This window comes from Pinus tabuliformis, chromosome J (genome assembly GCF_031772625.1).
Source record: "Pinus tabuliformis cultivar Carrire ecotype Pingquan chromosome J, CPIR1, whole genome shotgun sequence".
NCBI lineage: Eukaryota > Viridiplantae > Streptophyta > Pinopsida > Pinales > Pinaceae > Pinus > Pinus tabuliformis.
In genome coordinates, this window is record NC_142295.1 from 349,786,387 (window position 1) to 349,858,475 (window position 72,089).

The window sequence follows — 72,089 nt, forward strand, 5'->3', positions numbered from 1 at the left end:
GTTCTGCGAATGTTTGGATTTATGCTAACATTCATTTATGAGCCTTAAGGCTTACTAAAGCATCCGCTGGTGCTATCCCTCCTGGGCTTATGCTATATCCACTCTTCCCGAGTCTATGGGATTTATGAAGGCCACATGAAGATTGACATTCCTCTAAGGGATGGAGAAATCCTTTGGAGGGTTTGAATATAGGGATGTGCCTCATGGTTCGCTGCATAATGGGTAAGTTCTTGACCATCAAGAATTCCCTGTTTAAGGACAGGGAATTATAGGCATGACAACACTATTGGAAAAACTCTTCTTTCTCCTTGCTCATCCAAGCATTCAATTTCTTTTAAAAACAATGAACTTTGGTCCTATGCAGGTACAACCAATCCATGCCCAATAATATGCTTTATGTACCTAACGGAAATAAATTCAAATGCGTTGTTGTGGGCATGCCACTAAGTTCAAATGCACATGATCTCATCCAATGATTAATTTTTCTTTTTGTCTTGTTTCCAATTGAACTAACCATGGTTCTTCGTGCAATTGCTTGACCATATTGCATTTTTCAAAAATCTCTGGGCTGACATAGTTGCAATTAGAACCATGATCAATCTGAATAGAAACAATTTTATTACACAGCTTACCTTCCACCTTAATGATGGATTCTTGGTGATCTACCTGGTGATTGTTTACAACTACATAAATTATGGTTAAATATCGAGCTACATCACCCACCATGCGAGCTTCTTAGGCACTATAAATATTTGGTCCAACATTTCTTTGGTGGGGACAATCCCTTTTCCCATGGTTTTCACGACATGTCCTACACTTCAATTTCTCTCTTCCTTCAAGCCTGTGCTACTCTGATATTGGCTACTGCGTATTTCCCTTAGCAACTAATTTGGTTTTTTGTTGGAACCTATTCATAGCAGCTAGGTGCTTACCATCCATTTTTATTATGGATTTATGGTGCAATTTATTTTTATTCTCGGCATTATCCTTGGCCTTCTTGTCACTGTTTGCTTATCGTCTTCATTTTTCCTGCTCATAGTAGTGTTTCAACTTCTTAATGGCATCCTTTAGAGTCTGGGGTTTCAACAATTCAATTTTGTCCCTGAATGTCATAAGTAGCCCACTAATGAAGCTCTAAATTTTGGCCTTCTTGTCCCTGAGATATGGCACATACCTCAATAATTCTAGGAAATTTGTGATGTACTCATCGTCTGTCATTTGCCCCATCTTGAGTTCATAGAAATCTTTTTCTTTTCCATCATAGTAGAACTCAGACAATTATTGATCTCTGAAGAGATTTTCAGTTTCATACCAAATCATTTCTCCCTCAACAATGGATCTAACATATTTTAAAGCTTCCCACCATATGTCAGCTTTTCCCTTCAAGTTGTAAGTGGAAATATTAGCTTTCATATTTTTCAGAATAATCATGAATTTAAAAAAATTTCTTCGTGGAAAGAAGCCAAGATTCTCCCTCTTTTGATTTATTCATATCCCCATCAAATGTGGGTAGCTTGTCTTTCTTTAATTCCTCAGGCATGTAATCATTTTCCTTTATTTCCTGATGATGATGATGGGAGTGATGGTGGTGTCTCCTAGTAGCAACACTATATGGTTTACTAGAGTTACGCACCTAAGTGTTGGTTCCTCCACTTAAGGTGCTCAAATGTGCATTCCATTGCATATTATCCTCATTTTCCTGTGTATGCCTCTTCATGTACTTGCCACCATATGCTCCATTTTTTTTTTCTTTTGACTCCCGAAGGCTTCTACTGTATTTATCATTAGCCCTAATCTCAGGTTGCCTCTCTTGAGCTCTCATGAGCTTCTCATTGTCTGCCTTAAATCTTCTAACTTTAGCCTTGAGGCTCCTTAGAGTATCCATCCAATATGGAGAGTTAGCCCCTCCCCCTTGGTCAACTAATTTTTATTCTTCATTGGCCCTGACCTCTTCACCTCTATCTTGTGACTTATTAGAACTATATTGCACCACTGCGGTCTTCATTTTGGTGTTTGTATTTGTCTTATGCTACTTGTGATGTGTTGTCAATCACACACACTATTAGATACTTCATGTGATAAATAAATAAACATAATCATTATCATGAACCTTGCATTCAAGAGCTTCCATGGATATCTTTGCTATGACAAAGAAACCATGCTAGTATGCCCATGATACTCAATATTTCATAGGAATCAATCATATATCAAGCAATATCAATTGCTAGTGTATAATTAATAGATAAAAAAAATGTATGCCCATGTTCCTGCTCTTACAAAGCTGCTATAATGGATTGTTATCAACAAAGCAACAATGATTAACTATAATATACATGCCTGCAAAATTTCACCAACTATTTTAACTATAAAAACAACTTATTAATTTACTCATGATTGTTGGAAATAATACTGAGAGGGGGGATGAATCAATATTATCAGATCAATAATTATTTCATTTCCCAACTAGATTTATATATGCTACTTCTGTTAAGTGAACTAGCGTGTACACACTACTGTGATTAGTGAAACCAACACATACCCAAAGAACTTGTGATTTAGTTAATTTATCATGTGTTGGTCTATAACCAGTGCATCAATAACCTATTAAATAGTGCAGTAAAAATAGAATAAACCATCACACATAAGCAACACACATGAACGCCAAGATTTAAGGTGGAAACCTAATGTGGGTGAAAACCACCTATTGTTGTCATCTCTGTCTTCTTTTAATAATAAGAAAATTTATTTACAATCTTGTACTGGTGTAGACTCATACCAGTATGCAGGCACCCACCTACAGAAGGCTACAACCTTCTCTCGTTTTCCAACTTCTGGTGGAAGGGAGCTACAACCCCCTAGCTCTTGTACTAGCCAATGTGTTTACTAGTACGTAGGCACTTGCCTACAAAAGGCTATGACCTTCTCTCTTCCTCCAGGGACCATGTTTCATAAATTTTCAAACTGGATGCTCCTAGTACACAAAAATACACATGAAGGCCTCGTTTCATCAAATTTTCATACTAGACACATCCTAAACTTTGAAATTCAAACTGCATCAACCAACAATCAGTTAATTTGAACAATTAGATCACTGCCACCAACACACTATTCTGAACCCAGAAATCTGCATCATCATTCAAAACTAGCTGCAACCTCAAAATTCATGAAGCAAAATGTATATGCTACTTATTGAACCCAACCTGCGTGTATACGTTAATTCCTTTAATCAAACCTGCGTATACCTTCGAAACTGCTGAAACATAAAACTTGTGAATCAAGTTTGTACCAACCAACAATATACTGAACATCTACTGTCAATTTATAGAGCTTTACACAGGCAGTAGCAGAGATCACCCTTCTCACTTCTACAATCAATCAATTAGATATCAAACTCCTTATGCATTCAGTTTTACATTCAGATATAAGAAGACTTCTTTGACAAACAAAAGTAAAACAACAAAACTGATTAGATAGATTAGTCAGATATGAAGAATAATATTTTCTTCTGTATACGCGACTTGGAAGAGTAGAACCTGCATGTGCACGCAATTTTATCGAGACAAAGCAACGTATAGATCTGCAAATATTAACTCATGACTTCGTTGCTATTCCGGACTTCATACAAACCCAAATCATGTCATTTAAAGAATAAAACAGGTGTACACAATCAGATCTAGCCCAACCAATATTAGATCATTCAATGATAAGTCATTTTAGGTCTCATGATCCTGATCCAACATTGAATTCAATATGCACAAAATATTTCAGATCAAATCACCAACATAGTGCTTACAACATAAAATATACTTCAGATAGAAGTATTCCTTAGAAAGCCTTTTCACTTGCACACATTGGCCTAATGATCTTCTCCTCATTATATAGTTTTTTGCCTTTCTCAATACCTCAGACCAAAACCACTTAGGACCCATGGTAGTCTTGGGCGAGATAAAATAGTTGTTACTCCGCTCAATATTGTGGGCTAATACCATGGTATTGATCCCTGGTATTCTCTACTCTTGAAATTCCTTGATTTTCCAACTTGTACGCGCTTTTCCTCTTGCAGGAGTGCGTGTATACGTATACATGTTTTTTGTTTTTTGGACCTGCGTGTATACGCTTTTTTGACTAAGTGGACCTGTGTATACATCTTAAACTAATTTTTCATCATCCTTTACCTTCAACTTCTTCATTCTGATTAGTAGACTTTAGTTCCATCTTCCAGTTCTTCTGTACCAATGCCCAGTTACATCTGAATGGATTTGTTACACTATGGGTTGCCTTTCATCAAAACTGAACTGACCTCTGAGTGATTTGCCATCAAGGACAACACTTGTATCATAATGCTAACAATGATAGTGAAATATGTCAGCTGTTTATCTTCCTACTATTTGGGTAAATCAAAAAGTTAATACACCAATCAATCCCTTAGTTAAGTTGTTTAAACCAACATTGAACACCTAAACAATTATTTAGAAATTTCTAAAAATTAATGTGAAATTCCCTTGAGGGTATTCTGTCCTCACTTTCTCATGATAGAGACCATCCAATCTAAGTGTTTAACCTAGATGCTCTGATACCACCTGTAACAACAACCCACCAGCTTACCAGGTGGGATGGATAATGCTAATCCAACTCCTTTGGTACTGTTAGAAGAATGAGATATTTAATATTTTTTTCCTTATATATATATAACACTACAGTTGCCATACCAACCGATATTTCCACTTCACCTCGCTGCTATGCCCTAGCGGTCCCCACCATCTACCACCCGAGGTCTAACAGTCACAAATGAGAGGAGAAGATTAACAATCAATAGATGGGTTGCAACAAATCAATGTGCTCGACCATTAATTAGTAGGCACCCTGTCGCAATCATGGTTCCAACTTAGTGTTCTAAAGCCTCCATTTAATAGTCAACAATGCATTAACCCATCCAACAGTCCATAGAAAATTGTGGCACCCTCTCCCTCCTCCATATTGATGTTATAGGGGGTGTTTGGTAATACCACCTTCGTCGTTTGATCCAGAAGGATATTTCCATTGTATGATTAAGGTGGGGACCTGGTCCTTTAACTACCGCGCAACCATTTACCCACCCAGGACATGTTACTTTGTTTCAATGGTCCACCAATGACTCAACTGCCACCTTAGCTCATTTTCTTGTCACCCCTCCCTTATTTCTTGCATACTTGAAGCACTTTGGGGTCATTACGTTCAGATGAACTGTCAAGTGGTTCAACCTCTCATCTAATAGCGAGACTGTTGGGCTCACATGTCTTCTAACACAGTCCAGATCCATGCCATCCTGCTCATTCAAATCAATATCACCCATGACATCTCTGGAAAATTTACCATCAAGATGAACTGCAATGTGGGATCCCTTCCGACCAATAAGAATTAATCTACTACTAGGTTGGCTCACAGCCTATTCATCCTTGCAATTCCTCCATTTCTCTTCTTTGCACCTCCGCGAGGGAATCTTTGGGACACATCATCCCAATCCCTACCACCCTGACGAATCCTCTCAATAACTCCCTTTTAACCATCTGGGAAGGGAACTATGGGACACGTCATCCCTGTCCCTGCCATCCTGTTGACTCTCTCAACTGCTCCCTTTTGAACTTATAGGATTATGGCCTCAGGGATTAACTGTTGCATGGGATCCACTCAGGCCCAATGGAAATGATTCCAACTTTCGAGTTGTGAGCCCAACTAGCCCGGTGCCTTGTCAGCCCTGCCATTCCTTTGTGTTGCAAAAATAACCCTTCGGGATGTGGCCTTCGGGCCACACAACCTCTCCAATCTACCTAATTTAAGTAAGGAAAATATAGACTTCCAATCTAGAGCTTCCACGACGAGGGTTTCCTCAAATTGATGGATAAGGTTTATCTGCTTAAATATTTGAGTTTGAGTCCCAGCTTGACTTCGCCGCATTGCTGCTCACAATATACATTCACCATGCCGCTATCAAGGTGGACTTTCTAGATCATGAGCAACATGCTCGCTCTTGGTCTCGGTGGTTTTCAAAAGAGTTTTCTCTTGTTCTACGCCCATAACCTTTTGTTAGCCACTTCGACCATGGCTTGGCTACAATGGTTCCGCAAAAATCCAAATCCGCACTATCATTTAATTATGGGCCTTAAGGCTTACTAAAGAACCCACTGGTGATATCGCTTCGGAGCTTACGCTAGAGCCACTCGTCCTGAGTCCATGGGATTCATGAGGCGCCATGAAGGACACATGAAGATTGGAATTCATCAAAGGGATGGGGAAATCCTTTAGAGGGTTTGAATACATACATGTGCCTCATGGTCTAGTGCATAATGGGTAAGTTCTTGGCTTTCAAGCATTCCCCATTTAAGGACAGGTAATTTGAGGCATGACAACACTGGTGGCGTTTTGGTCTCCCCCATTTAAACACTTGTAGTGAACTCGTTAAGGGCCTCCAATTCTCCTGCCACAAGCTAGGGAGCACCATGTAGTTCACAACAACCCTACGAGCAAGACTACACTTATTAAGAGTCTCAGGGGAATTTGGATACTAGTGGTGATGTGCAACCATACCTCCTGGATGAGATACTAACACCTTGAAATGCCATGGCTACTATCGGTTATTCAGCACGAGATGATCCAACATATTAGTACCAAGTCATTACACATAAGATGGCTTCCAACCTAGATAGGTTCTGCATTGCTGCAATAAGAATAATGCACCTTATAATAAATATAAAATGTAACCTGGTGTTGATGCGGGAATTGACATTCCTATGTTAACAAAGGAGAAAGGACCAAGACCAAGGATCTTCACACAACTCCATTGATTTGGGATGGTCATTCTTGACGGGTTTAAAGGCACCGTTGGCCTTTGGCCTGCTCCTCCTTATGAAGAAGAAAACCGATAACCTATCCAAAAATAAACCACACCTATGGTTATCCTATACTAAGTTAAATACTATCTAAATATACCAAGTTGTATTAGAATAAATAAATTTAAATAAAATAAATTAAAAAATTGTCCAAAATCCAAATCTGGGTTAATATAAGAAACTGTAAAAGTTAGCCTAATGTTATGAAATCAAAGTTATATTACAACATTTACAATATAATACAAAGGTAAAATTAGGCTAGAATGATGATGTAAATAGAACAAGAATAAGAGATGAGACTAATATAATATAATGACTATATTCTTTTTCTAAAAGAAAGAAATTAAAGTTAATCCTACTATTAACATAAGCAATATTTAATTATTTCCTTAATGAAATAAAGAACAGGATGAACAACTTCAATAAAACATGAAATTCATATAGTTAAGTAAACACAATATTAAACTCTGTTTACGAATCAGTTATACACTAAGAAAAGATAGAGAACTGTTCACACCTAATCTTCAACGGTTGGGTAAACTGGAACGTGAACAGTCATCAGGAAGATGAACTGATCCATCCCATTTTATGTATATAAACACTAGTTATCTAATGAAATAATCAGTCAGTTTTCTTCTGCCCATTTTGGAGTTACCCTGGCCTGACATGGTATCAAAGCGCAGGTCCCAGATTTCTTGTAACTCCCTTATCTCTGTCCTGAGCGCTCCTCTGTCCTGAGCGCCTCTGTCCTGCGTCTCAATGATGTTGATTCTCTGCGCATGAAGTGTCGGTTATACCTTGACTGGTTGCATCAGTTATACCCCTTTTTCGCTGCCTCTCCACACAATTTTTGATCATTTTCGCTGCCTCTCCACACCGTATACGTTGCTACCATTACGTTGAATCCCACTGCCTCTCTGGTTAATACTTCCTTGCTCCACAAATCGCCCGACTCAGAGCTTCTTTTGAAAGCTTCCTGAACAGCTTCAATCTCTGCAACCGCCTCTCGATTACCGTTCAATTCTCGACTCCCTTGGAGCACTGCACCTGAAGCATTCCATTCTACTGGGCGAAGTTATGCTCATTACATCCTGACCTACCACAAATCCAATCACCAGATTTCCACTCCAGAAGTGGCGCATTGATTATTTAGCGGCATATCCTCAAAATCATCTGCCTCGCCCTCGGCGTTGGCGTCCATCATATCTACATCTGAAGAAAGCCTATCCCAATTGGACACAGCATCTTCGGACGGATCCTCATCAAGGTCTTGTGTGTCAAGTGCTGCTCTCCATACACTGCCGTCATACCATACAACAACATCTATTACTGGGCCCTTGTCTTCATAGCAATCCGCTTGTTTCTGAAGATAATCAACTTTGTTTTGAAGATCTTCACGCTCCTCTTTTTAATGTGCTACTGCCAGGTTTAGAGGTGTTTCTGATCAAATGCCGCGAGCTTACTTAAAGCCTCCAGTGTGGCTTCCGCATGTTTCTCTTCCCATTTTTTCTTTTGTTCTTTATTTAAGCGAGCAGTCAATGTCTCTGTAAAAACTGCATGCTTTGGCATCAAGCTGGCAATGAAGGTGGACTCGCTCATCTTAAATGTGGGTAGAGCTCCATTATCAGAGGCTATTGTGCTAGCACAAGGCATAGTCCTCCTGATGGATTGAAGTCGCTCTGTAATCTGTGAGTCCCTTAAGTTTGAGAATGCCGATATATGACAAGAGAGTTGATTTTAACTTCAATATATATTTATGATGGCGGTTTTGGTATAGCGTTGAGCAGTTTGTTGACTTCATGATATTACACAATTTAAATAATTCAAAGCGTTTGTATATCATTCAAAATATTGTGGTGTTTCTAGAATGTCTTATATACCAAAGCATTTGTAGTATTGATATATTGAAGTGATATATTAATAGAATGAAGTGATATATTGAAGTGATCCATTGCGCTTTTTTCAAAACATAGTAGTATTGCAGTGATATGTACAATGAAATATTGATGCTCTTAGCAAAATATTAGAGGGATTTGAAGGCTGTAACGTAAGGATTTTTTTAGCAGAAGTAATTTTTTTACAGAATGCATTCAACCATCTCTATGGTCGGAATAGTTCTCACTGGTAAGGAGAACTATTCTGAATGGTCTCTGATGGTAAAACACACCCTCATCTACAATGAGTTGTGGAAAGGAGTGTGTGTCGGAGAAGAAGACAAAGACCCTGTGCAACCTACATCAGATAAAGAACTTGTCATTTGGGAAAACAAGAACAGCAAAGTCTATGCATTGATCGCAACATCTGTAAATGAAGAAGTAAGTCGTCATATTTCATCTTATTCCACTGCCTTTGAAGCTTTACAAAAGCTGAAAGAACTCTATGATTCACATTCTGCACTTGAAGTTGTTCAGCTCATGATTAAACTCTTCACTCTTGAACTGAAAAATAATGATCCTCTTGCTCTTGCATCTGAAGTAAAGTCTATAATGTATGATATTAAATCCACTAAGGTTGAGCTGGATATACCTCTTATTGCCTTTATCAAAGCACTCTATCCTACCTACTCCAATTATCTTGAGTCATTACAAGCAAATGGAAATCTTAAAGATATAACCTTTGACTCTCTTGTGAAAAAGTTTGCTGAAAGAGAGAAAGCCTTTGGAAAGAAGACAGTCCCTGAATCTTCTGAAGAGACTGTTTGCCTTGCTCATAAAGAAAAGCATCCTGCTCAAGATTCTACAAGAGGAAGAGGTGGACGAAGAGGAAGAAGAAGATACTTCAGAGGCAGGGGGGGCAGACATTCTCAAGGAGAAAAGGCAGATCTGCATTGCATTCGCTGCAAATGAAATGGATCACATGATGCTTCTACATGCAAGCTACCATGGGACAAAATTGAGCAGAGAAGAAATCAGCAGAAAGGTAAAACTGATGATACAGACAAAGGTAAAACACCTGAATCCGCTCACTATATTGAGGTACAATGTAACATTGGAGTAAATGAAGATTTGTTTAATGCTTCACTTGCTTCTTCGAAAAATGATTGGTTGCTTGATTCAGGAGCAACCTGTCATATGACTCATAGGAAAGATTTTTTTGAAGATTTCACTGACAATGTTGATGGAGCAGTATACTTTGCAGATCAGTCAAAAATCAAGCCATCAGGGCTTGGCACAATCAGGCTTAAACTGCCTGGTCTTCCAGACTTTCTTCTGGATCATGTTCTATATCTCCCACAGCTCAAGAGAAACTTGCTGTCCTTGGTCCACATCCGCCAGCAAGGTCACTCCATTCATATGTTTGATGGAAAGCTTGAGGTAAGAAAGGCATCTGATCACTCACTTGTCATGAGGGGAATAGAAGAAGAAAGACTTCTTAAACTGCAAGGAACCTCTGCTCATGCACAACATTTCTCATATATTTCTCATCATGAAGAAGGTACACTTCCATCAAGTTTATTATGGCATGCTAGATTTGGACCTTTAAACTATGACAGTCTTCGCTTATTAAAGAAAAATGGTGTTGCTGGTTTGCCTACAATTACTAGAAAACATAAGCAATGTGATGCTTGCATTCTAGGAAAGCATAGCAAACAATGTTTTCATGATTCACATTCAAGAGCACATAGGAAGCTTGAGCTCATTCATTCAGATTTATGTGGTCCAATGCCTGTTCCTTCTGCAAATGGAAATAAATATATCATGACATTTATTGATGATTACACCAGAATGTGTTGGGTTTATTTATTGAAGAACAAATCTGATGCTTTTCAAACATTCAAGAATTTTCATAAGTGGATTGAAAATGATGCACAATCTCATATTGGGTCTATTCGCACTAATAATGGAAAATAATATACATCAAATGAATTTGAAAACTACCTTCGCCAACATGGGATCAAACATCAAACAACTGTACCTTATAACCCCCAACAGAATGGTGTAGCAGAAAGAATGAATAAAAAAATCTTGAATATGGTACGATCCATGCTTTTCTTCAAAAATGTAAAAATAATGTTTTGGGCTGATGCTGTTCTATGTGCTGCATATATAAAGAATAGATGTCCATCTAGTGCTATAAGAAACAAGACTCCTTATGAATTGTGGTATGGACATATTCCTTCGGTAAAACATCTCAGGTTTTTTGGTTCCACCTGTTATGCTTTAATACCAAAGGTACATAGAAACAAACTTGGTGCTAGAAGTCGTAAGTGTATCTTCCTGGGGTATTCAAACACCTCTAAAGCATACCATCTCTATGATGAAGTAAATAAAAAGTTTGTTGTATCTAGAGATGTCATTTTTCTTGAATCATCCAAATCTGACAATGTCGTTAAGCGGCAACTTGATTGCTTGGATAGATTCACAAAAACGAAATCATTTCAAGAGTTTGATAATTAGATTCCACATCTTGAAGGGGGGATTCCTATACTAGATCAACATGTGGAATCTTCTTCTGATGAACAATCTCCCTTGCATGAAACTCCAACACCGGATGATCCTTTAAGTGATGTAATTGATAGAATTGGGAGACTCAATCTTGATTCAGTGCCAACTCAATCAACAGAGCAGCCTGGACCATCTCAGAAAGGTCCCCCAAAGTGGCTGACAAAGACACTTGAAAGTGTTCATCCTGATGAAATCGGAAAAACAGGAACCAGAAATACATACCGACAAGATGGAGGTGATGTAGATAACTCTAATTCACCTGTTGATATGGATATTACTTATGATTGTGAATTGAACTTGTCTACAGATTTTGAACCAACTTCCTTCAAAGAAGCTGCTTCTCATGATGAATGGAAAGAAGCAATGCAGAAGGAGTATGATGCCCTCATAAAGAATGGCACTTGGAAGCTGGTTGATCCTCCATTTGGAACCAAACTAATTGGCTGCAAGTGGGTCTACAAGAACAAGTACAAAGCTGATGGCTCACTTGACAAGCACAAAGCTAGGCTTGTGGCAAAAGGTTTTGCACAGAAGGAAGGGGTCGATTATGAGGAAACTTTTGCCCCCACAGCAAAATGGGCCACCATTCGGACACTCTTTGCACTAGCTGCTCAGAACGGTTGGAAAGTCCATCAAATGGATGTAAAAACTGAATTCTTGAATGCAGTTCTAAAAGAGAATGTTTTTATGTCCCAGCCTGAAGGATTTGCTGTGAAAGGACATGAACACAAAGTTGCAAACTTGTGAAGTCCTTGTATGGCCTCAAACAACCACCACGAGCCTGGTATGAAAAACTAACTGAGCATCTTTTGAAACTCAACTTCAAACATTTTGATCTTGATGATGCAACTTTATTTGTCAAGAAAGTTGGCAAAACAGTTGTATATCTTGTGGTATATGTAGATGATCTTTTAATGACAGGGAACAATGAAAGCTATATTGCATCCATAAAGAAAGAATTAGGAAAAAGTTTTGAAATGACTGATTTGGGCTATGTCCATTACTATCTTGGCATTGAAGTAACCCAACATCCAAAATCCATATTTCTTTCTCAAAAGAAATACATTGGAGATTTTTTAAACAGATTTGGCATGACAGAGTGCAATCCTCTTTCTACTCCAATGGAACAAAACTTGAAGCTCACATCTATTGAAGGAAAGGAATTTGAGGATGCAACAAAGTATAGATAGCTTGTAGGAAGTCTCATCTACCTCACTACTACCAGACCAGACATTTCATTTGCTGTTGGAATCCTCTCCATGTTTATGCAAAAGCCTTGTGAGGGACATTGGTCTGCTGCAAAAAGAGTTCTAAGGTACTTGAAGGGAACTCAAGACCTTGGAATCAAGTATACACAGGTGGACGACTTCAGCTTGATTGGATACTCTGATTCAGATTTCGATGGAGACAAAGAAACTGGGGTATCTACTTCAGGATATGCTATGAGTCCCTGATCAGGAGCTGTTTCGTGGAGATCATGCAAACAATCAGTTCCAGCAGATTCCACAACAGAAGCAGAATACGTGGCAGCAGCTGAAGCAACGAAAGAAATTGTGTGGCTCAGGAAAATTCTTGAAGATTTGTAGGTAAAACAAGTACAATCAACTCCACTCATGATTGATAACACCTCTGCAATAAAGTTGGCCAAGAACCCAAAGTTCCATGATCGTACTAAGCACATCAATACTAAATATCATCTGATCCGACATCATGTTGAGGCCAAAACAATCCATCTCCGTCATTGTTCCACAAATGAGCAAATTGCAGACATCTTCACCAAAGCACTTGGAAGAGAAAAGCTTGAAAGATTCAGAACGATGCTTGGACTCACCAACATCCCTTCAGATTAAGGGGGGGAATGTTCACACCTAATCCTCAACGGTTGGGTAAACTGGAACGTGAACAGTCATCAAGAAGATGAACTGATCCGTCCCATTTTATGTATATAAACACTAGTTATCTAATGAAATAATCAGTCAGTTTTCTTCTGCCCATTTTGGAGTTACCCTGGCCTGACAAGAACTACTCTTATTAACTTATAGTTAAATGCTTGGCCAAGACTTATGAGAGAGAGTATAACAAATGAATGGTATCTTTTAAATTATAATTCAAGCATTCATTGTTAATCAATGAATCAAGTCAATTAATCACCAAATCAAAACTGAAACGAATAAATAACATTCAAAATGAATAATCCACTACATGCTCATATAAAAGAAGTGAATACTATAATTAGCTTGATAATGTTTCAAACCAACTAAGTATAAAAATCAAATTGTCCTTCTGCAGACACCAATCACTGAAGATGAGAAATTGATTTGTAAAAATTAAATAAACAAATATGAGTATATACAATTTAAATGACAAATAAAAGTAATTACAAGATTCACTTTCCAATGCACAAATTCAACTGCATGAATATATTTCACAAATCAAAATGTATTACAAAATTTTAACAATAACTATGGAAATAAATGGAGACCATGATTGAAAAAATAAAACCACTTCAAGATGTCTGAAATGATCATTCGTTCCAAATTCAAACAAAGTACTTCTCTGTTTCAAAATAATTCCTCTTTTACCCTAAAGGTCCCATCCCTCCTCTATTAAAAATGGGGAGTTTATATACAAATGAATTTTAAACAATCATATCCTATCATAAAAATTTAAAACTGTATCATTACAAAAATAATGGAAATTATTTTTTTGTTTTAGCCTCATGCCTATCAGAAACCGACAAGTAACCAAAAAAATAACTGATAAGAGAACCATCGCTAGTAGGTTCTAATATCAAGCATATCCATCCCGTGAGAAAAGAAACAATGTATTTGGTCAACGAAATCACACGTGATAAATATAAACAAGTAGTTAAGAAAAATATACAACACAACATAAAAATGTTATATAATTTAATATTCGGTAATTTTTTTTTTTTTTTTTTCTAGAAAATTGAAATGAAAACCAAAATCATGCCTCGTCAATAGTTTGCAAACAATAACAAACTAAAATTTTATTTAGTATCCTTTGATTCTGAAGAAATTACTAGCTTTACCTTAACATATTTTACTAGAATATATGTATCTGACCCTTATGAAATTTCAATAGATTTAGTTGAATCTTATTGCATTAAATTTTCATGATGGTTACATGCAACACTGAGCTTGTCATTCTCCCTAGTTAACTGCTTAATTCAACGAGCTAGCTATGGGATAGTTACAAGATATTGTTGGTGCGAATAAAGGTCCAACAAGGCTTCAAAGGTGACTTTATTTGTCTTACCTTCTAACTTAGATGTAATATTAACATCGCATGGAATGCCATGTTCATTGGTAGACTCAATTTTTGATTTCTTAAATTGGGTTTCCTCAAGATCAACATTACTTTGATTCAAAGGGGGCTTTATCTTATTGTGTCGCATTTGAGAAAATTTTCTATTCGATAATTTGTCTTTTATATGTGCATTACTATCCTGCCCTGATTGACTATATGTGTGATCATCTTTAGCATGTTTAGGAACGAAGGGATTCATTTAGAGTTTGTCCCTCATAGGGTTAGGCTTATCCCGCCGAAAGGATCTCCTTCTAACCTCGTTCTGCTATGCAGGGACATTTTTATCTCTACTTTTGCTATGACATAATTCAATGGTTTTAAGCTCTAAATCCTTGACGCCTTTTCCAACAGAAGGAACTATTTCTAGACTAGACTCTGGGTTACTAAAACCAAAATCATCACCCGAATTCTCAAAGGGAGTGTTATCAGGCATCAAATCGGGATTTGGAGAGACCTGAGAGTGAATTTGCTTGGACGGAGGGTTTTGATGAAAACCATTTGTCAACAGAAAAGACTCCCATTCTAACCCCAATTTACCCAACTTGTATTTAAGTAAAATAACAATAAGACTATGATGGACTAGTGAATGGTGTACATCAAAGTGACGTTTTTGATACGTCGAGGACATTTTAACCAAAATCGTGTAAAGGGAATGTGGAAAATTCAATGGATACTCCAAAAACACCATTAATAATGTGATATGATACATAAATACAAGGACATATCAACCTTCATAGGTGTTATAAATTCAAAGAAACAACATCACATTTTGCCACAAAATGTTTCCTGTAACAAATTACAGTGAATATGAATATTTATAGATCCAAGAAAGCTGAAAGAAACATTGCAACCACTAAATACATGTAACAATATGAAAACTGGTAAATTCATAAAACTTTTCTAGACAAATTTAATATGGAATGGGAAAAATAAATAAAACAATACACTTAAGAAAAAGGAAATAGACTAAAACAAAGGAAAATATGTACAAGTGTGTCATGACAGAGATCATGAAAAATATTTCTTCAAAATGAGACTATTTGACAGGAAGTGACTTGGACTGTCCCTCCAAGTTTCACAATGAGAATGTGTTGCGTCCTAACTTTTCTATAATAGTGAAAGGTCCCAACCATAGCTAGAATAGCCAACAAGTTAAACGTTTTTATGCGAGATCGTATATGAACATGACCACATAGTAGGCATGAAATTGGTATTCTCTCCCTTGTCTTCATGAGGTCTATCCCACCTTAAAACTAGGTCACAAACCTTAAGGTTTCTACTAGAAGAGGATTTTTTAATCAAACCACTGTTATAAATAATTCGAAATTTGCAACTGCTAATGAATTCTGTTGGGTCCCTATAATACTAGTGATTACCCCATTACTATTGTAGTTGTATCCCTTATTAATATTGTTGTGCTCCTATTGTCCCCATTATTATTACTGTGCCCCATAGAATCCCTCTATTGTTATTTTTGTGGCTTTATATTATTATTGTTAGGTCGGCTGGGTTATATTGTGACTCCTTAGACTCCTATATATAGAAAGGAGGTTTTGTCATTTGAATCATTAAAGAATTGTTCATTTATGTAATGTAAAGGAGGTTTCCCCCTCGAAGAGGCTGAATTTTAAGGCGTTGATCTATCTTTTCTATCTTTTTTTGAGCTGGTTTCATAACATTTGGTATCAGAGCTTTGGATTCTAAGGTTTCGCTACTCCAAATAGGTCATTGTGGAATTTTCACTATAACATTTTTTTTACGACGTTTCAGAAGTTTAAAAAAAACCCATTTGATAAGAAATCGTGCTGAACCTCAAGTCTGAATTTCAGAACTTTTCGCGCTATATTTGCGGAGATATGATCTGAGGAAGTTGGTCTTTTTGCAGACTCCTGAATTACATTCCAAACAGGTGACTTGGGGAAAATCATCATAACTTTCTCTCTGAGCATCGAATTGAAATTGCGTAAGAAGGTATAAAAAGATGACAGACTGTAGTTTCTTGTATATATTTTCAAGAGCCAAAGGTTGAAACAATGACTCGTGGCATGCCGTACAAGTTCGCTCTACTGAACTAGTCTATAATCAGGTCACTGTGGGAGATTTCGCATAACTCTTCCTTGGAGAATCCAATTTGGATCAGACTGGTGGCATTGGAAAGAGGACACAGAGGGCTACTACAAGTCGCAATTTCAGAACTGGATGATCCAAAAGTACAAAGATACATCAGAGGCAATATTGAGCTCCTACAAAGTGAAAAAATGTGTGTAGATTTTTTTAAATTTTTGCTTAAGCTTGGTTTGAAAATTTATTTTGAAGGAATTCAAAGGGCATAGTAGAGAATTATTATCGGTAAATGATGCCCCAAGGAAAGAAAATTCAAACCCCTAGTAAGAAACCTGAAAGCTCTAGCATGACTCATGAAGAAGAGGAAGAAATGCAACATGATATATCAAAATTACGAGACCAAGTGCAACAAGTGTCACTTGCACAGAATGAGGAATGAGTTTTCCAAATTCAAACTTAAAACAATAGACACAAATTTGTTCTACTCAATTTGTGGAAAGAAAAACATACAATCGAAACACACGTAATCACATGAAATTACTAAATCACAATTAACAGAATAATTTTCATGGGGAACCCAACTGGGAAAAACCCCTCCTTCATTTTGTATTAAATCAGATGAGAATATGGATCTATTACAATGACTGCTTCAATCCTTGAAGCTACACCTACATTGCAATACTGATCCCCACCTGCTCTTCCTACTCTCACCAACACTTAGCCAAAATAGGCCTCAACCTTCCTCCTATTTCCTTGCGCAATCCTTGAGGAAATTAGCTCCTAAAAGATAAGAGAATTCCCTATTTCCTTGTGCAAATCTTGAAGGAATTGATCACTTTCTCCAATGCAAAACTTGTACACTCAACTAGTATACAATTGATAATTACAATGTGCCTTTTCCTCCACCTCAACTAGGCAATTCGAATTCCATGCATGACTAGGGCTATTTTTAGTAAATTGATCAGTTAACTGAGATATTAGTGAGTTAACAACAATTACTACTACTCAACTAAACTCCTACTGACTCTATTCATGATTATAGCTCAGATAACTGATTTTAACTAGCAATAACTCCACTATTTTGCTATATTTTAGCAATCAACTCATGCACAACTCTATTTTTAGACTACAAACTTGAATTTACTAATTTAATCAAGTGATTTGGCCATGTCACTCTTGCTAACTGCAACTCAAGTCATCCTGCTGATGTGGAATTTCAAATTTCTCCATTTGACTAAGGCACAAGTCAAATGAAGCTTTTTCTTGCTACAATTTAACACTCTGTCTTAGCAAGAAAAGTGTTCTTAACCACCCCAATCCTTCTCCTCTGGAACTCGAACTTGCCTCTTGACAAATCCTTTATTGGAATGTCTGCATCCTGCTCCTCTATAGGAATGTACTGTAACATGATGATCCTTCTTTTCACACAATCTCTCAGGTGATGGTTCCTGATATCTATATGCTTGTACCTATCATGAACACTGAATTTTCAGAGAGTTTGATACAAATATGATTATCACAGTCAATAAATGTAGGCTCCATCCCATGACTGAAGAGACAAATCAAGATATTTTTCATCGAAATAGCCTCGTATGCTTCTTGACTAGCAACCATATACTCGGCCTTTGCTAAGTTGAGTACTACAAATCTTTGTTTCCTACTGTACCAATAAATTGTTGTTGACCCAACACTAAGGATAGGTCCTAATGCGCTCTTCCCATCTGATGGAATCCCCACCCAATCTCCATCTGTGAAGCCTTGGAGTATCACATCAACAGTCCTCCTGTACCCTAAACCAAAATCTACTGTGCCTCTGAGGTATCTAAGGACATGTTTTTCTTCTTTCTAGTGAAGCTTTATAGGCTCCACCATAAACTGACTAAGCTGATTAACTGCAAAATAAATATCAAGTCTCATGTTCACCAATTACATCAAGGACCCCACCAACTGTCTGTAGATAGTGCCATCTACAATCTCTCCTATAGAAGCATCCTCTTTCCTCTAGATAATAGCTATAGGATTGTCCATGGGTTTGTGATGCTGCATATGGAATCTATGAAGGATTTCAGAGGTGTACTTCCCATGACCAAAAAATATCTCCGTATCCTTTCCACACCTCCAAACCAAGGAATTAGTGCATCAAACCCATATCCTTCATCTCGAACTCTCTTGCAAGGTCCTCCTTGCAAGACTGGATAAACCTATTGTTTAAGAATGTAACTAGTGTCGGTCTCCATAATTGTACTTAAGTCATGATGTAATATATTTGTCAAAATAAATTATTATTATTATTAAATTGAACTATTAAAGCATGGATTTCATGCGTGGGTCAATTCTCATAGGTCAAGCCTCCATTGCAGGCTTCTAGGTTTTTTTTGTTTAAGTCAAAGTCAAATGTACTATGTAAGAATCTCTTCTTGGGTTCATGGTGTCAAAGATAAAAATATATTTTGTCGTGTCAAACCTCCTCTATCAAGTCACCTTGCAAGTTGGCCTCTAGACTGATCCTTTATAAGTCAGCTTCCATAAATTATTCATGTCGGCTCATTTATAATCAGAAAAAACTATAAATACCCAAATGAACTCGAACCCATTTGAAGCAGAAAAGTTCGGATATATTTCAAAGCAGTGAAGTAAAGAATTTTAGATTGCATGACAATGAATTGAGGATGATCACAAGATCGAAGTAATGGGTGATTGCAGGACCGATGCACTAAGTTATTGTAGACTGACATATGACCAAAGAATCAAAATAAGGTATGAATATAAATTGTTATAACTGAGGACAAATAAGGTATGACTACAAGACTTAAGTATGATATGACTGCAAAACTAAAGCATGACGTGTCACTTATACACAAGGTTGAATTGATGGATGGAAGGTTTTCTTGGTCTAGGTAATAAGGGTCTTGATCATCTCAAATTGAATTGAATCTATTGTAGGAAGAGGTCTTGACTGGGTTTTCCCCTACCTAGGGGTTTTTCCCTGGATGAGTGCCTACATCCTATGTCCCTTGTGATTTTTATTGTTTGACATTTATCTTGATGAAAGAAAAATATAAATAAGAACTAACAACCATATAAGAATATTCACAAGCAAATGTCAAGATCTAAGAGAAATTTAATGCCCTAGATATCTCAACATGGTATTAGAGCTAGGTTTGTTTGTATTAAGGTAGGAAAGAGGTCATTGTAGGATTCAAGACATTAAAATGAAGTGATATATCTAGGACCGGGCTCCTAGAGGAGGAAGAAATTTTTTTTGGGCACTTTATTAAGCCCTAGTCTCTGTAACAAGGAAAAAAAATATGATCACAGGTCTAATCAAGACAAGTAAGGAAATTTAGAAGCATTTCTCTTGAGGACTGAAAAAATAGCTTATTATTCTAGTTAAGAATGAACTATTTGTGAGAAAGATTAAACTCTTCTGCATGACTATTAAGGTTTGAATTCACCACAAGGATCTGAATTCTGTTCCTCCTCATAAATAATAATTCAAGAGTCATGGTCATCTTTAATGAGTAACTGAATCTCGAAGTGTCTCTTCTGTATTCCTAATCACTAGCATAAGATTTACTGGTAAAAGACCAGAAATGAGAAACATTGGAAGGCTTGATCTGAAGCTCCAGTCACCTAGAAAAAGGAACTAAGACTCTTGTTAATAGTTGCATATGTAAAAAAGCCAAGCCACAACAAAAATTCAACATGACCTATATCTATGTTTGAAGGAAGTCCTATCCATAAGGATAGTTCATCTCTCTTGGTAAAGTATATCCACATTTCTTGGAAGGTAGTAAGATCTATTTCATAAGTCTAGACTATAGTGATAGGTGAAGTGTCAAGCTTAGTCCAAAGAAGAAAGCATTCAACAATAGTAAAAGAATAAATTGTTCAAATGTCTTGCTCCAACAAGTAGAAAAATCTGTGAAGATTTCACCAAAGGTCAAGTAGATATTGTTTTTGTTCTTTATGTTTTAGTCCTATAACTTTATGTTTTTCAGATTGAAAGAAAAAGCCACAAAACTCATTTATAATGTCAATCCTTCTATTATAAAATACAAGGTATGAAATCTTAAGGTATGTATAATGTTCACTTGGATTTAGTTACTTAAAGATATGACAACATCATTCACTTTCTTCCTCTCATATAGAGTTTATAAGATATATATAATTCATTGGAAAAAATGAGATTGAATAATGTTGAAATTCTTCTTTAGAAGTAGCTAGGGTTTGTATTCTAAATCCCTAGGAATTTATTTTCTAAGACGTAACGATTGTACTACGTTATTGTACTTGTATATTTTAGTATTGCTTGTCAACAATGTTACAGGTATGATAATCAAATTGGATCTTTGAACAAAAGATGACTCATATGAAACATAAAAAATGTTGTCACAATTCAGAGGGAGCTTGCGACAAGGATTATGAATTGATACAAAAACAAGGTTTGTTGTAGAAATAGCTCTTCAATGGAAAAATACTACAAGGTTTGTAAAGAAATAAAGGTATGTAAAAAGTATTCTTCATTGAAATTATGATCATTTTAATTTTTTTTTTGTATTACTAACTCTCTCATGTCTAGGTTTTCGAATCATAAGTATTTTTTTTAGGTTGATCAATATCTTGATTGAATCTACCATCATCATATTATCTACTTTGTTTATGAAACCCTAACCTTTAGGGTTCACTATAAAACCATAACCTAAGGGTATGTCCATGAAACCTAGTCTACTTAGGGTTTGTACAATGAAATTCTATCCTTGCTTAGGATATGTTGACAATAATATTGAAACTCTAATCCTCTTAGGGTTGTTAATAAAGAACCAATTATGAAAAGTGTATTCTTGTTGTAGGAATTTACAGGGTAAGTTCCACAGAAAGAATACCAAAAGGACACCGCTCACAACCAGATCTCAAATCAATACACCAGTATTTTTGACGTGGTTAAAACCCTCAGAGTGCAAGGAGGGAAACAGTCCACGGCCTGTCCCAACGTGGGTACTACAGGCAATTTATTAATCAAAGAATGAAAATTTACATAAGCTTCTCTCATGCACGGATTACCCGAACAATGACCCTCCATGCGCTTTAAATAGAACTCATGGACCAATCGGGTGTCAAGCCACGGATCAAGTGTCGGTAATACCGAGGTGAGAGTGAACCGTCGGATCACTACATATCGTGACCGTCGGATTGTAAGTTACAAAATGTACAACGGTAAAGAAACACACTTTACCTAACTCTAACCTAACTCTATACTAGACCAAGTTGAACTTAACTATATCCTATGTGTCGGAATATCCTAACATCCCCCCTTAAGAACAACTTGGGATAGGATTGAAGGATTTACAAATATGACACAATAGGAGAAGGAAGGAGGCACTAGAGCCTATCCCCCCTTAGTGACAACTTCCTGAACTCCAAGCATATATCGAAGTTTAGTGAACTTCGCCTCTGTGAGAGCCTTTGTGAAGATGTCTGCAACCTGATCATCTGTTGGACAATATTGCACTTCAAGAACATGGTCATGAATGAGCTTTCTGATGAAGTGCATGTGTAGTTCAATGTGTTTGCTGCGCTGATGCTGGACTGGATCTTTGCATAGCTGAATGGCACTTTGATTATCACACCAAAGTGTGGTTGGATGCTGCTGCTCAAAGCCAAACTCTGATAGGATCTGACGAAGCCACAAGGCTTCCTTACTAGCTTCCACGGCACCACGATACTCTGCTTCTGCTGATGAAAGAGAAATGGCAGCCTGTTTCTTACAAGCCCATGTAATAGGTCCTGAACCAAGAGTGAAGACATAACCGGCAGTAGACTTCCGATCATCAAGGTCACCAGCCCAATCAGAATCAGTGAAACCAACTAACAGAGGAGCTGCTTTGGCACTGTAATGAATCCCAAACTGTACTGTACCTCGAACATAACGAAGTATTCTTTTAGCTGCTTTCCAATGACTTTCACAGGGGTTTTGCATAAAACGAGCAACAAGGCCAACAACAAAGGAAAGATCAGGACGAGTATGGGTTAAATACAAGAGTTTTCCGACAAGTTGACGGTATAAGGTAGCATCAACTTCAGGAGAAGTACAAGAGACTGAAAGTTTGACTCCAGACTGAAAGGGAGAAGGGGCTGGCTTACAGTCTTCCATGTGAAAATGACGAAGAATATCACAAGCATACTTGGACTGGGAAAGGAAAATACCCTCTTGGGATTGCAAGACTTGAAGACCGAGAAAATAGTGTAAGTGTCCTAAGTCTGTCATTTCAAATTTCTTTTTAAGGCTGGACTTCACATGGTTTATAAGGTTGGGATCACTACCAGTAAGAATAAGATCATCAACATAAAGAACAAGGATGATAAGAGAGTTTCCCACTTTCTTGGTGTAGACAGTATTGTCAGAATGACACCTAGAAAAGCCAGATTCTAAAAGAAAGCTATCCATTTTGGCATACCAAGCTCGAGGAGCTTGCTTGAGGCCATAAAGGGATTTCTTAAGTCGACAAACGAGGCTGGAGTCTGTTTGTATGAAGCCAATGGGTTGTTCCATATAGATTTCTTCCTGCAAGTCCCCATGCAAGAAGGCAGATTTAACATCCATTTGATGGACTTCCCATTTTAAAGAGGCAGCAAGGGAAAGAACAAGGCGGATAGAGTTCATTTTGGCAACTGGAGAGAAGGTTTCAGTGTAGTCAATGCCTTCAACCTGTGAAAAGCCCTTAGCAACTAGACGAGCTTTATGTTTATCAACTTTCCCATCTGGTCCATACTTGGTTCTGTAAACCCATTTGCATCTAACAAGTTTGCGTCCCTTTGGTAGAGGAACAAGATCCCATGTATCATTTGTCATCAATGAATGATATTCTTCATTCATAGCTGCTTCCCAATGTGGATGGCCTGAAGCTTCTGCAAAAGTGTCAGGATCATGATTTACTGGAGCTTGAGCCAGTAAAGAAGAGGCTCTTTCAAACTGAGAACGTGTACGTCGCTGATCTGTAGGATCACCGGCAAGATCACCTGCTGCATCCCGAGTAGCACGGACCCATCTTGGAAGTTGAGGATCCTGAGAAGGTGGGGGAGGATTATCATCCTCGCTTTCATCATCAGAAGAAGAAATGTTTTCAAAGATAGAAGAGATAGGAAGAGGTGGCACATCCGCCGGACTAGGCTCGCAGGCCGATTTATTTTCATCAAATTTTACATCTCTTCTAATGATAACATTTTTGGACTTAAATGGAATAAGTCTATAACCTTTTACATCTTCAGAATATCCAACAAAAGTACATTTCTCACTCTTAGGTTCTAAAGCTTTATGCTTTTCATCTGGAATATGGGCCCATGCTTCACTTCCAAACACACGAAAGTGACTTACATCTGGTTTAATGGAACTCCAAGCTTCTTCTGGAGTGATATTCTCTAGAACCTTAGTAGGAGTGCGATTGATTATATAATTTGCACAATTAATTGCTTCGGCCCAAAAACTAAAACTGAGTCCTTTAGATTGCAGCATACAATTAGCCATTTCCTTTAAGGTGCGATTTTTCCTTTCAGCTACACCATTTTGTTGTGGAGTGTATGGAACAGTATGTTGCATTTGAATTCCATTTTCGGTGCAAAAGTTGATGAATGTGTTTTTAACATATTCTCCACCATTATCAGTTCTTAGCTTAAGAATTTGATGTCCAGATTGTTTTTCAACAAATGCTTTGAAGGCCAAAAAAGTGGTAAATACTTCGCTCTTGAGTTTTAAGAAGTATACCCAAGTGCGTCTGGAGAAATCATCAATGAAAGTTAAGAAGTACTTGCAGCCAGAGAATGAAGCAACAGGAAGAGGACCACATAAATCACTGTGCACAAGCTGTAAAGGGGCTGAGGCGTGCCAAGAGGCACGTTTGTCAAAACTGTCCCGATGATGTTTTCCGAGTACACATCCGGAACAAACACCATCTTTGCAAGATACCATAGGAAGACCTGTCACCATATTTTCTTTACATAGATGCTGAAGGGAGCGATAGTTTAAGTGACCAAACCGCTCATGCCAAAGTTTGCTCACTTCATCATTATGAGCAACAAATACTGAGGGAAGATGGGATGACCCAAAGTTGTGAAACTTATACAACCTTTTGGAATCATCAGCAAGACCAGTAGCTAGAATCTGTTTAGGATCTTTTAGATCCTTGATTACAACATCATGAGGTGAAAATTCAACAATTTTACCTTCACCTGAATGAGTTATCTGATAGACAGATAGAAGGTTGCAGGATAAGTTTGGAACACATAATACATCATTGAACTGACCATTGTCTAGATGAACAGTTCCAGTCCCTACAACATTAAGAGATCTATCATCACCAATATATATATTTTTGGTGTTACAATCATTTAAAGAAGAAAACATGGCTTGGTTTTTGGCCATGTGACAAGAGGCTCCAGAATCAATGAGCCACTCATGAGAATGAGAAGAAGAAGAAGATACATTTAATGCATAACCAGACTGAGATGATTGACGATGACATGCAGAAAGTGCCGTTCCGGAAGTTGAAGTTGAAGTAGGCTCCAGATGGATGTTATGTTTCTTCATTGCGGCTTCCAAGGCTTCCATCTTCTTAAAGCATTTAGATTCTAAGTGGCCATCTCGATTACAAAAGTTACAATGTCTATCAGTCTTCTTCCATTTGTTTTTATTGGTCTTATCATTTTGCTGAAATGATCTTTCATTTTGAGGCTGAGATGGTTTAGGACCATTCTTTTGAGGATATGACTTCTTAGGATTCTTTGAATTTGGTTGCTGCTGGGCGGCTAACGCTTTCGTGGAAGAGTTTCCAAGATTAAGAAGACCAAGGTGTAAGAGTTTTTCTTGTTCTCTTATTAAGGAATCACAAAAGGAGTCAAAGGAAGGGGCCTTGTATTCTTGTCCTTGACAAATGAAAGCTTCCCTTGTAGAATGGAAAGTGGAAACAAATACAGAGTAGGCTGGTCCTAACTTAGTAAGGATGGAATAAATAAGGTTACCATCATCTTTCTTAACTTTAACACCTTCCAAGAGATATCTAAGGGTCTTGAATTTGGACAAGAAATCTTCAATGCAAGAAAAATTATTAGGATCCAAAGTAAGCAGCTCATTTTCAAGTTGATGGGATCTAATTTCATTTTTAATCCCAAAACTTTAGCAAGTTTTTCTAATGCTTCATGAGGAGTCTCAAGTCCTGCAATGTGGAATCTAAGATCAGGAGAAATAGACATCCCTATCAAACCACGTGCTTGATCTTGTCTATTTTCCCATTTTGCCGCCTTGTCTTCATCTGTTGGTTTCTTCTCTTGGTTTGTGGCTATTCTGAAGAGACCTTTACTTCTAAGTAAATCTTCCATGTATTCTACCCATTGGAAGTAGTTAGTGCTGTCAAGAATGACTTGGCATGGACTTTCCATTTTTTTTTTTAAAACTGAAGCTGAAGATGCTGAAAGTAAGTGTACCAACGGATAGATCTCGAAAAAATAGGCGGTTTTAAAAAAAACGGCTCTGAAAAAGGCTTCCGGATGAAGAAGTTATGGCTTTTTGAAAAAAAACTTGTTGACGTTGCCGGCAAAGTGCGCGAATGTGCGGGAATGAAAAAATCCGCCCCCAAAAAATGGAGACTTGAACCCAAGACCTCTACTCTCTAAAAATAGCTTTGAACCAATTGATCTATACAAAAAATTTGAGAGAGAGAGAGAGAGAGAGAGAGAGAGAGAGAGGGGGGGCCTCAGTTTGCGTGCTTGCCTTGAGAAAGCTCTTTTTCCCTACAAAACACAAAACACAAAACCCAACACGAATATGCAAAGAAAAACGAACCTTGCGGCTCGAAGTTAGCTTTAGCCAAAAAACTAGAAATTTTAAAAAAAAATCTCAAGGTTAGCTTTAGCCGAAAAACTAAATATTTTTCTCAATGTTTCTGATTTTCCGAGATCACACTAAGGTGCAGGGAAAAGAGCATACGCATGAGAAAAATCTTTCCTTTCTGTTTCTGATTTGCCCAGATCGCACAGAGTCGCAGGGCAAAGAGCATACATAGAAATGAAAGGTATAGATCCGGTTAAAAAAAAGGCTAAATAAACTGAGACCGAAATAAGCAGAGAGAAATTAACAGTAAACTGCAAAAAAAACACTGTATACCTCCCGATCTGAAAAATGACGCAGCTAGGGCAACCGGAAACCTTTTCGCGTGAAACGAAAGGGGTTCCTCACTGGAACAGATGCTCCGAACGCAACAGAGCAGTCCTCTCGGCCCGAAAGCAGTCAGAAACAACAGATCTAGGAAACGACAGCCGCATGCAGTTCTACCGGCTTCAGATTTGGATCACCAACGGACGCGGCCCTCAAATAGCTCTGATACCATGTAGGAATTTACAGGGTAAGTTCCACAGAAAGAATACCAAAAGGACACCGCTCACAACCAGATCTCAAATCAATACACCAGTGTTTTTGACGTGGTTAAAACCCTCAGAGTGTAAGGAGGGAAACAGTCCACGGCCTGTCCCAACGTGGGTACTACAGGCAATTTATTAATCAAAGAATGAAAATTTACATAAGCTTCTCTCATGCACGGATTACCCGAACAATGACCCTCCATGCGCTTTAAATAGAACTCATGGACCAATCGGGTGTCAAGCCACGGATCAAGTGTCGGTAATACCGAGGTGAGAGTGAACCGTCGGATCACTACATATCGTGACCGTCAGATTGTAAGTTACAAAATGTACAACGGTAAAGAAACACACTTTACCTAACTCTAACCTAACTCTATACTAGACCAAGTTGAACTTAACTATATCCTATGTGTCGGAATATCCTAACACTTGTAATATTTAGGGTTTTGACAAAATCCTATTCATTTAGGGTTTCTTGTTATGGTACTAGTAATAAGCCCAAACCTTAGATAAGTTAGGAATCAAAACCCTAGGGTTTGGTAAATTAAGGTTTATAAGCAAAACCCCTATGAGGTGCTAGGAATGAAACCTTAGGTGTGCATTCTTTCGTATAATTGAAACCCTAGCTTGATTAAAAGTATTGTATATCTAACTTTGATATATTAATGTTTGTGTGTAGGTTTTACCGAAGTAAATTTTGATATATTGATACCCTAGATATGCATATATTAGTATGCTAGATCGATTATTGATGTTTTGAGTTTTGTCTAGGGTATAGAACAAAACCCTAGGAGAAATTAATACTCTAGGGTTTACAACAAACCTTAGTAAAGTCTGACATGAAAAAGTATATTGTTGAAACCATAGGTGCATAGTACTATGATTAGATTGTTATTATCTAAGGCTTAGTGTCTCTAAAATGAAGTCTAGGGTTTATGAAAAGATCATAGCAATACGTTGAAAAGGATATGTACCTTATTGATTATGAACCTAACTAGGTTTAGTTATTTAATGTATACAAGACTAAATGAGTTGATAATGACATAGCTAACTTCATGCTTCTGTATGTTTGTATTTGGTTGTACTTGCTATTATAGTTTTGCAAGTACATAATCTTCAAGATGATGAAGATGTTCGTATAATAATAATAAGCATGATAAAGAAATTTATATGAATAATAATTATCAATATGACCTTGATACCGTAAGAAGGAACATAGTTGTGAAAGGTTCTCCGATGTTATAGAAGAAGGAAGTGGTTGATCTCCCTAAGTTGAGAGAGAGATTAGCTAAAATAAAGAGTACAACTCTCCAGTTGAGAGGGAGGGCATATTATAACAATCATAATGAATAACTTGAAGAAAGAATGAAATTTGAGAATGAATGAAAGCACTACAAATGGATTTGCAATGTAGTGAGGATGTATTAGTGCTCATAAAAAATGAAAGAAGAAAAAATTCTGACAATTTGGATATGAATAACTTGATATAAGTGGAATCAGGATGATTGAGGACCCCGAAGGTTTGTTTTTCCTTGTATATATATTTAAAGGTTTATTAGTGATTGGGGTTGTGTTTTTACATTAAAAATATCTCCATAAGAAGGTTGAACAATGTGGGCGCATGCTTGGACAAATGGGTATATCTAGTTTAGTTTATTAGGAGAGAAGAAGCATATAATGGCAGATGCTTGGGAGGACATCTGGTCAGTCTATGTGTTGATACCTAGATCCTAAAGAGGGAGGGTGGCATTGGTCATGGTGATCTGACCTTGGATATGCACCTAGATTCCCGGGTTGATGGTTAGCAAGTAATCCTGATGGGACCTAGAGTGGCTGAAAGCTTGAGTCCATCTTAGTCCCACCTGGATAGATTACCCTGGTTAGGTATCTAGTCTGCATCACTAAGTGTGCTAGAACTCTTCGTACTTCATATCATTTATAAACATTCATGTACTAATGCATATGTGTAATTATGAATACATCCCTAGTTAAGATGGAGCGTTGAAGAATATAAGTTGTACTTAAGTCACGATGTAATGTATTTGTCAAAATAAATTTTAATTATTATTGAATTGACTTATTAAAGCATGGATTTAATTCTTAGGTCAATGCTCACAGGTCAAGCCTCCATTGCAGGCTTCTAGGATTTTTTGTTTAAGTCAAATTCAAATTTACTATGTAAGAATCCCTTCTTGGGTTCATGGTGTTAAAGATAAAAATATATTTTGTCATGTCAAACCTCCTCCATCAAGTCACCTTGCAAGTTGGTCTCCAGATTGATCATCTACAAGTCAGATTCCATAAATTATTCATGCCAACTCATTTATAGTCATAAAAACTATAAATACCTAGATGAACTCGACCCCATTTGAAGTAGAAATGTTCAGATATATTTCAGAGCAGTGAAGTAAAGAAGTTTGGATTATAGGGAAATGAAGTAAGGATTATTCACAAGATCAAAGTAATGGGTGATTTTAGGACCAAGGAACTAATTTATTGCAAACCAAGAAATGATCACAGAACCATAATAAGGTATGACTACAAACTGTTATGACTGAGGACAGAAATAAGGTATGACTACGGTACTGAAGTATTATATGACTACATAACTAAAGCATGATGTGTCAATTATAAACAAGGTTGACTTGATGGATGGAAGGTTTCCTTGGTTTAGGTAATAAGGGTCTTGATCATCTCAAATTGATTTGAATCTACTGAAGGAAGAGTTCTTGACTAGGTTTTCCCCTACCTAGGGATTTTTCCTTAGCTGAGTGCCTACATCCCGTGTCCCTTGTGATTTTTATTGTTTGGAATTTATCTTGATGAAAGAAAAATATATATAATAACTAACAACCATATAATAATATTCACAAGTAAATGTCAAGATCTAAGAGAAACTATCTACCCTATATTTCTCAACACGTATCATCTCCTGCCAGTATCAAACCATCTACATACAAGACTAAGATGAGAAAACTTTCATCTACCAAAATGTAGTAGAGATTGGCATTTTCTTCACTCTTATTGAAGTCCAATCCACTAAGATAGGAATCTATTCGAGTGTACCAAGCACAAGGTTCTTTATTGATACCATAAAGGGATCTCCCAAGTCTACACACATGTGTCTCCTTGTAAAATGTCTCAAATCCCTTAGAATGCTTAATGTAGATCTCCTCCTCAAACACTCTATTGAGGAAGGTAGTCTTAACATCCATTTTGTGGATGTTCCACCCAAACTATGCTGTCAATTCTAGTATGGTCATGATAGAAGAATATCTTTCCACAAGGGAAAATGTCTCCTCATAATGAACTCCCTCTACACGTGAGAAGCCTTTGTCCACAAATTTTGGCTTGTACTTCTCAAACCTACCATTAGTTGCACATTTCACCTTATACACCCAATTGGAGCCAATAGCATATTTTCCCTTAGCTCTAGGCACAACCTCCCAAGCATCATTCTTCATGATGGATTCATACTCCTCCACCATAGGATCTACACACACCTGTTCGGAAACTACCTTATCAAATGAAGAAGGCTCATAATCAATTAGTTCTATCATGAGTTCCATATATCCGTTATATATGTCTGGTGATCTCCTTTATCTATGCAAGGAGCTAGGAGCTCCAACATACTCCTAAGCATCTTGCACCAATTTTTCTGCCTCCTTGGTTCTCTTCCTCCCTTCTTTGGAAGACTTTGTGTGAGTGGGTGCCTCAACTCTTCCTACTCTCCACTCCTCCACATGTGGCTTCTCCACAACATCTTGTGGATCTCACTGGGGCTCCTTCTTTGGATCTATAAGCTCATCCTCTTGTTGAATGATCAACTCTCACTCTAGAGAGATTCTCATGGCCTTCTTTTCATCAAATCTAACATCTCTCCTCATCACAATCATCCTGAGTGCAGGGATGTACACCCAATAAATTTGAGGTGTATCTGTGTATCCTACAAAGATCCCCCTCTTTTTTGTAGGCTCCAACTTTTTCCTATTATCTTATGAGTCATAAAAATAAACCATGGATCCAAAAATGAAAAAGTGGGATACATCTAGCTTCCTTCCAAAGAAAGCCTCTTCAGGTGTGATCATTCCAAGAATGTTGTGATGACTCATGTTCTGCAACTAAATAGCTGTATTGCATGCTTCTTCCTAGAGGTATAGTGACAATCCTTGATCACACAATATTGATCTTGCGACCCCTACAATGCTTCTATTGTTCCTCTCTATAGCCCCATTTTGTTGTGGGTTGTGAGGTGAAATCAACTCCCTTCGAATACCCTCCTTAGCAAATAATTTTTGAGGGAATTAGAAACAAAATCTCCTCCATTATCACTTATTAGGGATTTAATTTTCTGTCCAATCTCATTTTCAACTAAGGCTTTGAATTCATAAAGTTTGAATAAACCTTATCTTTCTTCTTCATGAAATAGATCCAAAATTTGTAGGAAAAATCATCAACGAAAATCACATAATACCCATGCTTTGCAACTGAGATTGTAGAAAATGATCCACACACATCTGAGTGAACTTGTTCCAAGGTAGATATAGCTTTTCTATCTCGGCCCTTGAAGGAGGATTTGACATAGTTTCCAAGAGTGCATACCTAGCAAACATCATGTTGATCAAGGGTGCATTTTGGTAGTCTAGTGGTGATATGCTGCATTATTTTCAAGGCTCCATGGTGTGGGTGTCCCATACGCTTATGTCAGATCTATATAACATATTGGCCATGAACATGTTTTGCCTTGCTTCTTAATGCAATGCATGCATCAACCTTTAGCTTATAGACATTTTTAACCCGAACACCATTTTTTTTACTTGTCCATTAGCAACATGCTTCAGATAAGCTTTCCCCTTACTAAACACCACATCATATCCATGGTATTCAACTACAACTCCAGAAACTAATTTTTTCTTCAAGCAAGGCACATACATTACATTATTTAGGTGAAGATGGGAGCCTGAATCCCTCTTAAAGGTGACAATTCCAATCCCTTTGGTACTATACTTCTCATAATCTCCAATTTCTCTGTGTAATTGTAGGTCCTTCTCCTCCAGGCTGCTAAAGAACTCCTTACTTCTTGTCATATAAAATGAAGCACCATAATCTAAGTACCATACACTGCCTCATACAATACTTTCCATGCATGAAATGTGGTTGAAATCTAACTTGAATTTTGATGTGAGAGCATCACCTCATGTTTCTCCTGCAAATTTCTTACTGGATTTCTTATGTGGACACTTGGTTACACAGTGTCCATATTCATGACAGTGAAAACATTTAATTTTATTGAGGCCTTTCTTCTTGCCATGGTTCTAGCTGGATTCTACCTTGCCTTGGGCCTTATTACCCTTAGCTTTCTTTCCTTTTCCTTCTAGAGAAAATTTTTCTTCCTCCTCAGATTTGGATGTGACACCATCTCTAGTGTTTCTTCTAATATCCTCCCATACCAAATCAAACCAAAGTCTCTCCCAATATGGTAGTTCATCTCTTCCATTAAGTGAATCCTTATAGTTGTGCTAGGACTATGGAAGGACAAGGAGTGATAAAGTCACAAGTTCATATGATGTCACATTTTCTCCTACTAGAAGTTCATCTTGAACCTGAGTAAATATGGATAGGTACCGAGGAATGGTTTCATTTTTTTGCATTCAAATTCTCCTGATTTGATCTCTCAATGCCAATTCCCTAGCATCACTACTAGTATGGAATAGATCCGTGAGAGTTTTCCACATCGCAAATGGATTCTCCTTTCCATGCAAGTTCGAAATCACATGATCTCTGATGCCCTCTAGAATAATCCTCCTGGATTTTTCCGTGTCTTTTTTCCATAGAGAAAGTCCTTGTGCCTCTGATGCTGTTCATTTTGGAATATTAGTTTGTGTGTATTTCCATAATCCATTTTCAACCAGGAAAACTTCCATCCTATATTTACAAGCATAAAAAATTGAGGTGCCCTCCAGTGCATACTGAAGCCTCACTCCATTGAAAGACATTGTTCCTACACTGAAGAAGATGTGCACCAAAAACTTTGCAAATCAAATCTTTTCTGAGAGAAGATATGGAACCTGGTTTCGATGTAGTCCTCAATTTCTCTAACACCATGTAGAAATAACTCGAAGTTTTCAAATACTAATGAATTCAAACTGAAAACAATAGACACAAATTTATTCTACTCAATCTGTGAAAATGAAAACATGCAATGGAAACACATGCAATCACATCCAATCAATAAATTAGAATGAACACTGTACTTTTCCTGGGGAACCCAATATTGATCTATTACAATGATTGCTTCAATCTTTGAAGCTAAACCTACACTTCTATACTGATCTCCACCAACTCTACCTGCTCTAACCAACACTTATCCAAAATAGGCCTCGATCATCCTCCTATTTCCTTGCACAATCCCTAAGGAAATTAGCTCCTAAAATGTAGGAGAATTCCCTATTTCCTTGTGCAAATCCAAAAGGAATTGATTACATGCTCCAATGCAAAACTTGTAGACTCAACTAGTATACAATTGACAATTACAATGTGCCTTTTCCTCCACCTCAACTATCCAATGAAAATTCCATGCTTGAATAGGGATATTTTTAGTAAATTGATCAATTATCTGAGAGATCAGTGAGTTAACAACAATTACTACTACTCAATTGAACTCCTATTGAATCTATTCATGACTAGAGCTAATATAACTGAGTTTAACTAACAATAACTCCACTAGATTTCTAGATTTTAGCAATCAAATCACGCAGAACTCTATTTCTAGCCTACAAACTCGAATTGACAGATTTAACTGAGTGATTTGGCCATGTCATGTTAAATTTTTCTTAGGGCTATATTGATTTTTTTCTTTGATAATTGAATTTCAACATTTTCATATTGAATTCACCCCATAACAACTTAACATTATTCATATTTACAACATTACTCAATAGCATATTAAATTATATGGAAATAAAAACATCATCATTAGTGAAACAAAACATAAATGAACAATAGAAGAAACTAATTCACACATAGAGACATCAAGATTGGTCGGAGACTAGGGAAAAACCCACTACGGGGAAAACCCTTTAAAATTATTCTTCTTATTAGAATGTCATTGTATGATTCAACAAAAGAGAGTACAATGATCCATATATTCAATCATAAACCTATAAAAAAAAATCAACTAAACAACATCCATGAGATGAACTTATAAATGCGAATACTCAAAACCTCGATTCAGAAGCTTGTGATCAACTGTCATTGTCTACGGTCAACTTCCGAATACTAGAATCAACTAACGAAAACTTTCATCAGCTGAAAAAGAAAACCCTAGGTTTCAACTGCATGGATGATGTGATGTGTGTGCAGCTGAAAGACTTCAGCCGCACATATGATCTGACTTGCGTGCCATTGTAACCGAAAATTACTTGTTAGAAGCCTGTAGTTGTGACCCAAAACTCTACGCATGTGCGAGCTTCAGAGCCTGAAGTCTCAAACATGTGTGATCTAAAATGAAAGAAATAATATAAAAAATTCTTCAAGATGATATCCAAATGAGGGTCACTTGACTTGTATTTATAACCATCCATGGGTGTCCAATTTATCTTTTGGACCAACCTGATCAAATATGCACATGTGGGCCTTAATTCAAGGATACACTTTCCCTTGTCCAAATTGATCGCTTCAATCGTCAGAATTGGTCCTCTCGAAAGGAGGAATCTTATCCCATGGTTGGAATTTGTCACCGAGCTGCAAAATTAACACTCCATCTCATTTAGGGAGAAAATCCAACTACATCATGTAATCATTGCAAGTATCCTATCATCAAATCATATCCAATCTCAAGTATCTCGTTATCAAATGTCATCATTGCTCATATTTTCTTATCTCTTGATTGTCTCTACTCATATGTTGAACATTATTGAATCTAAAAGAAGAAATTGACATCAAAGGGGAGCCTAAGCTACCACCCTCTATCATATCAAAGAGCACATCTCAATCCGAAAAAATATCAGGGAGCACATCTCAACATGAAACCACATCAGGGAGCTTATCTCAACTATAAACTACATAGGGGAGCATACCTCAACCCAAAAATCACATCTAGGAGCACATCTCAACTCGTAATCTCATTGGGGAGAAAAACATCTTCAACCCCATATTGAGCAATAGGGGATATAGGGGAGAACATCTCAACCCATCCTATTTCCCACTGGTCTTCCCAAGAATGACCCTCAAGAGTCATGTGGTATAACACTTGCACCATAATCAACTTGGATTGTACACCTCAAAGTACTCTCTCAACCCATTGGCCATACGATGAGCAGTATTCCCAATAAGCCCTGCTTGTGGGTATGATGCCAACTAGGGTATACTATGCAAAGACCAAGATAGGGGAGAAAGTAACAAATATGGGAGCAACATCTACGACCCTATTGTCTAGAGATCCCTCAACCCCAAGATCCCTCCATCTCAGTTCCTCACCTTATGAGCTCAGACAGGGGGTAAGAGATAGCTCAGTTATTTTGTCAGTCCTATTCTCTATAGATCAGAAACATATCTTCTTCCTCATACATGGTATAATCTTAATCATAGTGTCTCAATAGCAGTAGTATCCTGTTCATGCAATACATCAAATCAAATATTAAATTAGAACAAAATATATATCACAAAAAAATACCTTATTTATCCTCCCTCTCACAGAGGCAACAACCACAAGCCTAAGATTGTCTCGTACAACATTATTGACTAAATGTATCTCGGTCCCAGCTATAAACGAGATTCTCTTCCAATCAGATCCCACTCATTATTATCACAATGTATCCCTCTCATATCCAAATATTTCTCAAATAAATCTCCAAAGAGCTTCTTCAATCTATCTTGCAACTAGCCATGCCAACATAATCATACTCAACCTCGGTCGTTCTAAACAACACAAAATTTCATCAAAATTTCATGGAAAATATCATACTAAGGCAACACCCAACTTTTCTCATCTTATCAATAACGATCCCAAACAACATCGGTACATCCCTGCAGTCACATATCATATCTTAGACCAAAAACTAATCATCCCATGCCAATATCTCGAAGGGTGCTTAGCGGCAACTCAATGTTTATGAAGTGACTCAATCATGGATTCACTCAGGTTCTATGCAACACACACACACACACACACACACACACACATAGACGAGTGTTCACACAAAACATCAATGGTTCAATAAACTAATTAGGTTTCCATGTCAGGTTCAACAATATCTCTTCATAACTTCTTGAAATTCAATCAAAGTTTCCAAGGATTAACATTTCTGCTTTCTTTAATAGGTTCATAATATATATTTTCTTCTCCCAACTTCAGAATGTAATTCAACATGCCATGATTCCTCATTTTGAACTTTAGAGTCCATCTACCTCTTACTTTTATCATCAAAGGATCATTACTTGTCATGAATAGACCATCAACACATAAAACCAAAATCAAATTCATACCTTGGACTACTTTTGAAGTAGAGGTTTGGATTCTCACATATTCCTAGCTTCACTAGGTAACTGTTGATGCAGACATACCAAGCCTAGCAAGCTTACTTCATACATTACTTTCTTCAAACAAAACACTTGACCATACCAATATGATTAGCCTTACACAAATCAATATTGTGCAATCAAATCAACTAAGTCAGCTCATCAAGCCTTAAAACTAATATCAAAAGCATAAAATTTTCTATAAATATCACTATGACACACTCTTTAGACCAAATTTCAGGTAGAACTCACATCCAAATACCAAGTTACAACAACCTTTTATGTACCAAGCACTATCAAATCAAACTTTATCAAGCCATCCTTATGATCATAACATGCATCATTTCTGCCACTAAATATGAATGGATACAATAGGGACAAGTCATATAAGTTTCATGCTATACAAAGAATGATTCATATAAGTTTCATCCATTCATTATGAGATTACTGCATACTAAATCAAAACTATTTATACTTCAACCAATGTGCCAAAGATAATGAGGTCAACACAAAATCAATGCCAACATTAATCATTGAAAGTCACTATGCCCACATAACATTTTCATCAAGACAAATCATCAGTTATCAAAACCTTAATTTGTTATCAATGTGAATTCAATCAATCCATAACCCAAAACATGTATATTAACCATTGAGCATCTTGTCAAATTTATAAAGCATCATCAATCATCCAAGCCAATATGCTCACTAAGTCAAGCCAACAAGCCAATCTTGTCAAACCCTTGCAATTGTTTTTAAACTACTATCATATACTAGCTTCAATGATCAAATCAAAACAACATACTAATATGCATATTGCAGTCCCTTGCAAACACAAATTTAGTCAACAAATTTACATTCTCTCTAGTAAGGCATACATTCAAAATTACCCGCTCATAGGACATTCAATTGTCTTCTCCATGTCTGTAGAACTTCCATATTCTTGGTGCATTCCTAATTTTATGCATAAAGATCCAGTTTTTGAGACCTACAAGAATAATTACACCCATAGGATTTCTTCCATGTGGTTGTGAGGTGTATAACCACACTGATAAGCTTTCTTCCACGTGATTGGAGATTAGGCTAAGGAAAACCCTCTCTTCTTAGACCAGAACTTGCTGTAGACAAACAATATTAGATATTTGTCTATTCATGTCCAAAGATCATAGTTCAACAATAAAATAATTTCTACACATTTAATGCAAATGAAAATAGGTGTAGGGATATTATGAAGAGTTTCTCCCTCTTAATGAGCAACCCCTTAAGCCATTATTATTCAAGTCATCAACCTATATATAAAACTGTTAGTTCATAAAATCAAACTATATCAAGTTCTAAAACATATATCCATCACAACCATAACATGTAAACATCAACTAATTCATCATCACATATGAACATGACATCAAATTTTCATCAAGAGTTAGAGTCTTATGATTGGGACAAATGACATGTTTATCATCATAGTTCAAATATTATAATCATTACATCACTTCTTTACCATAACTCAACCATCGGGTTATCATGCTTATAATAATCATTAACAATAATATCAAGATACCATATATAAGAATCAATGTTATAGTCTTCTTTATAAGATCAGGAAATCCATTATGTATAAAATACAAGATGCTTTCCAAATATCAAGTATATCGAAAATCAATCTTTCTAATTAGTTTCACCATGACTCAATACCAAATGCACCATCTCATCATAAGTACCATGAGTCAAACTTACTTTCATATTGATGCATGAGCCATTTGTGAAGGTGATATTCTCATCATACCTTAGGGCTTACCTTTCCATCCAATATTGCAGCTGAAACATAACATTGAAACAATACACCATATATACCTTGTAGTATCTAAATACCCATGCACCTTCTTATTTGACATAGGAAGCTGTACCATTTTGTCAAATTTTCATCAGGTGCCTCTTTTCCCTTTTCCAACACTAACTCTTCTCTTCCAGCATTTAGCCATGACCCTATACCTCAAATCATCCTCAAGAAGGATCAAGTTATCAAATCTCATTGGAGGTTAGAAGTATTCAAGTACTCAAATATACATGCATGAGGTATAAGTAATAATTAAAGAAATAAACTCAAACAAGAATAAAATCACAAATAGGTAACATAAATCTGAAAGGTACTTATTTTAATGAGAGATGAGCTCTCTCTTGAACAATCCTTGAAGAGTCATGAATGCCCATTGACCATATAACACTGATGCTACATCAAACTTGTCGCAAGTGCTAGAATATCTTCATGTTGATCATGCTAAGGTTTCTAGAGTGTATATCTCAAATATTTTCCATATTCCAAGGTTTCTCCCAAATAATCTCATAATATCCATCAAACCCTAATAACTAAATTAACTAGGGTTTCCTTCAAACCCTAATATTCTTTTAGGTCTCCATCTTTGCTCACTTCCATCAAATATGTTTTCATAGGGGTGATTTCGATGACTTTTCTTCAGCCCAAATCTTATACCATGTTAATTTTTTCTCAGGGCTATATTGTTCTTTGCTTTGATGATTTCATTTCAACATTTTCATATTAAATTCACCCCACAACAACTTAACATTATTCAAATTTACAACATTGTTCAACAACATATGCAATTATATAGAAAGAACAACATCGTCATCAATGCAATAGAACATAAAGGAACAATAGAAGAAAATCATTCACACATAGAGACACCAAGGTTGGTCATAGACTAGAGGAAAACCCCTTATAGGGAAAACCCTTTCAAATTGTTCTTCTTATTACATTGTCATTGAATGATTCAGAAAAAGAGAGTATAATGATCCACATCTTCAATCATAAACATATCCAACAAAATACACTAAACAACATCCATGAGATGAACCCAGTAATGCTAATACTCAAAACCCTGATTTAGAATCTTGTGATCAACTGTCATTGTCTTTGGTCAACTGTCGAACATTATAGTCGACTAAAGAAAATTTCAGTCAACTGAAAAGTGAAGACCTAGGTCCTAACTATATAGATGACATGATGTGTGTGTGGCTAAAAGCATTTAGATACACGACTGAGCCGGCCTACGTGTGATTGTAACTGAAAATTTCTTGTTACAAGCCTACGGTTGTGACCCAAAACCCTAGACACGTGCGAGCTTCAAACTTTGCAATCTCAGACTTGTGCAAGTGAACTTCCACGAACCATATTAGACCTATGCGAGCCAAAACCAAAGAAAGAAGAATAGAAGAAATGCTTCATGATGATATCCAAATGAGGGTCACTTGACTTGTATTTATAGCCATCCATGGGTGTCCAATTTATCTTTTGGGCCAACCTGATGAAATATGCACATGTGGTGCTTAATTCAAAAATACACTTTCCCTTGTCCAAATTGAGTGCTTAAATAGTTAAAATTGATCCTCTCGAAAAGAGGAATCTCATGCCATGGCTGGAATTTGTCACTAAGCTTCCAAATTAACACGTCACTCCCACTAACTGAAACTCAAGTTATCCTGCTGATGTGGAATTTCAAATTTCTTCATTTGACTAAGGCATAAGTAAAATGAAACCTTTTCTTGCTACAATTTAAAACTTTTGATGTTGATAAAATTTAGTCTTAGATTTATGTATCTATTCTTCTTGCCTTAACAATTCATTAATCCTATTTTTCATGGTTGAAGATTTTATTTCCTGTACACTTTGGGACAATTCAAGAGATGGAAGGAAGACATGGGACAGTAAAATAACTTCTTTTCCATAAACCAAAAAGAAAGGATGGTTTCCAATGGTGGATTTTGGGGTAACCCTATCAGCCCACAATGCATTGAATAATGTAGTATGCCAATTCTTCCGATACAGTTCTTTTCCGAATTTTGAGCAAATTCTCATTTGAGTATTCAACAAGACCATTCCCTTTCAAGTAATAGATTGCTAAATATTTAATATTTATTCCTTTTTAAATGACATATGCATCTAATTCATGCAATAAAATCTATGATGCATTGTCAAAAACCAGAGGTTGATGGACACCAAAACATGTAATGATATGAGTTTCAAGAAAATTGATTATCTGATTAGTGTTTACATGCAGAGGAACTACTTCAAAACACCTTGTAAAATAGTCAGTTGTTGTTATAATGTATTTGTGTTACTGGGATGAAGGTGGATTAATAAGTCCAATGATGTCCAAGCCCCATTGTTGAAAGGGGGCTTCAATAGAAATGGGTTGTAAGGGAAAATCAAACTTAACCTGCCAACAACCTTTTGACAACTCACACACTTCCTCATTAAGGAATGGGAATATATGAACAAGGTTGGAGAGTAATAACCTACCATTAATAACTTTTGAGTAGTGGTAACACTGTAAAAGTGTCCACAAATAGATCTTGAATGAAGTTCATTGAGAATTTTAGAGGCATCCTCCTACTCAAGACAAAAAAAAACCCCATCATAATTTCTCCTAAAAATAACATTATCTATAAATTGATAAGGAGATTATTTCAATTGTAATTCTCTTCATTGGGTGGAATTAACATGAGAAGGGGTTGAACCATTTTTCAGATAAAATATTATGTTTGAGTACCAAGAATCAACATTCTGATCATTACACAAGCTTTCATTCTGTTAAAAAGGAACTTTATTGTTAAGAGAGGAGTCATCATGATTTATGGGATGATCATCAGGGCAAGAAATATTTTCAGTAGCAAGCTTGCAAATACCTTGACCTTTTATTATCTACGCAAGTTTGATTTCAATGTCGAACTCCTACAAGGAATTCATCCAGTGAGACCTTTTTTCATCGAGCTCCTTTTGAACAAACACGTTCCTAACTACAGGGTAAGGTACAATAATTTGTCCTAGACTTCAATAGGTAAAAACATAAATGTTTAACTACTTTATAAACTGACAACGCTTGTTTTTCAACTGATGCATAATTTAATTAAGATCCTTTTAAAGAGGAACTCATAAATGCAATAGACATTTCTATGTTTTGATCAACCTTTTGTGTAAGCACAACAATGTAAGCTCAATATGAAGCAAAAGTGTACAAAAGAAACTCTCTAGAGAAGTTAGGGATGATAAGAGAAGGTGCTTCTGTAATAGCTTGTTTAATGGTGTCAAAATTCTATTTTTGAGGTTCTCCCCATTTGAAGACAATAGTCTTTTTGACCAAATCTTGAAGGGGTTTAACAATCTCTGAAAATCTTGGGAGGAAACATCTTATAAAGTTACTTTTATGCATGAAAGATTTTATAGACATTTTAAAATTAGGAGGATTCAAAGATTTTATAGTTTATGTTTTTTTAGGATCAATCATAATACCATCCTTTGAGACTACACATCCCAAAATTTTACCTTCAATGACTGCAAAAATCAATTTTTTGGGGTTCGATGAAATTCCTAATTTCCTACATCTTTCAAACACACTCTTTAAATGTTGCAGATGGTCTGACATTCATTTAGAAAATACAGTGAAATCATCTAAGTATATGACTACAGATTCATTAATAAGCCCTCTAAAAGCTATGTCCATTGCCAAAGGGTTCCCCAATGTTAATGAGTCCAAAGCGCATCTTCTTATATGCGAAAGTACCCCAAGGAGTCTTAAAGGCGATTTTAGCTGATCAACAAGATTAACTTGGATTTGATTATATCCTGAGAAGCCATCTAGAAAGGATAACATCTTAGAACCTGAGATTCGCTCAAGGGTCTTTTCCATGGGCAGAACTGGATAATCTTCTTTTTCAGAGGCTTGATTTAAATTTCTAAAGTCTTTGTAGAGTCGTATGTCACTGCTATTCTTCCTAACAGGGAGTAGATTAGCGACCCACTATGTGTGCCACAAGGAAATATAATATTAGCTACTAGGAGTTTATTTAGCTCTTGTTTTACCATTAGATCAAGATTTGGGTGAATTTTCCTAATCTTCTATTGGAAAGGCTTAGTCTGGGGCTTAATAGGAATAATGTGTTGCATAATGTTAGGGTCAAAAGTTTTGAGGTCATCATATGTACAAATAAAAATATCCTTATATTTCTTGAACAAGATGATGAAATCAACTCTTTATTGAGGTGAACAATTGACTCCTCAATTGACACACTGAGGATTTTCCTGGATTCCCAAGTTTATGAACTTAGTTGACATGAAAAAACTATTAGTTTTATAATTTAAATTTTTGAATCTATCATGTAAATCATAAAGATGCTCTAGCCTTACAACAAATTTGGTAACTGGTTTTACCATATTAAGAAGTTTATCATACTATTGTTATTTATTGTCATATGAAAAAATATCCTAGTTCTTTTCATGTGTGACCTCATTGATAACTGAGTCGTTGAAAGTTCTCACCATGTGCAGAAACTCGATGATATGCCTGTCAAAATCAAACACACACCAATTAGTAAGAGTATATGGTATGGGAGGTCTAAAGAGTAATTCAACATAAAACGAATTCAACTCAAAATTTTCCGCAGGAATTATTCTTGAAGCAACATTAGGCAACAAATAATCTTCCTGATTAGCAACTCTAGGTATAGATTCAATATTAAAAGTTAAAAATTTCGACATCAAATCCCATACCTTGTGTTGATAAGCCTTCAATTAAACTGAAAGGAAGTGTATTGATTTCTTTACCTACTTGATGATAATATCAAAATCTCCAAACACACACACTTAGCTTTCAAGTCAAGAGATTTACGTAATCCTTGAATCTATGCTTCATATTTAGTGACATTATTAGTGCATTGGAATTCAAGTCTACATGCAATGAAAATATTATTACCTTTTGGATCAATAAGTACGCAACCTACACAAGCTCCTTCCTTTGATTTATATCCATCAAAATATAAGGACCAAATATAAGATTCATAAAAATTAGATATATTACTGATATCAATAATTTCATGATCAGAGGTAACAACTGTTTTGGATTTTTCTAAATTTGATTGTTTTTCTAAATATGAAATTCCAAAAAATCAGCAGTAAGATTTCCAAAGAAAGAATCAACAAGTACCAAATTAGTTGGTTTTGCTGGTTCTTTAGTATCATTGAGATCAATGATTATGTGCTTCATATAAGGCTCCCTGTTAATTCTGCTTTGATTAGGTTCCCCTTTCTAGGGAAACCATAACTGAGTCAAGTCAGTGCGCATGAATCCTTTCAACCAATCCATGCTAAGGAAGAACTTGTAGATTTCAGGGATATCTGCTATCACAATGTCAATTATCTGATGAACTCTACTATCAGTAGAAAATCAGATTAAAACATCATTTAATTCACCAAGAACTTTGACAAAGGATCGATCTAATTTCATGATTTTTATATCTGATGGTTTCATTTGAGGATTTATTTTTTAATAGATAGATAGTGGCATGACTTTTGAAGATGCTCTAGTTCCTATCATGCAATTATGAATGTTTTTGTTGAAAATTTGTGAGGTTACTAGGAATGACAGAGGATTATATCTCTTCATAGAAGTATCATCAACAAAACATTTTATAATTTTAACATTTTCCAAAACAAATTTATCATAAGCACATATATCCTTAGAAGTTGGAGCTTTTAAGTCAGCGATATATTGCTGATTTTTTTTTATAGATTATGGGAATTTTCGAGAGTTTGTATAGGGATATATTGGCTTTGATATTTTTTAGATCATCAATGGGTTCATACTCTATTTATGGAAGTGAATTTTTTTTGAGTATTTGATGTTACATCTGAGGTTGAGTTTTCTTTCAGCTAAATATTTACTTTGTGTATAGGCACATATAGAACCAAAATATTCCTCATAGACATTAAGTGGAAAATCAGGAGGTTGGGCTTCTTCCTTATCTTTAGAGTTAGATTCTTCCTCCCTTTCTTTGTTGTTATAAGGATTTGAATCATATTCAAATGTTAAGTTTTGCAATATATTCCCTAATCCATCAGTATTTAGGCCTTCATTTACGGGAGGATATTTATTAATGGACTGTCTCCTAAAAGAATGTTTGAAATTTCCCCTATCAGATGATATTTTAGTAAGTTATCTTTCTTAAGATTAATAATTTCATTTGCTAGTTTATTAATGACCTTATGAAGGATTTCTAAATCTAAGGAGGATTGTTCTTTCTTACTAGTGGACTGCTTAGAAGTCTCCACTTTCTTGTTGGAGGTAGAAGTAGAAACTGGTTTCCTATTAGAGGTTGGCTTCAGGCTGAGGATGCCATTTTTTATAGATAAGGCCTCATCAAAATATTCCTATGGAGTGGCCTTTTGAGACCTCTTAACCCATACAACTATATCATGATGAAGAGCTTTAATGTAGTAAGAAATAATCAGGTTATGTGGGGGTAAAGAATAAACATGAATTTTATTCTTTAAGGCAAAAAACTAACATTGAAATATTTTACTTTCTCCTTATTTTTGATATTCATGTTAGACAACTCATCAACCAATATTTTCTGTGGTTTATCATGTCCAAGTTTCTCCAGAAATGTTGTCTCAAATTGGATCTTAGAGGTTATACTTTGAGGGAGCTAAGCATAGTCCCAAGTAGCATCCTTATCATAAAAAATATATGAACACAAGCAGAAAACAACATCCTCATATCATACACTTTTCTTCCTAATAGAAATCATAAAGGATTTAATATGATTTTTAGTAGGAGTTTTGGAATTCGGATCATATTTTGGCAGAAAATTATGTGGATTTCTGGGTAAAGGATGTTGTACACCTGATACAGTGATAACATCTTGATTTAACCATGGGGTCGTGGGATCACTTTGGTCATTCTCATGGTCATCATGATTATTATCCATTCTTGGCGAATATTTTGACTCAAATGAACTTCCTTCACCAGAATCTCCTAAGGATGAAGGGGAGCTAGGGGGAGATCGTGGAGGGTTAGATCCTCCAAATAAGGTTGGCTCTTTGTGAGGTATTTTAGACAAGCCAACAAGTCTTCTAGTAAGGATGTCACGTAGCCTATCGTTTCATAAACTAGTAGTTTGAGTGGAAGGAGTAGGTGGTTCTATCACCGAAGGCTCTTGTACATTCAAATAGAGAGGTGTAACACGATGTGGGGACATATTTTTGTGCAAAGCAAAATTGTGGTCAATCCTTTCTAGTGTTCTAGAAATAATTTCACAGGATCTTTTTAGAACTTGTTCAATTTCAGTTTGGGAATAAGATCTAATTGGGGTGTTTGATTCAACGTTTGTTTCTTCAGTTGATGGCTCAAAAATTTGAGAAATCTCAATAGGGGGAGGGTTTGTATGACTCCTAGTGACAATTGGGGTCCTAACAATTTGACTTTTGCTACTACCTTTTTCCATCTAAAATCAGATTTTTCGTCCTTCTAGCACCATTTTGTTGGCATGGGAATTTACATACTTATGTCAAAAAAGGAGAAACAACCCAAACCAAGGCTCCTCAAACAACCCTAGCTATTTGGGATGGTCATTCTCGATGGGTTTAAAGGCTCTTTTGGCCTTTGGACTCCTTCTCCTTATGAGGAAGAAAAATGCTAAGTTATCCTAAACTAAACTATACCTATGGTTATCCTATACTAAGTTGAATACTATCTAAGTCTACTAATTTATATTGAATAAATATATTTAAATAAACTAAATTAAAGAATTGTTCAAAATCCAAATCTGGGTCGATATAAGAAACTGTAAAAGTTAGCCTACTATTATGAAATCAAAGTTATATTACAACATCTATATATAATAAAAAGATAAAATTACGCTAGAACAATGATGTATGTTATGTAATGAGATCACAAGAAAGATAGATCAATGACTTCAAAATTAGCCTCTTCAAGGGGGCAACCTCCTTTACATCAGATAAATGAACAATTCTTGAATGATTCAAATGACTAGACCTCATTACTATATATGAGTCTAAGGGCTCATAATATAATTAGAGCCTACATAACAATAATAATGTAAGGAAACAACGATAACAATTGTGGGCTTCTATGGGGCATAACAATAACAATATAGGGGCTACATGGGCACAACAATAACAATAGGGGGCTACACTAAAAATAAAAATGAAGGGGCTACACTAGTATTATAGGAACCTAATGTTAACACTCAGGTTGTTCCCTTTGACTCCCAAGGGAATACGGCCGAGGTAACCACTAACCAATCTTTGGGTCACAGGTTCTAGCCTACCTGTAACCAGAGAGGGCTCTCTCTTTGTGATTTAACTTTGTTTGTATAATATTTTAGGCTAGTTATGATGCTCAAGGTTTTGTTTTGAACTTTGCTGGATGATGATTTCAGTCAGAACAGATATATGTTTGCAGGGTGATCTAGGCCATTGGGCATGGAGTCAGTGATGTTTAATTGCTTGATATGTCTGCGTTGATACAACAGTGATGCTACAGAGCCAGATAAGTGTCCAAGGAACAATTCTTTAAATCTGTAATTGGATGTGATGGAATCAAGGCGTGAAAGGCAACTAAGGATCTTTCAGTAAGCTGATATGGAGAACAGTGGGAATATTACTCAAGAGCACTGAAGAATTCCTGTATAACATTCATATTTATAGAATTGATACAAACATGAGCAATTAAGAATTCATGTTCATGATTAATTCTGAAGAAAACATTTTCAACAACAGAGATTGAATACAGGGTGTAATCAAACATATCCTGTACTATTCTTTTTCTCTATTGTTAGATTGGTGAAACATGCATATGATTCAAACAAACATAAGAAGATAATACATAGATTAAGAAAACTTATTGTTCCATTAGACAGCACAGGAATTCTGCAACAACACGTAGAGCATCATTGAGACATCAAGCATTCAGAAAACACTGAGCTTTTCCAGCCTTTTTCATTAGATAATCTGAAAATATACAATATATTGCCTTAGAGTGAAAATCACCAACCCCAAATACGTTGCCAGGGGAGGTATATATACAAAATTTACATCAGAAAATATCTAGCTGGTGAGTTAATGGCTCATTAATATTGTGCCAACTCCTGGAGGATTGCAGCTGAGAAAATAAATGCTGTAGTAACTGCTTAGTGTATTAGCTGTCCAAAATGGTCAGAGAATGTTTACTTTGTGACCGATGGAGTCGGCTGAAGCCGTGCTGCCCAAAATTTACGCATTTCCTATGTTTTGGCTTGCTATCGCTGTCTTCATGCTGAGTCACCCTTTTCGGTTGCCTTGTATGCTGTCAAGATTCTGTTTTTTGCCTTTGGCTGAGTTGAAGCTGACTAGGATTGACCAACTGAGATTAGTGAGGCAAAATTTGCAGCATTGCCTGCCACCAATCCTCTTTGGGCAGTTGGTGTCTTCGTATTTTTACCAAGGTTTCATCTGCCTCTGTATACCTAAAAAAATTTGGTGGAACCTCAAATAAGTGATTGATCTCATGTTCAATAAAAAAATAGATTTTCAAGCTTGTCGTAGAGGCCCTGCCCTGTTGGAGGCCTTGTTTCTTCAGAGGTACTGGCGGATGTAGTGATCTGATTTTCAATAAAATTTGTCATCCTGGTAGCATATTGCTCACGGGGAAGCAATCTTCCTGTGCTAGTTAGTAGGCTGGGCAATCCCTTTTCTTGCAGTGCTCCCATTTTGAGCTTGTATTCATCCACCTCAGCCTGCATTTCATGACATTTTCTTTCTACATTTTGTACAAAATTTCTGAGGGTGAGCACTTTTTTAGCTGTAAGGACAACATCTGTTCTGTTAATGATGTTCAGGGCTGCCAGTTCCTCCTTGGTCTAATTGTTGAGAAAATTTATCATTCTGTTGGCCTGCTCAGGCCTGTTCCCTAGTGCTGTTCTGGCTTTCTGGCTCTCAATTTGTGCTTGGCCAATCAATTCCATTTGTTCATGCACTGTCTTGATTGACTTCCATTGTCTAGTAAGGGAGTGGTCAATCCGGGCCCACAAAATCCTCTTTATTTCTGCCAGAGTATTTTCAAGTTTGAGCTCTTTCTCTAAGGCCTTTATTTTGTCTTTGAGGGCCTTAATTTCTCTAGTCTGCTCTGCTACAGTCATCTTTGATTTGTCATATTTAGCCTCCAGTTCTGCCAATTTTTCCTTGGCTTGCTTGATCTCGGTCGCCTGAAGCTCCAGCTCTTTGATAACCTTTGTCAATTCATCCATGTTTAAGCTGGACTCAGGAGCTGTTGTTGTTGTTGTAGTTGCAGGGGTTACTGCTGCCTCTGTAGTTGTGGCAGTGGTTGAGGTAGTTTGAGGAGGTTGGGAGGTTGATTCTCCCTGTTTGTCTTGCAGTGCCCCTTCTAGCTCCTTCTCCAGGTCAATAACTCTTTGATTCAGCTGCATTATTAGATCGAGTTGATCTTCAGACTCCTTTTCCTTTTGCAATTCTGCTGTTTGGGGGTGCTCAGTGGGAAGCAGTTTCAGTCTTTTCTTCAATGCAGCAATATCATCTTCTTTCTTTTTCATGAGGGCTCTCACACCCTTTGGATCCTTAGGATCATGTCCTAGGTCCACAATGATGTCCTCCAGTGTTTTAATCCTGTTGTCCTTGGCCGTGGAGGACATTCTCTCGAAATCTAGCTGAATATTTGTGTTCTTCAGCGATTCTTTCAATTCATGGGCCATTGTGGCCCTGTCTACCAGTGTGGCATAGACCATTTCCCCCGTTTGCTTGTGCAGCTCTATCTAGTCCATGGGGTGAATGTCCTTTGCCATGACTTCCAGCTTTGTTTTTACAAAATCTGCAGCTGAGTGAGGCTGTGGTACCTTGGGTTTGAAGTGGCCGAGGATTATCTTTTCCTCTTGTATATCATACACTGACATCAACCTCTCTTGTTTAGTTGGTGTTGCTTTGAGGAATTGCTTGTATACCTCCACTCTCAACAGCTCATTTTGTGCCTTTATCTCTTTGAAGGAAGCCTTGGTGCTTGAAGGCTTCTTGCTCTGCTGAGTGGAGGAGGACACCTCCATGCCAAGCTGTACTCCTTGCTCTTGTTGAAAAGAGCTTGTAGCTGTTTGCTGACTGTCTCCTCTTTCTTTCCTTGGGCTCTCAAGGATTTCCTCGCTTATTTCTTCTATGACCGGGGAGTCAACCTTTTGCCTCTTGGCTTCAGGTAGCTGAGAGGATCCACTAGCAGGTGTGGACTCTTCTTGGTCCCGTTTCTTGCCACTTTCCTCATGTGCAGAGGTCTGCAATGCAAGCACTGTTGGTGGTTCTGTTTGTGGTGGAGGGATTTGCTCTTGTTGCTGCCCAATTGAGGAGGCAGGCTTTTCTTTTACTATTTCTTCTTCAACACCCATTATTCCCTTGCCCTTATCTGTGCCTGATGCTACTGTAGATGGCGCGTGGGTGGCTGGTGCAGTTGCAGTAGTCGAGGTTCCTTCTCCAATTGGATGCGGCTGCTTGAAAATTACCTGCTGCACAGAATCTAAGTCAAGAGTTTTTTCCAAATCCTTGACATTTCTTTGCATTATTTATTCTTGAGTTAGTTCCTCAATTAATGTGTCTTGCAACCATTCTTGCTAATTGGCATACTGCTCAATTTGTGGAATTTTACAGTGCTCATAGCCTAGCAACCTGTATTTGACTCTTCTAGCACTGATGAAGCGTTCAGGGTCATAAGGGACCCACCAGAAGCTTCTTGATAGCTTGTATTTATCTTTGAGGATTTGCTCAGCCTCTTGCCATCCCTCTTTTTTGTTCATGATAAAGGGGCCCAGGTGGTGTTTGAACTTGAGGTGGGCTTTCTTCTTGGCACTATGAAAGTGGGTGAGGTCAGAGTTAATAAGCTGCCTATAGTACTCCAAGGTGAACAGTCTCATTGGTACATATTTTGGGAGCCTATATGGACAGAGCTCGCAACCATAAATTCTGATGACTGTATGATTTTTGTATAGGTACCAATCAACTATTTTATAATTTTTGGACAGCTGCAGAGTTTTCTAGATTTCAAATGACAATCTGGGAGGAGGGGATCTCATCAATAGGCAAGAGACCGGGTAGACAAATTGGTCAATAAATTCACAGTATGAATATGGTGAATCTTGGACTTGGTGAAAAACTGATGACCAGAAGATGACATACCTTCTTTCTCCCCTAGAATCCAGCTTCTTGATAGGGCATTGAAAGGCCTCGGATTGATAATACATGAACAAGTGGTAGATATATGATGAATATTTGAATATACCCTCCCTGTCCACTTTTAAGAGTTGCTCATGTATTTTGTTGGCTATAAATTTAGCAAAGTTATATTTGTAGGCAGGAGGTTGGCCTGGGCTGTAAGCAGCTAATAACACCAGCACTGTCTCATCAACGTGCTCACTGGTTTTATAACCCAACACATAGGAAATCATGTCAACCAGAAGTTGGCCTACATCTAGTAAAATGGACATGCAAGAAAGGAGGTGGCCCTTTGGGCTGGCGGTCAGCTCTCATAAATGTCTTGGTGATCTTATCAATGTCAGCAGTGGAAAGCTTGGCACCTGCATCCAGTAGATAGTTCATGGAGAAGGGAAACAACAGCTGAGTTTGCTTGAAGTTGAGCATCTGGTTGATGGAGTCAGGATTGATGTGGAAGAGTATGCTCCCAGATGGAGACTTGACAGTTATATGAGTTGGATCATAATTCTCAGCACATAAGTGGATGGTTTCTGGAAAAATGTTAACGGATGGGAGAAAATAGTGAGGTAGATTGGATTCCCATATCCCATATGTGTCATTGTTGCTCAAATAGTTGTCCCTCAATTCCCGGAAGGTCTGTAAATGGTTCCTGTCACCCACAAGGTCTTGGATGAGGTAATCTCTGTCAGCAAGAGGCATGGCCTCAAGCTCTTTGTTAGGTGGATTTATGGGAGCAACACTGAGAGCTGAGGGTGCAACCATTGTATAGCCTTCAGGTGTTATCTTTAGAATGCAGTTTCTGAGTGTAACAGTGTGAATGTAATAGCTTGTAAGGCTTTTAGAAGTCAGGTGGCAGACTGAATGCAGATGATGCCAGATATATCTTCAAAAAAGGAGTAAGTAGAATAAGCAGACTTGACTCTGATTTGCTCTGGTAAATTCACAAGGATTATGGATAGTGAGGATAAATTGTAGAGGGGGGGTAGGACTATAACCTAGTGAAATGAAGTTCTTGAATTATATGCTCGGCAAAAGGGAACAATGCCAGGCAGTTGGAGGGTAAATTGCAAATTAAGGCCGAGAATGATTGTTCAACAGTGAATTTTGGACAAGGGGACAATTTGGATTATTTTGGGCCAGCATGTACTGAATGACAATATTTCATTTAGGAATTACCAGGTAATTAGTGGAGAACTTTGCAGAGAAATGGCAAGAACACGGGCAAATGGGTAAATTTTGGCAAATACCTGGATAATTAGCGTCGAGAGCTACCGGGTTGAGCAATGGATGAAGAATGTAGCTGAATTGGTGAGTGGTGGCATCCCAAGCTTTGAATTCGTAGTGTGGAAGCAATTTTTGGAGTAAACGAGTAAAATGGCTCCCTCTCTTTTCCAGCGAAAATGACAAAAAACGGTTCAATTACGCGTTTATAACAACAAATTTGGCACATATGGGTTTTGGCGCTTTTCCGCGATGATGTCAACATGACATCATCGGCAGGCCCGGGTACGGATGAAGACGTGGGTGCTGAGTTGGATGCCAGCGTGGCGGGACATGGTGGAGGGACGTGGAGGTGACAAGATGGCGTGGAGGGCGAGGTGGCGAGGTGGCGGGGGCCTTGGGCCTGACGTCATCATGACGCGGGAGTGAAGCGACAGGGGAGGCGGATTGCGGGGGGGGCGGTTTCCGGTTTCCCCGCACCGCTATTGGGGAAAGGTGGTAATGGGGAGAGGGGCTCCGAACAACCCCAGTGGCCACCACGCATCCAGTGTACGGGAGCAAAACCACCCGCTCCCCGAACGCTAAACCACAGCAGGTCCATGACTCAGATTGACCGCCCACCTTTGGATTGGGGGCAGGGGAAGATCAGCGGCTGGCGGGCGCCCCGACCCAGCGTGCAAGTTTGGGTGGGGACCTGCCAAACAATAAAATAATATTTAATATGGCGGGTTCAAAACTTTGGTTATGGGGGTTTTAATGGGTTTCAAACGCATATGGGTTAACATGTCAGGGTTTAATCAAACATTTAACATTAGGTTTGAGCGCGGGGGGGGGGGGGTTCATAGGTTTTTTCGAGAAAATGGTAGGTGAGGGTTTAGTGTAGGCTATTAATCTAACCAGGGGTTAGAGTAATTCCAAAGTAAGGGTTGACTATAGTCCCTGATGGACTAATGTCTCCCATGAAAATGCTAATTAGCTATAACGCTAAAGGGGGGGTATTTATATATTTTTCTGGGTTTTTTGCATAGAATGCTATAATAGTAAGGGGAGGGGTAGCACTTAGGGATTTATATAGTAAAATTAGAAATTAATATGGATTGGGGATGTGAGAGAAGAATAGAGAGCTAAGTTTAATGAGTAAACTTAGATTTAGAAGTAGATGGGAGTGAAGAATGATTCTACACAGGAAATGTGGCTTCTTTTTAGAGAGAGGTCACAACTTGACATGAAATTTACAAATGAGAAATATAAGGAGGACTGTTTAGGCAGATCCTGCAGTGCTCAAGGGGATGTTAGTAAGAAACTTTTGAAGGGGGTGAGGGAAGTTAGTGATGGTTTGGTAGTTTGCCAAATAGGCCATTGCTCTTGCCTTTCTCCTATTTGTGAGATCAGATGTGATTTTTCACATGTCATATGCTTAGATCTTGTTTTCTGCAACCTTCAACTGCCTACCCTGCCTAATATGCCTAACATTCTTTCTTCCTTTGGATGGGTGAACTTAGCCTTGCAAACCCTGATAATTCTCTTTTCTTTCTGCTGTCCTCCTATCTAAGTCTACTCTTATGACTTCCAAGGGCCTAGATTAAGCAGTTGAGCTCCTTCCTTTCTCTATCCACCTAGTCATCTGTAAAGCTTGAGTTGTTTGAGCAGGTACTTCCTCTCTAGTCTAAAACATGCAATTTAAAACAGGTATGGCCCAGCTTGAGCTGTTGGACCACCCATCAAGGTAGCAGTGGCATTTTGGATTAGCCACTTTCATGGTCTTTATTTGGGGTTCATTTCATTTATTTTTTCTTTGACCAGTTCATTTTCTTGCCTTTTGATTATTCTTTTAAGGCATACCCTCTTTACATTTTTTAACTGTCTGTTTCTTTCACAAAAATGGAACCTTAGTACCACGGAAGATGAAAATTTTTGGCACTTCCACTGTCAATCATGAGAAATGAAAACCTATTGGTATAGGAGGCTAACACCTAACATGCCCCTCTCCTTCAAAAAAATGTTGTCCTCAATGCTTTAGCAGTTTTAGATGCTTCTGAATAAAATTCTAATCCTCCCACGTGGAATCTTCAGCAGGTAAGTTCTTCCACTTAATGAGATACTCTGAAATTGATCGATTTCCTAGTTGTCATTTTCTTGTTTCGTGACTGCTTCAGGCTCCAATATGATTTTTTTCTTCTTTGTCAAATTCTAGCAATATTGTTTGAACTAGGATCTTGTCACCGATAAACTTCTTTAAGCATGAAACATGGAAAACTGGGTGTACTTGGGAAGATATAGGAAGCTCCAATTTGTATGCCATGGTACCAATATTTTGCAACACCTTGTAAGGACCATAATACTTGGGTGATAATTTATTATCCTTCTTAGTTTCCTTGAGGGAAATTTGTTGTATGGTTGTAGCCATAAAAATACCCAGTCGTCTACATCAAAACTTCTTTCACTGCGATGTTGATTGTCTTGTTGTTTCATTTGATTTTGCACTAGAGTGAGGTTATCCTTTAAGAGTTGGAGAACTTGTTGTTGATTTTCGATGTGATCTTCCACTGCTTGAAACTTAGAATTTTCCCTTAAAGATAATGTGATGGATGGTGGATGATATCCATAAAGTGCCATAAATGGGGTCATTTTTGCTGCAATTTAGAAGGAAGTGTTATACCACCATTCAGCCAGAGGTGACCATTTGACCCGTTGTGTTTGTTTATCAGATACAAAGCAATGAATATATACTTCCAAAAATTTGTTCACTATCTAGGTTTTCCCATCATATTGAGGATAATAAGATGAGCTATGAGCTAATTGAGTACCCATACAAGAAAATAATTCTGTCCAAAAATTTCCAGTGAAAATGGATCTGTCACTTACAATAATCTTTGGGTTTCCATGTAGCTTTTGAATTGTTTCCATAAATGCAGTAACAACTGTATTGGAAATAAAAGGATGAGATAATGCATAAAAGTGTGCATACTTGGTAATTCTATCAACTACCACCATGATGACACTATTTCCTTCAGACTTGGGTAAATTTGTGATAAAATACATTGAGACCTCCTCCCAACATTGACTTGGAAGGGCTAAAGGTTGTAAGGGACCCGGGGTCTAAATTGTATCAACTTTATTTTATTAGAAAACCAAACATTCTTCCAAAAACTTTTGAATATTAGATTAAGGCCATCCCAAAAAAATTCCTTCTTGACCCTGTGGTAATTTAAAAAAAATCTTGAGTGCCCTCCTAAGGGGGAGGTATGTAATTCCAAAAGAATCTTTTGTTTGAGTTGGGAATTCTTACAAAGATATAAGAAATATTTGTATCATAATGAATCACTTTTCTAGATAAATGTATCAGATGTATTGGAATGCCGATGCACCTTTTGCATGAGTGTCCACATCTCTTCGTCATTCTTCCATTCATCCCTTGCTTCAATTATCCAATCAGGTTGGGTAATAGAAATGACACGGAGCAATGCTCCATATCCTCATCCTTCCTTGAGAGTGCATCTGCAACAACATTTTTCTTCCCTTTTTTGTAGATGATTTCAAAGTCATAACCCAACATCTTAGTGACCCATCTTTGCTGCTCTTTTAAAGATAATATTTGTTCCAAAAAGTGTTTACGAATACCATGATCTTTTTTTACCTTGACTTGTCTTCCCATTAGGTAAGGCCACCATTTCTTTAGTGCATGTAGTATTTCCAACATTTCCTTCTCATAAATAGGCTTGTGTAAATACTTTCCCTTGATTGGACGATTTTAAAAAGAAATGGGTCTTCCTTCTTGCATTAAAACAACACCAATTCCATTTCCTTAGACATCACATTCCACAATAAAGGTTTTGGTGAAATCTGGTGTAGCTAGACCAATGCTTGACACATTGCCTCTTTAAGATGTTCAAAGGCCTTAGTTGCTTCTGAAGTCCAAGAAAATGCATCTTTCTTCAATAATGTTGTTAGAGATGCTTCTATTCTCCCATAACTCTTAAAAAACTTGTGATAATACCTTGTCAACCCGAGAAATCCTCTAAGATGCTTTAGGATTGTGGGGATTTTCCATTCCTTAATGGATTTAATTTTTTTAGGGTCTACCTTAACACCCTCATGAGATACAATATGACCCAAATATTCCACCTCCTGCACTCCAAAGAAGATTTTGGAGGTTTTGTTGTTTTTCCTCCAATAGTTTGATCACCCTCTTAACATGTTGAACACGATCCTTAAAAGACTTGTTGTAGATTAGTATATCATCAAAAAGCACTAACACACATTTTTTAATGAAGGGTTTGAAAATGGTATTCATCAAAACTTGAAATGTGGAAGGTGCATTAGTAAGTCCAAAAGGCATGATCAGAAATTCATAATGACCTTCATGAGTTCTAAATGTTATTTTTAGAATGTATTTAGTCTTCATTCAAATTTTATGATATCCTGAACGAAGATTGAACTTGGTGAAGTAAATTTCCATGTAATTCATCCAATAATCCATTAATGACAAGAATGGGAAATTGATCTTTAATAGTGAGATTGTTGAGCTCTGTATAATCCAGACACATACACCATGATCCATCGTTCTTGTGCACCAATACTACTGGAGCAGAGAAATAAATTTTACTAGGTTGAATTATACCAGCCTCTAGCATTTCTGCAGCCATACACTCAATTTCACTATTTTGGGCATAAGGATATCTGTAAGACCTGATGTTTGGAGGAGCAATTCCTAGAATAAAGTGAATAACATGATCATAATCATGAATATATGGGATGCCTTTGGGAGTCTCAAACACCTTGGAATGATTGTCCAAGACTTTTTGGAGATCTAGAGAAATAGATGATTTCGATGTTTGAACCTCTAGTGAGCATAATTGTGCAATTATGCCTCATTGTAACCATTGGAGTCCTAGTACAACATCAACACCACCCATTGGAATGGAAAGAATTGAACTATTCAATACATATTCCCCCATGGTTAACTTGATATTATGGAACTTTCTAGAGAAATTTATAGTTCCTCCATTTGCCATCATGACTTAACGCTGTGGTGCTGGATATAGAAAGGAATTTAATTCCTTGGCTATCTTACAATGAATAAAATTATGGGTACTACCCAAATCAATAAACACTATTAAATTTTTCTTCTTGATATATTTGTATATCTTGAGAGTTTGAGGAGTGGTAATTCCCACCAATGCTTTATAATATATGGTTGGATTCACTTATTCTTTCTTTGGGATTGGTTCTTGGTGTATATCCTCTTCTTTTGATGTTTCTTGTTCCTTTTCTTCCTCCTCTTCACAATCTTTGTAAACTAATTTCTTGTCAACATCCTTATGAACTTTAGTGTATTTTCTATCACAACTATAAAAAAGCATGTTGGGTCCCTATAATACTAGTGATTACCCCATTACTATTATAGTTATACCCCTTATTTATATTGTTGTGCCCCTATTACCCCCATATTGTTATTTCTGTGCCCCATAGAATCCCTCTATTGTTATTTTTGTGGCTTTAAATTATTATTGTTAGGTCGGCTCGATTATATTGTGACTCCTTAGACTCCTATATATAGAAAGGAGGTTTTGTCATTTGAATCATCCAAGAATTGTTCATTTATGTAATGTAAAGGAGGTTTCCCCCTCGAAGAGGCTGAATTCTAAGGCGTTGATCTATCTTTTCTTGAGTTGGTTTCATAACATTTGGTATCAGAGCTTTGGATTCTAGGGTTTCGCTGCTCCAAACAGGTCATCATGACATTTTTTCTATAACTTTTTTTCTGTGACGTTTCAGAAGTCACAAGAAAAACAAATTTTAGAAGAAATCGCGCTGAACCTTGGGTCTGAATTTCAGAGCTTTTCGCGTGATATTTGCGGAGATATGATCTGAGGAAGTTGGTCTTTTTGCAGACTCCTGAATTACATTCAAAACAGGTGACCTGGGGAAAATCGTCATAACTTTCTCTCTAGGGATAGGATTGAAATTTCGTAAGGTACAGAAAGAGGACGGACTGTAGCTTCTTGTGTGTGTATTTCAGATTCAAATGTTGAAACAGTGACTCGTGGCACGTCGTACAAGTTCGCTCTACTGAACCAGTCTAAAAGCAAGTCACTGTGGGAGATTTCACATAACTCTTCCTTAGAGAATCCAATTTGGCTCAGACTTGTGGCATTGGAAAGAGGACGTAGAAGGCTACTATAGGTAGCAATTTCAGAATTGGATGATCCAAAATTACAGAGATACATCAGATTCAATATCAGGCTTCTATAAAGTGAAAAAAGGTGTGTAGTTTTTTTTTAAATTTTTGTGTAAGCTTGGTTTAACAGAATTCAAAGGGCATAGTAAAGCATTATTATCGGTAACTGATGCCCCGAGGAAAGAAAATGAAAACACCTAGTAAGGAACCTGAAAGCTCTAGCATGACTCATGAAGAAGAGGAAGAAATGCTACATGATATATCAAAATTACAAGAACAAGTGCAACAAATGTCACGCTCACAAAAGTTAACAGATGCTAAGATAAATGGCGTGGAAGCTAAGATAAATGGCGTGGAAGCTAAGATGGACAATTTGAAGATAGATTTGAACACAAATTTGAAGATAGGCATGGCAGATTTGAAGACAGATTTGACAAATTTTCTACAAGAAATACTTACTAATGGTGAAAAGGTAGTAAAGGAAACTCATGATGAGAACAAAAGAAATGTTAATCATGATTCCATAGATGCTAATGTTGGATCGAAGAATCACCATATTCCAAAAATCGATATGAGGAAGTTTGATGGCAAGGATCCCGCCACATGGATATTACAGATGGAGCAATTCTTCGATCTCAATAATGTGCAAAACGCACAAAAGGTACGTATGGCAACTGTATATTTGGAACCAAATCAGTTTGTATGGTATCAATGGCTTTGTTCTCGTAAACAATTTATCACTTGGGCAATTTTTACGGAAGAATTGATAGCACATTATGAGGATACAAAAAGCAACACTTTTTTTAGCCAATTGATAAGTCTCAAACAAAAGGGTTCAATAATGGAGCACATTGAGGAGTTCAAAAATTGAACATAAGGGTAAAAGATATTCCAGAGGAGCATAGGATTGATGTGTTCATAGGGTCTTTAAAGGATAATATCCAACATGATGTTCGCCTTTGGGAACCTGATTCATTAGAGAAGGCATTCAGGTTAGCAAGAAAAATGGAAAGCAAAATTATGGCAACTAGGAAGCATACCACTCACAACTATAAAGACGGAAGTGTTGTTGGCCCTAGTCTTCCACAACCTACAAGGTTGACACCACAACAATTGGAAGAAAAAAGAGCAAAAGGGCTTTGTTACAATTGTGATAGCAAATACACAAAAGGTCATAAGTGTGCTGAGAAGAAATTATTCTACATAGATTGTGAAGAGGAAGAAGAAAAGGAGCAAGAAAGGTCAAAAGAAGAGGATATATTCCAGGAACAAAGCCTAGATGAACAAATAAATCCGACCATATCTTGTAATGCATTGGCGGGAATTACCACTCCTCAAACCATCAAGATAGAAGGACAAATCAAGAAGAAAAAGGTAATAGTGTTGATTGATTCAGGAAGCACCCACAATTTTATTCATTGTAGGGTAGCAAAAGAATTGAATTGCTTCCTATATCCAGCACCAGAGTGTCAAGTGATGATTGCAAATGGAGGAACAATAAATTGCTCTGGAAAGTGCCATAATATCAAGCTATCCATGGGAGAATATGTATTGACTAGCCCAATGCTTTCCATTCCAATGGGAGGTGCTGATGTTGTACTAGGAGTCCAATGGCTACAATCCTTGGGTACAATAGCTTTTAATTTTCAAGAACTTTTCATCAAATTTTTTACGGAAGGAAAGGAAGTTGAATTAAGGGGTATTGCAGGGAAACCAGGAAAGATAATCAGCTCTAATGGCATGACAAAGCTTCTAAAAAAGGAGCAAAGAGGTGTAATTGCACAATTATGTTCGCTAGATGTTTCCACATTGGAATCATCTATTTCTCCAGATCTCCAAAAAGTCCTGGACAATCATTCCAAGGTATTTGAGACTCCCAAAGGTCTCCCACCTATGCGTGATCATGATCATGCTATTCATCTGATTCCAGGAAGTGTTCCTCCAAACATCAGGCCGTACAGATATCCCTATGTCCAAAAAAGTGAAATTGAACGTATGGTTGCAGAAATGCTAGAGGCTGGTATAATTCAACCGAGTCAAAGTTCTTTCTCAGCTCCAGTAGTATTGGTGCACAAGAAGGATGGATCATGGCGCATGTGTCCGGATTATAGGGAGCTCAACAAGCTCACTATTAAAGATAAGTTCCCCATTCCTGTCATTGATGAATTACTGGATGAATTGCATGGATCAATTTACTTCACCAAGTTGGATCTTCGTTCGGGATATCATCAAATCAGAATGAAGATTGAAGACATTCCGAAAACGGCATTTAGAACTCATGAGGGTCATTATGAATTTTTGGTCATGCCTTTTGGCCTTACCAATGCACCTTCAACATTTCAAGGTTTGATGAATTCAATTTTCAAACCATTCCTTAGAAAATTTGTGTTAGTATTTTTTGATGATATACTAATCTACAGCAAGTCTTGGAAGGATCATGTTGAACATGTTGACAGGGTGCTACAACTATTGGAGGAGAAACAATTATATGCAAAAAGATCCAAATGTTTCTTTGGAGTCCAGGAGGTGGAATATTTGGGTCATATTGTATCTCATGAAGGAGTTAAGGTAGACCCTAGCAAAATTAAAGCCATTAAGGAATGGAAAATCCCCACATCCATAAAGCATCTGCGAGGATTTCTTGGGTTGACAGGGTATTATCGCAAGTTTGTTAAGAATTATGGGAGAATAGCAGCACCTCTAACAACATTATTGAAGAAAGATTCATTTTCATGGACTCCAGAAGCAACAAAGGCCTTTGAACATCTTAAAGAGGCAATGTGCCAAGCACCGGTCTTAGCTACACCGGACTTCACAAAAACCTTTATTGTGGAATGTGATGCTTCAGGAAATGGAATTGGTGCTGTTCTAATGCAAGATGAAAGACCCATTGCTTTTGAAAGTCGTCCAATCAAGGGAAAGTTTTTAAGAAAAGCTATTTATGAGAAGGAAATGTTGGCAATACTCCATGCACTTAAGAAATGGCGACCCTACCTAATGGGAAGACACTTCAAGGTAAAAACGGATCATGATAGCCTTAAATACTTTTTAGAACAAAGATTATCCTCTGAAGAGCAACAAAAGTGGGTCACAAAGATGTTGGGTTATGACTTTGAAATCATCTACAAAAAAGGGAAGCAAAATGTGGTGGCAGATGCACTCTCAAGAAAGGATGAGGATGTGGAAGCATTGTTGTGTGCCATTTCTATTATCCAACCAGATTGGATAAACGAAGCAAGGGAGGAATGGAAGAATGACGAAGAAGTGTGGGCACTTATTCGAAAGCTACAACAAGATTCCAGTACTTCTGATACATTTAGCTGGAAAAATGATTCGTTATGGTACAAAGATCGCTTATACCTCTGTAAGAATTCCCAGCTAAAACAAAAGATTCTTATGGAATTGCACACTTCTCCCTTAGGAGGGCACTCAGGATTTTTAAAAACTTACCACAGGGTTAAGAAGGAATTTTTTTGGGATGGCCTTAAATCAGATATTCAAAAGTTTGTGGCGGAATGTTTGGTTTGCCAACAAAATAAAGTTGAAACAATTAAGACACCGGGTCTATTACAACCTTTATCCATTCCAAGCCAACGTTGGGAGGAGGTTTCAATGGATTTTATCACAGGTTTACCCAAGTCTGAGGGAAAGAGTGTCATCATGGTGGTAGTTGAAAAACTTACCAAGTATGCACACTTTTGTGCATTATCACATCCATTTAAAGCCAGTACAGTTTCTACTGCATTTATGGAAACAATTCAAAAGCTACATGGAAACCCAAAGATTATTGTAAGTGACAGAGATCCCATTTTCACTGGAAATTTTTGGACAGAATTATTTTCTTGTCTTGGTACTCAGTTAGCTCATAGCTCATCTTATCATCCTCAATCTGATGGGCAAACTGAGATAGTAAACAAATGTTTGGAAGGATATCTTCGTTGCTTTGTATCTGATAAACAGACACAATGGGTCAAATGGTTGCCTCTCGCTGAATGGTGGTATAACACTTCCTTCCATACAACAACAAAAATGACCCCATTTATGGCACTTTATGGGTATCAACCACCATCCATCACATCATATTTAAGAGAAAATTCTAAGGTTCAGGCAGTGGAACATCACATCGAACATCAACAACAAGTCCTCCAACTCTTAAAGGATAACCTCGTGTTGGCACAAAATAGAATGAAACAACAGGCAGATCAACATCGCAGTGAAAGAAGTTTTGATGTAGGTGATTGGGTATTCCTACGGCTACAACCATATAAGCAAATGTCCCTAAAGCAAGCTAAGAAGGATAATAAATTATCACCAAAGTATTATGGTCCGTACAAGGTGTTGCAAAAGATTGGTACTATGGCATACAAATTGGAGCTTCCTGCAACTTCTCGATTGCACCCAGTTTTCCATGTTTCATGTTTAAAGAAGGTTATAGGCGACAAGCTCCCAATTCAAACAATATTGCCAGAACTTGACGAGGAAGGAAAAATTATATTGGAACCAGAAGCAGTCACAGAAACAAGAACTCGACAGCTACGAAATCGATCAATTTCAGAGTATCTTATCAAGTGGAAGAACTTATCCGCTGAAGATTCCACATGGGAGGATGAGAATTTTATGCAGAAGTATTCAGAATTACTCAAGCGTTGAGGACAACAATTTTTTGAAGGAGAGGGGCATGTTGGGTCCCTATAATACTAGTGATTACCCCATTACTATTATAGTTATACCCCTTATTTATATTGTTGTGCCCCTATTACCCCCATATTGTTATTTCTGTGCCCCATAGAATCCCTCTATTGTTATTTTTGTGGCTTTAAATTATTATTGTTAGGTCGGCTAGATTATATTGTGACTCCTTAGACCTATATATAGAAAGGAGGTTTTGTCATTTGAATCATCCAAGAATTGTTCATTTATGTAATGTAAAGGAGGTTTCCCCCTCGAAGAGGCTGAATTCTAAGGCGTTGATCTATCTTTTCTATCTTTTCTTGAGCTGGTTTCATAACATCCTCCATTTGCCATCATGACTTAACGCTGTGGTGCTGGATATAGAAAGGAATTTAATTCCTTGGCTATCTTACAATGAATAAAATTATGGGTACTACCCAAATCAATAAACACTATTAAATTTTTCTTCTTGATATATTTGTATATCTTGAGAGTTTGAGGAGTGGTAATTCCCACCAATGCTTTATAATATATGGTTGGATTCACTTATTCTTTCTTTGGGATTGGTTCTTGGTGTATATCCTCTTCTTTTGATGTTTCTTGTTCCTTTTCTTCCTCCTCTTCACAATCTTTGTAAACTAATTTCTTGTCAACATCCTTATGACCTTTAGTGTATTTTCTATCACAACTATAAAAAGGCATTTTTCTCTTTTTTCCTCCAATTTTTATGGTTTCAACCTTATAAGTTGTGGAAGGATAGAAGAAAAAACACTTCCCTCTTTATAGTTGTGAGTGGTAGACTTCCTTGTTTCCATAATTTTTCTTTCAACTTTTCTTTCCACCTTGAAAGCCTTCTCCAATGAATCAGGTTCCCAAAGGTGAACCTCATGTTGGAAGTTATCCTTTTTAATTATTATGAAGACATCAATCCTACGCTCCTCTAGAATATCATTTACCTTGATATTCACTATTTGGAGGTCCTCAATGTGCTCCAACATTGGACTCTTTTGTTTGAGATTTATCAATTGGCTAAAGAAAGTATTGCTCTTTGTATCCTCATAATGTGCTACCAATTCTTCTGCAAAAAATTTCCATGTGACAATTCATTTACGAAAACAAAGCCATTGATACTACACAAATTGATTTTGTTCTAAATATAGAGAAGTAATGTGTACCTTTTGCGTGTTCGAAACATTATGTAGATCAAAGAATTTCTCCATCTATAGTATCCATGTTATCGGATCCTTGCTATCAAACTCCCGCATATCAATCTTTGGAATATGGCTAGTCTTCAACCCACTATTGGAGTCTCTAAAATCAAAATTTGTATTCCTTTTATCCTCATCATTATTTTCATGATGCACCTTGTCACCACTAGGAAGCATTTCTTGTAGAAACTTTGTCAAACCTTCCTACAAATATTTCAGGTCACTTTTCATTTCTTCTTTTAAACCACCCTTCAAACCTTCCATTTTAAAATTTATGCCATCTTTCAAATATTCCATGTATGATTTTAAACCATTCTTCAATAATCCATATTAGATCCCATTTCATTTTTGGTTACTCTTTGCAAGAGAGAAATTTGTTGCACTTGGTCTCATAATTTTGATATATCATGTTGCATTTCTTCCTCTTCTTCATGTGTCATAGTAAATATTTCTGGTTTATTACTAGGTGTGTTAATTTTTTTTTCTTCGAGGCATTTTGGAATCAAATAATGATATCTATGCTTCACTATGCCCTTTTAATCACTTCAAACTAATTTTTCAAACAAAAGTAAGAAAAAGTTAAAACAAATGCACACCTTTTTCTTTATTTTTAAGATCTTAATATTGAAACTATTGTATATTTGTAATTTCGGCTCTTCAAGGTTTTAATTATGTCTTGTCGTGGCCTTCTTAGTATTTTTTCCAACGCCACAATTCATACCAAAATTGGATTCTTAAAGATAAAGTTATGCCAAATCTCCCACGATGACCTGACTATGGACTGGTTTAGTAGAGAGAACTTGTATGGAATGCCATGTGTCACTGTTTCATCTTTCAGCCCTAAAATTGACACACAAGAAATTACAGTTCGTGAAATTTCTGTCACCTTTTACAAAATTCAAATCTAATTCCTGAAGATAAAGTTATGATGATTTTACCTAGGTCACTTTTTTAAGACTGAATTCTGGAGCATGCAAAAACCCTAACTTCTTCGGCCCATATCTCATAAAATATAGTGAAACACTATATGAAATTCCTACACAAAGTTCACAAATAATTCAGATCCACATGGTTGTAATTTCATATTCTGAAGCTCTGTAGAAATAAAATTTATAGCAAAAATACCAAGATGATCTCTTTGAAGCAGCAAAACCCTAAAATCCAAAGCTATGATACCAAATGTTAGGTAACCAGATCAGAAAAAAGACAGATCAATGACTTCAAAATTAGCCTCTTCAAGGGGGCAAACTCATTTACATCACATAAATGTATAATTATTGAATGATTCAAATGAATAGACCTCCTTGCTATACATAGGAGTCTAAGGGGTCACAATATAATTGGAGCCTACATAACAATAATAATGTAAGGACATAGCAAGAACAATAGTGGGATTGTATGGGGCATAATAATAACAATATGGGGGCTACATGGGCACAAAAATAACAATGGGGGGCTACACTAACAATAACAATAAAGGGGCTACACTAGTATTATATGGACCTAACTATGTAACTCACACAACAAGAAGAGATGAGACTATTATAATATAATGATTGTATTCTTTTTTTAAAAGAAAGAAATTAAAGTTAATACTACTATTAACAAAAATAATAATTATTTTTTTCCTTAATGTAATAAAGAATAGGATGAACAAGTGCAATAAAACATGAAATTCATATTGTTAGGTAAACACAATATTAAACTTTGTTTTCTTTACAAATCTGTTTTACACTAAGAAAATATAGATAACTACTCTTATTAACTTACAATTAAATGCTTGGCCAAGACTTATGAGCGAAAGAGTATAAAAAATGAATGATATCTTTTAAATTAAAATTCAAGCCTTCATTAGTAATAAATGAACCAAGCCAATTAATCACCAAATCAAAACTGAAATGAATAACTCAAACATCATTCAAAATGAATAATCCACTACAGATTCATATAAAAGAAGTAGATTGTATAATTAGTTTGATAATATTTAAAACCAACTAACTATCGAAATCAAATTGTTCTTCATAAGACACTAGTCACTGAAGATGAACAATTGATTTGTAAAAATTAAATAAACAGATCTAAGTAGATAAAATTTAAATGACAGAGAAAAGTAATTACAAGAATTCGCTTGCTAGTGCACAAAGTCAACTGATAAGCACGAATATATTTCACAAACAAAAAGGTATTACGAAATTGTAACAATGACTATGGAAATAAATGGAGACCAACACTGACAAAATCAGACCACATATGTATGAAATCATCATTCATTTCACATGCAAACAATGTACTTCTCTATTTTAGAATAATTCCTCTTTCACCCTACGGGTCTCATCCCTCTATTCAAAACAAGGAGTTTATATACAAATGTTTTTTAAAAAGCCATATTCTATCATAAAAACTTAAAATTGTATCATTACACAAATAATTGAAATTGTTTTTTTGTTTTGGCCTCATGGCCTATCATAAAACAACAAGTATCCCAAAAAAAATGACAAGAGAATTGTCATTAGCAGGTTCCAATCTGAGGCATATCCATCCCGTGAGCAAAGCAACAATGTATATGGCCAACGAAATCACTTGTGATAAATATAAACAAGTAGTCAAGAAAAATATATAACACAAGATAAGAATGTTACAAAATTTAAAATTCTATAACATCTCTTTTTTAATTTTAGAAAATTGAAATGAAAACAAAATCATACCTTGTCAATAGTTTACAAACAATAACAAACTAAAGCTTTATTTATTATCCTATGATTCTGGAGAAATTATCAAATTTACCTTAGCAGATTTTACTATAATATGTGTATATGAACCTTATGAAATTTCAATAGATTTAGCTGAATCTTGCTTCCTTAAATTTTCATGACAATTACAAAAAACCCTAAGCTATTCATTCTCCCTAGTTAACTGCTCAATTTGACGAGTTAGCTATGGGACATTTACAAGATATTATTGGTGACAATACAGGTCCAACAATGCTTTAGATGTGACTTTATTTGTCTTACTATCAGACTTAGATGTGATATTAGCATCACATGGAATGCCATGTTCGTTTGTAGACTCAGGCTTGACTTTCTTAAAATGGGTTTCATGATTTGAAGGGGGTTTTATCTTATTCCACCACATTAAAGAAAATTTTGTGTTCAATAATTTGTCCTTTATATGTGTATTACTATCATGCCATGATTGACTATATGTGTACCCTTTTATAGGTTTAGGAACAAATGGATCCAGTTTGGATTCATCCCTCATAGGTTTAGGCTTACCCCACCGAAGGGATGTCCTTCTAACCTCATTCTGTTATGAGACAAACTCACAAAAATATAGAAAATATAGCTCAACAACTTAGAAATCAGCCTCTTCGAGGGGGCAACCTCCTTTACATTACACAAATGAACAATTCTTTGATGATACAAATGACAAGAACTCCTTTCTATATATAGGAGTCTAAGGGGTCCCAATACAATCAGAGCCTACATAACAATAATATTGTAGGGGCACAACAATAATAATAGTTGTATTCTATGGGGCATAATGATAACAACATGGGGATTATATGGGCACAATAATACAATAAGGGGGTTGCACTAATAACAATAAGGGGTTACACTAGTAGTATAGGGACCTAACATGCCCCTCTCCTTCAAAAAGTGTTGTCCTCAACACTTGAATAGTTATGGATGATTCTGTATAAAATTCTCATCCTCCCATGTGGAATCTTCAACAGGTAAGTTCTTCCACTTGATGAGATACTCTAAAATTGATCGATTTCGTCGCTGTCAACCTTCTTGTTAATGTGACTTCTTCCGGTTCCAATATGATTTTTCCTTCAACCTCAATTTTTGGCAATATTGTTTGAACTAGGATCTTCTCACCTATAACCTTCTTTAAGCATGAAACATGGACAATTGGGAGCACTTGGGAAGGTGCAAGAAGCTCCAATTTGTATGCCATAGTGCCAATCTTTTGTAACACCTTGTACGTATCAAAATACTTTGGTGATAATTTATTATCCTTCTTAGCTTGCTTGAGGGAAATTTGTTTGTATGATTGTAGTCGTAGAAATACCCAATAAACTACATCAAAAATTCTTTCACTGTGATGTTGATCTACCTATTTTTTCATTCTATTATGGGCCAAAGTAAGGTTATCCTTTAAGAGATTGAGAACTTGTTGTTGATGCTCAATGTGATCTTCCACTGCTTGAAACTTAGAATTTCATTTTAAATATGCTGTGATGGATGGTGGATGATATCCATAAAGTGCCATAAATGGGGTCATTTTTGCTACAGTATGGAAGGAAGTGTTATTCCACCATTCAACCAAGGCAACCACTTGACCCATTGTGTCTGTTTATCAGATACAAAGCAACGAAGATATCCTTCCAAACATTTGTTCACTATCTCCGTTTTCCCATCAGATTGAGGATGATAAGATGATCTATGAGCTAACTGAGTACCAAAATGTTCCACCTCTTGTACTCGAAAGAAACATTTGAATATTTTTGCATATAATTGTTTCTCCTCCAATAGTTTGAGCACCCTTTCAACATGTTGAACATGATCCTTCCAAGACTTGTTGTAGATTAGTATATCATCAAAAAATACTAACACAAATTTTCTAAGGAAGGGATTGAAAATGGAATTCATCAAACCTTGAAATGTAAAATGTGCATTGGTAAGGCCAAGAGGCATGACCAAAAATTCATATGACCTTCATGAGTTCTAAATGTTGTTTTCAGAATGTCTTCAGTGTTCATTATGATTTGATGAAATCCTGAATGAAGATCCAACTTGGTGAAGTAAATTGATCTATGCAATTCATCCAATGATTCATCAATGACAGGAATGGGAAATTTATCTTTAATAGTGAGCTTGTTTAGCTCCCTATAATTTGGGCACATGCTCCATGATCCATTCTTCTTGTGCACCAACACTACTAGAGTAGAGAAAGAACTTTGACTAGGTTGAATTATACCAACATCTAGCATTTTTGCAACCATATGTTCAATTTCACTCTTTTGGGAATAGGGACATCTGTAAGGCCTGATGTTTAGAGGAACCCTTCCTGGAATCAAATGAATAGCATGATCATGATCACTAATAGGTGGGAGGCCTTTGGGAGTCTCAAATACCTTGGAATGATTGTCCAAGACTATTTGAAGATTTGAAGAATTAGATGATTTCAATGTGGGAACCTCTAGCAAACATAATTTTGCAATTAAAATTCTTTAGAATCTTTGTCATTCCATTAGAACTGATTATCTTTCCTGGTTTCCCCGTGATACCCCTTAATTCAACTTCCTTTTCTTTCGAAAAAAATCATGACAAGTTCTTGAAAATTAAAAGCTATTGTACCCAAGGATTGTAGCCATTGGAATCCTAGTACAACATCAGCACCACCCATTGGAACGGAAATAATTGGGCTATTCAATACATATTCTCCCATGGATAGCTTGATATTATGGCACTTTCCAAAGCAATTTATGGTTCCTCCACTTGCAACCATCACTTGAAACTCTGGTGCTGGTTATAGGAAGCAATTCAATTCCTTACCTATCTTACAATGAATAAAATTATGGGTTATATTGCCCAAATCAATCATCACTATTACCTTTTTCTCACTACAAGAAAAAAGGTCATTGATGAGGGTCATGCTTAAAGGTCCGTCACCATTGTCGCATATGGTGACGGTCTTTAAAAACACATTGTTGTAAGAGTATATAGTGATGGTCCTTTACGGTTTTTCACCAAAGCCATTTTCAATGACACTTTTGGTGAGGGTCGTTAAAGGCCCGTCACTAATTCTCTCTTTGGTGACACTTTTGGTGAGGGTCGTTAAAAGCCCATCACTAATTCTCTCTGTGTTGACACTTCTAGTGACGATCTTTTATTGATCATCACTAATGATCTTTTTGGTTACTTTTGGTGACGGTAAATAAATCTTTGTCATCATTTATCATTCCAATGAGTTTTTGACAACGCTTCATGCCTATGACGGACCTTTAAGGTCCATCACCAATGTCGCATATGGTGATGGTATTTAAAAAATCGTTGTTGTAAGTGTATATAGTGATGGTCCTTTAAGGTTTGTCACCAAAGCCATTTTCAATGACACTTTTGGTGAGGGTCATTAATTGCCCATCACTAATTCTCTCTTTGGTGACACTTTTGGTGAGGGTCGTTAAAGGCCCATCACTAATTCTCTCTTTGGTGACACTTCGAGTGACAATCTTTTATTGACCCTCACCAATGCTCTTTTTGGTTACTTTTGGTGATGGTCAAAAGTTTTTCGTCATCATTGATCATTCCAATGAGAATTTGATGACGCTATGTACCTGTTACTATATTTTTTGTCAAAATATAATGATTTAAGACCATCGTTGTGGAGTCTTTTTCATTATGTGTCCAAGGTCATAGTGGTTATAATAGCCAATCAATTTGTTAAGAAGTAATTAGTGTGTATCATTTCCCTCAAGTCATAAGAATATAGTCTTCCTATGAGTCAACACATGATTCATCTCTATTACGTTTATTATCTAGCTAATTTCATTTAAATAAAGTTCCACTAGTGTGTGTAGGAACATCATTCATCTCTATTAGGTTTATTATCTAGCTAATTTCATTTAAATAAAGTTCCACTAGTGTGTGTAGGAACTATATTATTTAATACATAATCAAGCTCTGTCAATTCTATTAATGAGAGAGACCTAGCACTCCTCAACACTCATGGCACACCTTAACATGCTTTGGAACAATACACTAACATTCCTTGGCACCTCGCACGTCTTAGACCATCTTTGTACCTAGAACATCTTGCCATGAGTAGGACGCCAAAGCACATGTTGGCATGCCATAGCCTAGCATAAAATTCCCCTATCATGTTTTGGCATTCCCTGTAGTCCCTAGTATGCCCTGGAACTCCTTGGCATAATATTTCATTGACAAAAATTAACACTTGGCACACATTGGCACTTGGCATGTATTGGAACATATTATTAGTGTGCCTAGCATGCCCCTTTTGAAAAAGATAAAGTCTAGACTTATTAACCCTCTTATGTGTTCATTTTCTTTCATTTTATCTTGGTTATTCCTTTTTTTTCCTTGAAACTCCTCGACGCATATTGGCATACTTTGGCACCCTGCACATCCTAGCATGCCTTAGCACTATTTGGCACATGTTAGCACACCCCGGAACTACCTAGCACACTCTAGCAATTCTTAACATTCCCTGATATTCCCTGGCATGCCTTACCCGTTCTTAGCATACCTTGTCACTCGCTCCTTGGAATGAAAACTAACAATGTTGACACTCCCCAACACACCCTCATATTGATTCACATCCATGCATTTTGACCTAGTGCTCCCTTGTGTTGTCCTAGTACTCCCTAACACTCCTCAGCATGCATTGATACTCTCTGTCACACCTTAGCACTCATAAGTGAAGAATGAAACTTGTAACCAATGTTACCAGAATCGGAATAGATAATAAATCGGTGAGGCAAAAGAGCTAAGAGTTTTAATCAGATTGGGGAAAAATTAGAAAAAAAAATTAGGAAAAAATTAGTGAATTCAATAAAGAAAAATATGCACATATATTGAAATAAATTTTTTTTTTTTTTTTCATTGATATTTAGTAAAGCCATGTCCAAACAATTCATAATATCAATAGATGTTCAAAATATCGTGAATGAATAAGTATCTCATATATGTTATGAGTCCAAACATGATCCAAAGTACTGAGTCATGACTCCTAACTAGTGACTACATAGAACTAGAAGTAACTGCTTCTAAAAGTTTACAAACAACTGCATACTAATTAGAAAAAAATAGTAACTAAGAGTCTAAGACTCTTAAGAGTGAGAAATAGAAGTGATTCCTCCCACTCCTCCACTTGCTTGACTCTCAAAGTTCTTCAAGTCATGTAGGCTTAAAAGAGGAGCCTCCTCTAATTGGACCCAATCTGCTGCATTTGTAGTTTGCAAATCTATTTCTTAAAGGTCTATTGGTGAATGATCCAAACCTATCATTATCATGAGAAATTGAAATGTGAATTTAAGTTTGAATTTGAACTATAAAGTTTAAACTTTAAATTCCAAATCAGATTATGAAA